General features: G+C 39.5%; 3 protein-coding genes across 6 annotated transcripts in view; 1 reads left to right on the top strand and 2 right to left on the bottom strand.

Moving 5' to 3' along the window:
* Nucleotides 1-13,293: 13,293 nt before the first annotated feature.
* LOC111266740 (uncharacterized) lies at nucleotides 13,294-25,460 on the top strand. Its single transcript, XM_086971048.1, has 9 exons — nucleotides 13,294-14,102; nucleotides 15,827-15,980; nucleotides 18,118-18,372; nucleotides 18,642-18,846; nucleotides 19,888-20,208; nucleotides 21,979-22,143; nucleotides 22,460-22,595; nucleotides 22,866-22,969; nucleotides 23,426-25,460. The coding sequence occupies exons 1-9, from the start codon at nucleotides 13,865-13,867 to the stop codon at nucleotides 23,609-23,611; spliced, it is 1,764 nt and encodes a 587-aa protein (XP_086827174.1). The 5' UTR covers nucleotides 13,294-13,864; the 3' UTR covers nucleotides 23,612-25,460.
* A 156-nt stretch (nucleotides 25,461-25,616) lies between these two features.
* On the bottom strand, nucleotides 25,617-29,610 carry LOC111266741 (methylthioribose-1-phosphate isomerase 1). 2 transcript variants are annotated; one of them, XM_022844462.2, is made up of 8 exons: nucleotides 29,342-29,610; nucleotides 28,308-28,463; nucleotides 27,776-27,952; nucleotides 27,293-27,460; nucleotides 26,943-27,107; nucleotides 26,539-26,682; nucleotides 26,040-26,229; nucleotides 25,617-25,846 (listed from the first exon to the last, which is right to left on the bottom strand). In XM_022844462.2, the coding sequence occupies exons 2-8, from the start codon at nucleotides 28,452-28,454 to the stop codon at nucleotides 25,737-25,739; spliced, it is 1,101 nt and encodes a 366-aa protein (XP_022700197.1). In that variant the 5' UTR covers nucleotides 28,455-28,463; nucleotides 29,342-29,610; the 3' UTR covers nucleotides 25,617-25,736. The 2 variants fall into 2 exon arrangements, with proteins under 2 accessions (XP_022700197.1, XP_022700196.1); XM_022844461.2 differs by having other exon boundaries at nucleotides 29,382-29,609.
* Nucleotides 29,611-44,546: 14,936 nt separating this feature from the next.
* Nucleotides 44,547-60,736, bottom strand: part of LOC111266747 (85/88 kDa calcium-independent phospholipase A2) — a 19,056-nt gene continuing 2,866 nt past the window's right edge. For all 3 annotated transcript variants that reach the window (XM_022844474.2, XM_022844475.2, XM_086971052.1), the window contains exons 2-18: nucleotides 55,358-55,661; nucleotides 54,550-54,765; nucleotides 53,341-53,434; nucleotides 52,742-52,825; nucleotides 52,536-52,607; nucleotides 51,594-51,700; nucleotides 51,216-51,303; nucleotides 49,804-49,948; nucleotides 49,307-49,443; nucleotides 48,842-49,011; nucleotides 48,467-48,564; nucleotides 47,668-47,919; nucleotides 47,097-47,247; nucleotides 46,731-46,895; nucleotides 46,463-46,556; nucleotides 46,091-46,261; nucleotides 44,547-45,936 (exon numbers count right to left, since the gene is read on the bottom strand). In XM_022844474.2, coding sequence (XP_022700209.1) covers nucleotides 45,712-45,936; nucleotides 46,091-46,261; nucleotides 46,463-46,556; nucleotides 46,731-46,895; nucleotides 47,097-47,247; nucleotides 47,668-47,919; nucleotides 48,467-48,564; nucleotides 48,842-49,011; nucleotides 49,307-49,443; nucleotides 49,804-49,948; nucleotides 51,216-51,303; nucleotides 51,594-51,700; nucleotides 52,536-52,607; nucleotides 52,742-52,825; nucleotides 53,341-53,434; nucleotides 54,550-54,765; nucleotides 55,358-55,661 — 2,573 coding nt within the window. In that variant the 3' untranslated portion in view covers nucleotides 44,547-45,711. The remainder of the gene's footprint in view (nucleotides 45,937-46,090; nucleotides 46,262-46,462; nucleotides 46,557-46,730; nucleotides 46,896-47,096; nucleotides 47,248-47,667; nucleotides 47,920-48,466; nucleotides 48,565-48,841; nucleotides 49,012-49,306; nucleotides 49,444-49,803; nucleotides 49,949-51,215; nucleotides 51,304-51,593; nucleotides 51,701-52,535; nucleotides 52,608-52,741; nucleotides 52,826-53,340; nucleotides 53,435-54,549; nucleotides 54,766-55,357; nucleotides 55,662-60,736) is intronic.

The raw sequence follows: 60,736 nt of genomic DNA, 5'->3' as shown, positions 1-60,736 counted from the left end.
CTTTAGAATCCCTCTACTCGCGTAACGTGTTCGTGTCGTTTCGTTACTAAAACGTAATCAACGACAGCAACAAGTTCAGCGACAAGAGCAACAAAGCTTGTTTTACATTCTACTGTAATTATTATCTAGTACTAGCATAATTGCTGCTACTCCTGCTATACTATTACTACTCATGCTAGTAGAATCATTACTCATAATAAAATTCCTTCTGTGGGATTATATAGGGAAGACAAGGATGCGGCAAAAATGTGGACAACTTTAAATTCTGTTAGAGAAAAAAGCAAACACAAGGTTAGAGAATTAATAGAGAAATTGATAAGCAGATAAAGTAAAAATGAATGGCGTTAAAAAACATTAAGGCAGACGAAGCAGGAGATACACATTCACACAGTGGAGCAAATTGCGTGGTAACGAATATATAAGATAACGAAAAAAACAACGAGGAACAGTTCAGTGTGTCCTTGCATGACCTCAGTTCAATATGGTATTAAGACGATAGAGTTTGACGATGATTAAAACAAAAAAGTTGGACATGGTTAGGGAATGACAAAGGGGGATGATGATTGTGTTAATTAAATAAATATTAGCGACGCAGAAGACTCAAAAAATTCATGTCTACTCAAATTAGTGTTATTATTTAGCAGGACGATAAAGGAGTTTGTCTTATGGGTGAACAAAATTAACCTTTAATTTCGAATACTTTTAGTGTAGAAAGCGTGTCAAAAAGACTGAGCAATAATGTAAGATTCGAGAGTAGAATGGTATCGAATAATCCAAGACCGGCATGTGACGAGTAAAACCAGTTAAGATCGAAGTGATAGTAGTGATGTAGCTCAGATGTCCAGCTACGCTGAATAAATATGGTTAACGCATAAATATCTAGTAGGTAATTTGCATACTATTCAAAGCAGCATTTCCTGATCCATCACCCAAATTTGAGTAAGTGTGTTAAATCGCTAACATCGCTGAATAACTAATTTAAGTCTTCGACTTACCCCTAATTTTAGTGTGTATTTATTTGAAGCGGCACAGACAGCGCTGGACTGGAAATGTTACTTTGATGTGGTGAAACCTTTCGAAAGGATATAGCAACCTATAATTACCAAGCACCAACCCTGCTGGTACGAAAAGCTAACCTGAACGGTAACACTGAGCTAAAATCTGTCTTATCTTTGATTTTCAAATCAATAAAAAATCAATATTTCTGCTGCTTTTATTTCCGTTATAAAAATCCAATAGCTCTAATTAGGTACACGCATATAGTCGTACAAAAATGGTCTCGCTGCAAAAAGGTGACCCATCTTAGCTCATTAAGATAGTGACCAGTACATCGGGTGCATCTTCTGACAGGTCAACTCATGGAGTGTTGCGGCCCACTTTAATACCCACTAGTGCTCAATTTTTCTGTAAACTTTCACTTTGAACAAGTGGTCTTCCTTAAAGAGTGCTACATTCTAACAGGACGGAATGGCTGGCGGCTTTGAATCATCAGGCTCACTCAGATTACTCACCTACCTTAGTGAACGAATTAATTCGTTAAATAGGGACACATATGCAGCTCATCTCAAAGTATCGTCTCACGTCTCAAATATTCCTCACGCTCCTTAAGCTCATCTTGGGTAGGTGATCTTTTTCCGTAGGTTTTGGCCCGAACAGTGTAATCGGTTGCCATAAGAAGCCTTCTCTCTTTAGGTTTGTTTAGCAAAATTATGGCTACCTCCATAGATACTCTGTCTGCTCCTCGAATTCAGTGGATTCAGCTGAATTCCCAAGTTCAAGTAGTATCCGCAGCTATTTAGTCAAGATAATGCTAACAGAAACACTGATCAGGGGACCACTTACGGTTTGATCAGCGAATTGATTTCTTAAGCTACTCGCCAGGCATCAAAGGGTGACCAAGCTAATTCCAGTGACTCAAGCCCTTTTGTTTCGTCTAATAAATGATTAGATTTTTTTTATGAACCTGAAGTCCTTCGTGATCCACAGCCTGTATACATAAGAACACTAAAGCGTCTATGGAAAGAGCAATGAAAATGGTTCGGGTAAAATTGAGATAGCCGTTGTTTACGTTTATGTTTGCTGTTCAATATTCAAACTGAAAAGTTCGAGAATATTTAGTAAGTTGTTACTCTGCTACATTCAGACCTCCATCCGCGAAATCTTAAGTTTGGAGTTTGTATAACAGCACAATAGCTGGAGTTCACGGTGTTCAGGAGAAAAACATGGCCTATATTTTTCAGCCTTCAATCACTATATTTTTTTCCCCATCAAAAACGAACCACCTTGAGCCAATATACGCGTTTACACATCGGTGCAGAACTAGAACAGATCGAGTTAAAATTAATAAACACGTCGGAAATTAACTACGCTTGTTCAACTTTAAATACAGTTGAACTTCAAGTAAGATTTACCCTAATTTTAATTAACCCGTTCTACTCGACCTTTAAAAGCATTACTCTCTTATTAATATATTTTTTGTGAATTCTCCTGTTAAGGTTTTGCAACCCTAGTAGTTATTGGGAACTATTTAATGAGGTAACTTAGGTGCGGGTGCTGTAGCGATGTGTGTGTTGTACTAACATCACGAATAAAGCACGCTGTGAATTGAATTGATCGAATTTTCCCTTTGAATTATGCTCCTAGGAAAGTACTACAATTAAATTCCAATTCCAAAAAAAACAAAAATTAGCGTTTTAAGTAGTTACAGTCTCGACCCCGGTGGATTTCATATTTTATTTTACCTGTGACACGTTTAGATTATCTATGTTTTGTCGATAGTCCATGAAGCACAACATAACGAAAACCAAGACAATGTTTGGAGGCAGAACTTATATTGCGAAACAACGCCTTTTATTGGCAAACATTTTTCATTTTCTAAATACTTCAGTTGTGTCAGCGATTCATTAATTCAAGTGCAGAATACGTGACTTCTCAATGCATATTTGTAAGCATTTTAGGACATGCAAAATTTGAACATCGTTCTGAATGGCTTCCCAAAAGCTTTTGCAAATATTTCCTGAAAAGATGCTGACAGTTGTAACATCTGTACTTCCTTCGTTTTTTTCGAAAAACTATGCAGATTTCTTAACTCACCGCCATATCGACTGAACTGGTGTACTAAATCTAAATTCAAATATTACCAATATATCTTCAGCGAAAAATTGCTTAGATCAACGTAATTAAGCAAAACCTAAATATAACCAGGGTAGACAAAATATAGCATTCGCCATGTAGCCATGTAACAAATGCGAAATTATTTCTTCGAAAAGGATGCATATATTTATGTGATGTTATTTAACCGTGCACTTCTGCACTGAAGGCAGAGGTTAAATTCTATCAAATATACTGTTTTTCAAAACTGTAGTATACGACGTGCCATAATGAAAACTTCCAACTATGGAATTGATAAGTTTGTTTTAAATATATTATATATAGTTCCATGCCGTTATCGGTGGCATTTCAAAGAAACTATTCCCGAATAGTAATTGAATGTTTAAAGGACAAAATTAATGAAACAATGGCTGTCTTTGGAGCAAGTGATTCCTACCGATTAAACCCTACTTGAGCCACCTGCCCTCATGCTGTTCTAACCGTTGTATACCAACGGGGGGAGAGGGAATGGAAGCTAACGAACCAGGGGGTCATGGTCTGATTAGCCACCCACGAGGGGCTCGCGGGCTGAGATGATCCCAGGGGAGTGTTCTATTTTACACACCGATGGGCAACGTTCAGGACCCGGAAGTACAATCGAAGGGTGTAGCTGTAGACATGGAAACTAAATACATGGGATAGGAGATGAACGTTCGAGTCCACGATATAGTACTGTAAGTGAGAATCAAGAGGAAGCTCGTGTTGCCTTGCTAAGGCACAAACGTGCCAAGCTTCCGACAATTTTGTACCAGGCAGCCTAGTCAGACAGTCGTTTCCGTTCGAATCTATCGCCACTGTACACTCTTAGGGCAACCGGGAGGCGCGCTCGGGGAAGTCCGCAGCCAACCAGTTGCCGAATCTTGAGCAAAAATAGTATTGAAAGTAAGCGCACAAGTACTTCGTAGAATATCATGCCCATCATTTGAATTCATCCCGTTGCAATGTCAAGAATAACGCCATAAAGCTCCGTCTCGTCGAAGTTATCAGTTTTCTAAATAATTCAAGCGAAATCGCGAAAAAAGTCGCCTGTTAGTATGTTTGGTTTTAACAAAAAAGTTGTCCTGGTAACATGAAGCCCGTATTGGTTAAAATGACTCTGATGATGACATCTCTGATGAACGTCCTGACTACTTGAGGATACATTTATAGTGTGAAACGTAGAATACTAGGGATCTAACTTTGTCTGAAGGCACGTGCTGTGGATTGGTGGCGCGGCTGGATAAACAATGCACATGAGGATTATTCCAGTGCCGAATATAAATGAATGTGATACCATCGAGTAATCTGATCTAAAGTCAAGGGATTATTTGAACTGCGTGACGAGCAAAAAAACGGGGTGAGGTAAACATAAATCGCAAACAATACAAATTTGTATAGATATCTATCGGCTATTAATGGCTCATAAATGCATTAGGTAAACGCCCGAGTTATTTTAAAGTTTAAGGGCAGACATTTTATTCGACATGATCTTAAACACTTTAAACGTGCGAAAACATTTCAGATAAACGTGCAATGTTGGTCTTTTAAAATATGTATATTAATTGTGTCACGTTATAGTATCACACCAAAACGTAAAAATCGTCAATCACTCGGCACGGATGTGGAAGTTGATTCACTTTCCGTATAAGCAAACGAAATAATAGAAGTTTAATTGGAAATTTTATTATCTTGAGTATCCCTAGGTGCAATTACGAGAGAGATGAGCTGTTGCTATTCAGATGTGACAATCATGACCAAAGTCTGTTTGAATCATGAATATTGGATCATTTGTAGTCACTTACTTGGGAAGCGACACAAGCTAATAATGATCGAGCGGGAACACAGTGAGTTCAATGTCCTAAAAACATAGCTGTAAAGTTTTAAAATGCGAGATGGGACTTACACCAGCAGACGGAATATCTAAAAATAATTCAACCTCAAATGTTACAAGCAAATTATTTGATAAATGTACTTCCCCATATTAATTAATTCTCAATAGTAAGCAGAAATGAGTTCGTGTACTAAACTTTAATATCTATTCGTAGCGTGCTCTTGTTCAATTAGTTAGTTAACTTCACCTTTATTAACGAGTAAGTATACATACGAACACGGTATAGTTATGTCTTCGTATGGCTATCCCACCATGATAATGAAGATACGCAGACGGACTGCTCGACAGTTAGATGAATATCGAACATGCAGTCGATATATATAACATGGGCGTTGATATCACTCTATAGTTTCGGTTGAACAAAATCAACCAGTTATTTTAAATATTGACCTAATCATCCCCTCAACAGACAACCTTTATATGGAAGGATTGTTTTATTTTTTAAAAAAGTGTTACGGTTTTTTCTGTTGAAGACGGTGATAATCACAAACGTGAACCTGCCTTCATTATCACTTTTTTCAGTTAATAATTAATTGACATTTGCTGGCCGATTTTTAGGAGTCATTTAATTAAATTTAATTTAAATTTATAGTGACAAATGTATAAAGTATTACCGATTTACCATTAGTGAAGAGAAGGTACATATAATTACGTGTATCTTTTACGTGGAGGTTGACGGCTAGTTCGCATATAGACAGTAAGACTGTAATATAAATCTTAATAATAAATAAAACGCAACAGGTATGCTATGACTGCGATTTTGCTGAATGGACTAAGTGAAATACATAAAAATGTACGCCATGCACAAAAAAAATATCTAAATGTTTATACTAATTAAGACACAGGTTACTGAGGCCTTATCTTGCTATATGTTTTTCATTGCGCTTTATATATTTTTCGTGTAGTCATTGGAGCACTCCAGTTAATGTGTGGATCATTTAAAATGAAATATACAAACCTTTCTATAGAAACATTTTTCTTTTGTTTTTTTTTACAGTTTCATTTGACTCTCATTTCGGAGCACTGCATCATGCTGATTCTTTTCAGGTGTGTCCTAACCATATACTGTCATGCCCTCAGAACTGATCTATTTCCCTTGCTTTAAACCCACTTAATACTGCTTGCTAAAATGGGAATAAAGATCTTGTTGTTTAGATAGCGGCAGTTGAACCTCTCCTCTCAGCCTCTTCACGCTTGTTGATTTCAAATATGTGGTATCTCATCCTAGTAATCTATTAGAAAAAAGCGCCAATCTACATTTAGCTAAAGCAGCTCGCATCTTACCGTATCCATAGTTACACAGATTCCGACAGCCTTCAAATGCCTTTTTCTAAGGAGATTTATCTATTTGGTCCCAACTACATCGAAATTTCTGCTAGCAGCTCTAAATTGATTACTTTTCCACTGTGTTCTATATAAGCTATACAGCGTGTGTGGCTTACCTCCAAGATGCCAGCGATTGCTTATAAGGTTATTTTTTTTTACTTCGTCCGATGTTCAGGCATTTGGTAAATCGAAATCACACTTTTTCATCAGTCTCGTTAGGTCTGCCCAATGATTCATATTGCCCCACTGCATAAACTACGCCGCAGGCTTTTAGCTTACCTGAGCTCTCAAAGCTTACTTGAGGATCATTCATCTCTGATTTGCTGAATTTATTGGGTTATTGAGAACTACTGCGAATTTCCAATAGCGTGAAACTGTTTTGCTATCTTCTTGAAAGAAAGAAATATTATTCAGAATGCCCAAATCGTTTGCTATTAAATATTCATTTTACGGTTTCTGTCTTCCATGTGTCTTTCTTGCAAAATGAACGTTCGCTACTCAGTTGTTTTTTCATACTTCACCGTACAAATAATTAGTTATTGTCCAACCACAATTTACACACGTGTATATTGGTACGGTTGCATGAGTTTTGTCTACTTATTCTACAAACATGTGTTCGTAAAGTCCGTTTGAAATTGCATCACGATAAAGTGTCGATGCATATACGGTGTCCATACCTAATAGAAATAACAATAAAAATAATTTTAATTTCAGTATCATTTTTAGTCATTTTTCATCAGTCATTTTTCCCATTAGCATATTCAACACTCAAATTAATAAAGTATTAGCACTAGTCAAAAATTGTAATGACCCAATTTCTGGTGCAATTATTATTGCATTTGATAAATAGAAAAGATCAATTACGATCAACGATGGCCAAACTGACGATCGATTGATTGTTTGTTATGATAGACTCGGGTTAGCGAAATGTGTAATTTTGTTTCTTCAAGGCCCAAATATCAAGTCTACGCTACTGCTGAACTTATGGGATTAATGTACAATGCGGCCTGGCGATTCGGCCGCAAGCGTGAGTCTATAAGGAAAGTTCTAGTTCTGCTGCTGAGATCATGGAGACTGACATGGAAAAGCCGTGCAGACCTGAAGCCGTCCAGAGGAATGCCCTTGTCGGGGACTACCTGAATACTGTTTATTCTCCGAGGAAATGACTATTGTAGGACACCAAAAGTGAAATGATCTCTTGTGCTTTGTGCCAGGAAGAGGTACCTATTTATGAAAAACCTCGCCAAGGCTTCCCAAATAATAGAATAGGGGTACCCATGACTGCGCGTACTCTGTGGAAATTAGGCATCACGAATAATGGAATTGCCATCATTCGTGACTCCTGATTTCCAATGATGTGATCCAAGGAACGTAAAAGATATTTGATACAAAGTAGCCTTTCCGACATCTTTATCATAGCATCTTTTAAGATCTTTGAAACATATTTTATTGTAAATCGCAAATACGTTGACACACAGGAAGCCATAACTGAAGTTATAACCTTGCTGTTGGCGTCTTTACATTGGTAACTGAAAACGGTAAACGTTAGAGAACATAGGTAATTGAATATCCTTCACTGATAAAAATGCTCATAAAATCTGTGTCTTTGTAGATACGAAGCATATTCGGCTACAAAACGAGTGTCACATATGGAGCACTTTAAATGTTTAATATATGACGTATTTTTATGATTATGTCGCACGCAAAAATTATGTGGGAGTTCATTCAAAGAATGGCCTTAGCATCAAGAGGAAATTTCAATATTATACACCTGCTATTTTAGGTTTTATCATTTCATGTGTTTAATGGTAGCTGACGCAAAACAGATGTTTCTGAAATTCGCAAGATCCCGCTAGCGGACTGCGATGTCAAAATGTCGGACGGCTATTTGAAGCTTTGGAACGGAATAACTAACTTCATAGTCGAATACAAGTTACTTATACAGTTTAGAAAATATTGTCGAAGACATTTTTCACCAAGATCTTTATTCTCAGCCACTTGCATCTGTTAGCTCAATTGCAATAGTATACATTTAGCTTAACTCAACTACCACAACATTCAGCTCTAATTCTAAAACTGACAATTCTAGTTTAGATTTAAACTTAATGTTAATTTGTGATATCAAAATAAATTTAAGCGTCATTTGCTCGAGTGTCAACCCGGCAGTTGAAAGAGCCAATAATATTAACGAAATGTTGCTCAACTACTAAGTATGTTAATAGTATGGCGTTGTCTGTGACAATATCAGTGGAGAGTAACTCCCTAGGCCAGATACTTCGAGATAATTTGGCGCTTTTGTCTTTGTAATCGCTAGCGAATTAGATGACTGTCCCTTTTTATGCCCTTTGTAGGGGCCTGGGCCGAGGTTCTCTGAGGTAACACGATCTCACGAACAGTCCAGAAACGTGTTTCGAGTCGACGACCCACCCTTTCCCGTGGCGAGGGTTGGGTTATCTGAGTCCTCATGAGCTACGACTTTTGATCTAGCGGCAACTATTGTAGTTATAATCCACTTATACGATTTCATGTCGAACATACACAAACGAGTCAAGTCTTCTATTTGTCATTGGTGTGTTCCTTGCAGTTCGTGTAATTATTTGTTCAGGTCACGCAAACAATTTTAACTGGAATCACCCGTTCTGGTGTTTTCGGAGCAGGCCAAACACTTTGGCGTTTTTCTTGGGTTCATCATTTCTTGGCACATTCGATAGTATTAGGGATAGATATATGTATTACTTGAGATTTTAGGTGAGTGGCAAAATTTTCGATTCTCGTGGAGCAAGAAGCAGAAGATGAACAGGACTCACTTGAAAAAAAAGGTTTCTAAACAACTGTTAATTGCCGTATTTTTACAAAAGGGCCGTGACGGCGCATCATCGAAATCGAAACGTGGAGAGTCGGATTGACTTTCTCGAAAAACATAAAAGCCACTTTTCGAGTAGAGCCAGTGCACTGTGTTAGCCTTTGTATAAGGGGTAAGTTAACCGTAGACAATCCAGTGATCTCTACATCTGCTTTGTGAAATCAAGACTCGTAGTGCGAAAAAAACTCATATTCTGAGGCTCAGTAGTAAAATGAATTTGCCTTGCCCTTCAGCTCAGCCCGTATTAGTGAGTAAGTGAAGTATGTGACCTGACGGCACATGGGAGTACCCCCCGAGGTCGTTCAAATAGACCCAACACAACGGTACGGACAACAAATAGGAGCTGCTGCCTTTTTGACCCCCCCCCCCCCTTCCTTCATGCTCGCCGTGACTTCCTAATCACAAACTTTTCGGCCTGGTACGTGACACTCATATCGCGTGTTCTCAATATAGTTACATCAACGCACTTTCGCTATTTGAAGCACTCTCACGTATCACAAAACATCATCATACCATATGGACTCTTTGGAGGAAGCTTAGTCAGCTATTCGTTGGTGCGCCCATCTCAAACGAGAGCTCAGCTTTTACGACACTAAACCACTCTCTGATACAACACCAGAACGGCTCCAGATTTGATGAATATTGGAGACAACCTCCGTCGACTGCCGTGACGTGTCAGCTGTGAGAATATGGGTGTGATCAACAATAGACAGTTTCTAGCCACGTTCTTGCGGTACAAAGCTAGTTGATATGTATGACGAGAGTGCGTGTGATGGGGACCCCATACATTTTTTATGTATAGCTGACTTCTAGCCGTGCTTAATTAATAATGCTGGTTATATTTTGCTTTAACTCGACGTTTTCATGTTTTGAACTGTGAATCCAATATTGATTCAAACATTACAATTAGAAAGTGCCTTTTTTCCATGTACTTTCACGTCGAAGTTGTTTATAGACCAGGTAACAGCTGTGTTTAAGTTCTGACAGTATTTAGTTCTTCCGCTTACCAAGCTCTATGTAACGTTCTATGTGCTCCGCACTTCTAATAGATTTCTGATTATAGCTTTTAGTACACGGGCACTATCAACCACATTTAACAGCAAAAAAATCTCGACAAATCCTTGAGAAAAGTTGGTTTAAATACTCGATAAATCTGACTGTTTAATTACCATTATATTATAGTACCCAGCCCAGAGACACACAGCGTAGGATAAATGAATTACACCTTTCGATTTTCGTGGTCGCTGTCAACGAGAAAGATAAACAAACGACACATTTTTTTGCTTGGCCTATATTCTCACATGTCACAGCCTTGCAGAGCAAGTATAAAGCCATCGGTGACGCAATATAACACAACATAGGAATTCTGTTGTGCTGCTCGATTGTCGTATTTTAGGACATTTTCATGTGCAATCTATCTAGCTAATGTAGGACCGCAATCGATTCAGTTATCTTGCCGCGATCAGGCTTGTCCCATTAAATTAAAAATTGTGTTAGCTGTCGAGCATGGATATATTATATATACTACGAGACTTCAGCTTGCAGCGTGATCGATGGACCACTGGACATTGGATGCATACGATGACGCATAGGGCTTTTAGATACTCAACAGAATATGAGATCTAGTGGAAGAAGCCATATATAAAACTAAAGCCATTTACATATATGCACAGCCTTAATTTGAAGTAATTAATTTTTGTGGCACATTCGTTTTCCTTTAGAATTTAGAAATTAAACAAGGGCTTCAAACAAATACAAGAACTGTTACCTATTGATAGGTGTCTTGAATGACCCCCCTGATCAGAAGGTGGTCACACTTTTCGGATAGAATCTCAACAGTAGGGTTATGGCGTGAAATTACCCAATATGTTGGGGAAAAAATTTACGTTTTTTTTTCGAAAAAAAACTTGCTATACTGATTAAGGTTTCTGAATTCTTTAGACGTTGTATTTTCTCAATCACATTTATTAATTAAATGTCCTTTGCTGCGAATTCACATTTTTCGTGCAATAAAACCATGCAAAAAGCCCACCTCTTCAAAGCACCGAATTCGAATCAGAATCGGCTTATGTCCCAAAGTGGACGTAAGCTTTAATAATAGAAGGGTCAGCTAAGCCTACTTTTTCTCTGGAATGAAATACGTCTAATGCAAATCAAGACGTGCAAAGCTCTGCCGTTTACAGGAGTAAGAGACATAGTCATAACACATAGATGGGGTTAGGTTATAAAGGGGGCGGTCTGTTAAATCAGAGACATAAATCGAGATATATTCAGGTCTGAGGTGTTTAATGTACAAAAAAAATTGTAAAAACTATTAAACGACACTCCAATTGTAATATAATCAATGTAAAGGTCTGGTCTAAAGCATACTCTAAAAGAATGACTATTTAAGAATTATATAAAGTAGAATCGTGGTTATGATATGAAATAGTATGACAGCGACCCATTATATGTGTATAACCCTACTTTGGTTGGTCAGTACAGTCCATCGAGGCGATCCTAAGAATAGGCCTTTAGTGGTGAACGTAGGTGCTGAAAGGCAACAAACGTATGACGTTCATTTTCACTCCACATTATAGAGCCCACTGCTGCCTATTATTTAATGATCAGCTCTTTATAGAAGTACGTTAGGTTTAAGCAACGTCAAGTCGGTCCATATAAGTGGAACGACATTAATGTTTGACGTTAATTTGGATTGCCTCAATAGGTTATTGACTCGGGGCTGAAACATATAAGAGAAATATTTCAGCTGTTTCCGTTAAATCTTCTCTGAAGGCTCGCTTCCTTCCTGCTTGAATATAAAAACTAAAACGAGAGAACGAATTCGATAAAATGCGAAGTGACCGGGACACCGGATGGAGAGTTTACCACTTAAATTAATTTCCACCCGGAGATTAGAAGTTTCGTGACAAAAGATATTAATGTACTTCATTAAGAATATTTGTAAAAAGTAAGTTAGACATAGGTACACATACATACACACATTTAAACGCTTAGCTTTCCTGGCAATTTGACTATGCTCAAAACTCAGAAATATCCCGGTATTTACCAAACCGAGCGTGACCTTTGTCACGTTGGTAATTAAGTAAATGTTATCGTCAGCCTTATTTATTTATTTATTAAGTATAGTGGTAAAAATTGACAGCCTCAAAGTGGATCGAGGCTTTTTGTGAAAGCGATCTCAACAAAGATTCATAGAGAGCTTACTTAAAATACCGCTCGTTAGTACGATATACAGCTGGCTGTTTGAGCTTTTTCTACTTTGGAAACTTCTTTTCAAGCTAATTTTGCATCTTATGTTTTAAATTGGCATATACATTTGTCAACTGATATGAGGACTACAATGGTTCTCTAGGACACAAAAATTCGTATATTCTATTTGATCTAGGGATTCACCACCGTACCACCAGTTCGCTTCTGCGTATACGTAAGGAATAGAAAATAACTTCCTTACATCTAACCACTGAAGAGGTGTGTCGAAATAAAATCATAATCTGAAGAGTTTCCATCACTGAACCCCCAAATAAATCTTAAAACTCTAAAAAGTTCAGATATGTACATGTATATACATATAAAGCCTTCGTAGTATTTTCAGTTCTTGAAGCAATGTTAAACGGTGGTAAAATAATACTCAGGCTTCCAACATATCTACACGTTTATAGGAGACAAACGGCGTATTAACACACCACATCTTAAAGTCATTAAAAAGCCTTAGTGTTAAAGCACCGCACTGCATTGATCACACCTAGGGACATTCTACGGCCCTATTTCTGTATGAGTAGATGCCTTCAAACAACATTTGGTTCAAATGTGTAAATGTAACAACTATGTTAGTCTACTGTCTTATGTTTCAGCTGAAAAACACCACTTCGTGAAAATGGCACTCTTTTGTGCATTGCTTTTAAAATAACAAGAACATTTTGGGCAACACTAAAGAGATAAACGACATCTAACATTAATGTGTTTTCTTCTAACTGAGCGTTCATTTGGGTCTTTGTGATTGGGCCTGTTTTTGCTTTTGCTCAACTTTCAGAAGCTGGGCCGTGGTGCGCCAAAACTTCCGTTCCGGAGGCGATTACCTCCACTGGTGCCTCCCGAACCCCCTCGGAGCTTTGAGATCATCTCGTTGCTGCCGCCGGCTGCACCTTTCACCACCGGCCAACAACTTCGGTACTCCTACCACCTGGCAAGATGTGAACCCACAGCTCGTCATGCACCGCCCAAAATTCAGGTGTCTATGAGAGCAATGCAGACGCCACTGCTTAGTCCCCAGCCCTCCGTGAGGGCCGAATAGCCGAGGGAAGCGTAAAAAAGACCAGCTAGAAGGGCTCGCGCGCTCTCGTATTTCGTCAACAACGATAACAACTACAACGTTCACAGTTACAACTGTGGCATTCCGAATTGATTTGGAAGACTTTTCATCGATGGTCTATCGGCATCGGTATTAATACCACAAGAAGCTTGTGATCTCAACGTACCAGCCGTATGTATGTGTCCCATTGACAGTGTGCGACTAGTCAACGACGCAAGTACTTCGGCAACGATGTCCGATAAGAACGCAACGATCGGCTGCTGCCGAGCCGGCGTCTGACGTCGTCACGCATCTTCGCCGTACCACAACGGTCTGTCACACGCTGTCCGCCCTGTGGGCACGGATGCGGCGTAAGGCAACCACGGCACCGGGCACCTTGGCACAGCGCGGTATGGGCTGCGGCAGCTCTCAGGCCGCCGTTTCGTCCGCCGCCAAAGGCTGGGTTATTCAGCAATTAAAAGAGCACACAGGCCCGATAAATTGTTCAGCATTGAGCGAAGACGAAAGCCTGCTCATTACGGGCAGTGAAGACCGCACCGTCAAAATGTGGTCCACACAAAGTGAGCCCGTCGAGCTACTCGGTTCGTATAGAAACCTTTTCGACATACATTAAAAACGTTTTTCTATTTTCACAGAACTAGTGGTTAGTTGACGCTTCGCTTGTGTGTGTGTGTGTGTGTGTGTATGTATGTATGTTAGGACGAAGCAATTTTATAGGTGGGTATAAATTTACAATCTTCATTCTAAATATATGGTTTGATCTCGTTAACACGTGGTGTTTGTTGCATCCGCTATAGTTCATTAATCGCCACATCGATGATATTGAGGTGCAGGCGGTTCGGTTTTTTTTTGATACCTCCTCTCATTGCCCAACAATTAGAGGGTTATATAGTTATGGCGGATTGTACTGTTTCGGGCATTGGCTGTTTATAAATGTTGGTACATAGATGTAACGAAGCTGTTAAGCTATTCTGAAAAAAAAATATAGCTTAATTCTATTTACTCTCGATTTACACTAACGTATAATTATTATTGATATTTTATATTCAAGGACTCGTCTCAAAAATAGCTTTAGATATTGATGGTACCAACTGGATATATGACGAAAAGGGTACTTCCAAGTACATACAACAAGGTAAAGCATTATTACGCACCAAAGCAAAACAAAGCTAATTCGACTAACATTGGTCATTCTGTTAATCAAATGATTTACTATTAGCAAAAAATTAGTTATTTTTTCTGTATCGTAATTTATTAGGGGTGTTGTTACAGCCATCTTAAAAATGTCTGCCATAGCAGGGAAGTTCGATAGCGTTTACTTCCGATAGAAAAGCAGGTTAACATTGAAGTCTGTCAGTCGATCATTTCCTCTTTCAGCAAATGTTTTTCGATAAATCTTATTGATATAGCAAATTTTATCTTCTGTGGAAATACTTGTACGTATAATCATATGGTTGTTTGGTAATAAGCTCTGATGCACACGTGGGTCAATTATTAATTCAATCGCTAATGTTTATTTATTTGCACTGGTGCTGTATCTTCGTCTGTTTTGAACTCTTGTGGAGATCGACCCAAATTATGGAAATCTATTAGATCTCGGTCAAAAGCCGGTCGGCTTTTGAATGAATTCCGATGATAAAGCCGATTTTAACCCACACGTGTGGACTTATTCAGTTCACAATATTTTGCCCATCTTTTACATATGCCATACTCAATGCAGTTACGTAGCTCAAGGATAATAGGGTAAAACGAAGTATCAGAGTCTAAACTGGAATTTCGATACTAAAAAGTGGGCCGCTAATATGATTCGATCTTCCAATTTAATATTCTATCGCACTTCATGAAATCGGAGACAAAAATCTTCTTAGATTAGTTAGTACAAGTAAATCTGTTTTACGCAAGACATTTTCTTATTTTCCACACTTATATATTTTACACACTTATTGCGATACCGTGTGGTCTATCTATCAGTTCGGCAAATTTCATCGCCCTAAAAACCGGGACTCAGGAAGTGCAAAACTATCTAAAATCTAATATTCCTATTACAGATGTGATGATTTTAGAACCTACATTTTACGTTGATCATGTAGCCAATTAAGAGCTTTCTAGGATACTGCAGTGATTTTGGATTTTTCAGCTGCAGATGTTGTTATAGAGTGAGAAATCCTTCGCGACTTGTTGTCTGAATTGGTTCTCACGTAGCTGTTCCGTTTCAAATTTGAAATAGTATCTTGGATATTCAAAATAGTCTTTGGATACAAAATATCCCGATGAACAAAAGCGGTTCCTACAAATATTATTACAGGCACTCTGGTAGGTCACACGTCGTATATTACGCAATGTAGCGTGCACGGCAGCTTCGTGGTGAGTGCGTCGGCGGACGGCACGCTGAAAAAATGGAACATTTCAGACGCTTCATGTGTATTTACCTTTCACGGACATACCGCACGCATTAATAGGTAAGTACGGGCTCGAACTTGCGAAGCACACCGATATATATATATATTCAATAAATATATATATATATATATATCATTTTTGAAGTATGTGACTTTGTCCACATTAGGTTTTAATTTAATTGTTGTTTTGTAGATGGTGCCTGTTTTAGGAGATAAATTAGTTCATGTGGATTAAAACAGGTAAAGCAAACGTATTTCCGTATTCACACATGAGTTAGAATAGACCTGCACGAAGCAGGGGTTCAAAACAACAGTCCTTGAAATTCCGGATCACAGCTTCAGTTACATGCAACCCTAAATATTTTCTTTGGTTGTAATACCTCTGTAGAAACATACATAATGTACAGATCGTGTGGCACGCGGCTTCACGACGCTTTATAGGTATCCAAGTAAAGTATGCGAGCAAAAGACAGATCCATAGCATCCGAATAGTACTTCAAATAGTGCAGTTCAAAGAACGTTACTTTTGGACCACTTTGAACCTCGTACACTCTACTGTATGTGAACGTAGGGCCCAGAGTACCCAATTACGATAACTCAACAGCAAATAAGAGCATAAATGCAGCATTATGGATGGTAAAATTCCTTAAAAAAACCTATTACTATCCATGATTTGTCCCACTTATACCTTTTTCCATTTCATAGTTCGCGTTGTGTAGTTATGTTGATCGGAAGGTTCGAGTTCCTTACGAATACTTATTGTTCAGCTAAGGAAAATCAGACTTCATCGTAACAACTCTTCGCTGTCAGAGGACCTGTTTATGAATCCACCCTTTAGTGATCCGTACACGAAGTTGACAATACAATTGGTAAAATTTTTCCAAAGTACACTGAACCCTCAAAAATGCAGAAACCTCTATCAAACGCGGAGCATACTGCTACATAAAGGAACGCCCTTTCTGATTCAGCCAATAACGCTAAGGTGAGCTAAATTTAAAAGGAGATTGATCCGCAATCGATATATTAATGAGGACTAGCATAGCAACAGTCGAAAGTGTTCTCCCCAGGTAATATTGCAGTCCCTTGCCTGACCAGAGACCCCCATCTAAACCATGAGCCTGATTAGACAGCGGGTATTGGCAAGCCGGTGGAATGCACGTAAAATCATAAGAGCGAGCACGATTAGACATCTAAGTGCAAACTTGTTTAGTGAGAATAATGGCTCTAGAAATTAGTGTGATTGATTAAAGGGATTGATTAAAGAGATGTCAAATGTAGGCTTAAGGTGCTCTGACGAAGTCACTAGGTTCGAACCCAAATGTGCACGGATTTCTTTTTGTGTCGGAAGCTGGTCGTCTGATGGAATACCTAATGGTGACAGCGCGTTTAAATCTCGAGACGATGGGACATGGGTGGACGATTAGAAAATTAAATGAAGCGAATAATTCCATCGTTAATTGCATTCGATGGGTAAGGACGGGGTTCGAAGAGAAAGTACAAACAAGTCTCAACAGTTCGATCTAGTCTATATATATATATATATATATAAGATCGTGTCCGCTTAGGTAAGCATGTTCTTGAGGCTACCGAGAAAAGCTTTATAGAATTTTTTTTTGAAGCTTCATACAAGGTTATCTCCATGCTATATTGTTATTGAACGCATCAGTATTTTTAGTGTTATAACTAGACGTCTTGATATTTTTAATTCTCTCAATTTAAAGTATGAAAGCTGTCACTGAAAACAATGGAGTAGAGTTTTGCAAGAGACCTACACGATGTCGAATGGAAAATGTATTAGAACATAGAAAGCGGTTATCTTTGCTCACTTATTAATAACGTATATATTAACAACCTGATATATTACATTTCCTCTCAACTGCAAAAAAAATTATTTTTTATTGTACAATCAGAATAATATAGTTTACCTGCTGGTTGTTCACAAGCTTATTGAGCCGCACACTATGCACGCTGCACAAATGTATGAGGCTTACGCTTAACATTTTATTCATTATAATATAGCCTTAAAACATCACTACGGCGCTTAATATATATGTACACCACGTGTTTCTGTTCGTCTCACTTCTCTTGTATCGTATAAAATTCGATTTATTATCTAATTTGAATTTTCCGCCAGTATCGTGCGATTTCTCTCACTGATTGTCGGTTCATTTTTGCTGTGACGTCTGCTTCATGACAGAATCGTCTGTAATGGAAATTTTATCGTTTCGACATCGATGGATAAAACCGTCCGCATATGGCACTTCCACGCGGAAAAATTATCACCACCGAATCCACTTGAAGATATACCAGACGAAATTGCTGGCCCTCAATTAGTAGACGAAGAATTTGAGTATAACGAGCAAAGTAATCTCGATCTTATCGAAGCGGCCATCCTTGCCCGAAGACTTTCCATGCTATCGACTTCGCTCAGAGACGATACGATCACTGCCAAGTGAGTCTCTTCGAAGCCAAACGGAAGAAAACGTTATAAAACTATAATAATAATGTCTGCCGGACCTTGAGCAGTTTTGGAGAAGTGGAGAGATACTTGACTTCAACTATTATATTAAGGTCAGCTTCAGTAAGACACGGGTTTCTACCGTCGATTTTAGAAATATCGGGTTTCAGTTCTTTTGGATTTTTTTTTTTGTAAACCACTCGTGTGTGTACAAAATCAAGGATTGATATTGATGTGTAACTTTTCACGGGTTCTTGCGTCAGACATCGCGGATCAATGATGTCAGGACACGCAACGTTTACGTCTTACAGCGACCCCTCTCAACAGTCATTTGAGGAAATTCAGAGTCAAAGAAAGAAGAGCAAACGTAAGGAGTGCATACAAGTCCTTAAGGTAAGCGCAGCTATTTTCCTTTGCTTCAAATTAAACATGCGTACATACATACAGAAATGTAAATGCCTTCACAATGTCGCATAAATTGCCTCACCTAATAATAACGCGTCTATAACGATCGAAATACTGTAATAAACTCTTTACTTTAAATAAATTCAGTTAGCTAAATAAACCATACACTTATTAAAGTAAAGATGAACCTTAGTCAATAAATTATAAATCAATAGAAGTAGAAAGAGATAGTGTGTTGAACTATCTACATAATATAATACATGTACTGTAATATTCTAAATCAAAATAATAAAGCATTCAATTAACTTGTAGTCTGTAACCAACGAAGGCTTGATCAACCACCCTATCCCCACAAAACATCGCCTCGGTAGACTGACTTCTACAAGTCTCGAAAGTATCCTGATGTCGTCAGACATGGCTCGCTTGGGATAGAATTTGATCTGACAGCCATATACGATGATTGGCAATGATAAATAATTCCGTATTCGAAAGCTTTCACGCCTCCTTAAGCCTCGTTTTGGGGGGTTTTTCTCATCTGCATCGTTAATGTGGGTGTATTGGAAGGATAACTGACACAGGTAGCGCCAATAAATGGCTTGCCTGGGTCATTTTTTAGACTCAATTGTCCATCTAATCACACCGTCCTGCAGGTATTAGCACGGTGATTTCAACTATATAGACAAATAGTTAAATGCATATATATATCATATTAATGTCGCCTTGCTAACAAAACCGTTGAGATAGTAATTGACTATGCGGGTTCCTTGCACGGTTTGTATTAGCACAAGTTATATAATGCAGCTATCGAACTTTCGTAAAGTATACTCAGACTATACTAAAAATGTAGATTTATTCAGGTATTTCTGAGTTAACTGGCCTAATATTTTTGTTAAACACGATACGCAGAAGTGATGCAGGCGTCTTCAAACCTGGCAAGTCGAATTCGAACAAAAAAAGGTAACTCTAAGCCTTTAAAATATAGAAAATGACCAGCGAAGCAGACGGGTCCCCATTTCTCAATGGGGATTATTAAAAGATCCATACAATATGTCGGCAGTTGACTGCTGGGAAAATAGTTACACGTCCGAAACTCTACGATAATAATGTGAAAAGGTCTTTTTTTTTTCATACTTAACACAAACAGGTTTTGCAGAATTTGAAATCTTACCAGCAGAGTTATATCAGAAGGTTTCTACGTTTCAACAGGGCCACTTAAAAGGAGTCTTTCCTGTGCTTTACATTCCTTTCGAACGAGAAAGTCCAATCGATGAAAGCAACGGCAACGGGCCATCTAACCAAGAGAATCCCCAAAATGATCATGATGTTGACGGTGATGCGTTCGGGCCACAGGGAGATCTTATCGTGACTGGGAGCTTCGATTGTTCAGCGCGTAGCTGGGATTTGCTCTCTGGACGATGTCTTAAGGTAAAACATTTATACATGACCCTAATAAAGACTTATCCTATCTTCAAGATATCTCGATGAAGTGCATACAAAAATGGAAACTACACACAGCCTCTTCTTCAAAAGGTTTCAACGATTTTGGAAAGAATCACTGTTGCTTATTTCTATCTTTTGTTAAACTTCAATATTCATAAATAAGTATCGAAGGCTCAACATCACTTGTTGGAATCGGACCCTGTCAAAGCTTTCAATTTGTAGCGCGATTATTTGGAGTACGATCTTGGAATCAAAAGAACCGCCAGTTTACATTTGGCTTATATTTGGCCTGTACAAGCGATTTTAGCGCCTAAATACATTTCGAATTCGTCTTTGACTTATCAGATATCCTAAAAGGATTCCGGAAATGTAAGATTAGAAACTCATGTTTACCAACATTGTAAGCTAAAATTTCCTTACGATTCCAGCTTGGTTTTAGAGGCTTGAATAAGTTTAAAATCAAAATTAGTAGGAGTTCATGTTACGTAACCGAATGAACTTCGATCGTCTAGTTCTGAACGAGCCGTCATCTGTGTGATGTGAGCGTTTCATCGGTATGAACTCTATTCGCCTATGAAACAAGCAGGTAGTAATTTGGTGGCCAGTTGTCAATTTTACTGTAGCTGAAATCATGTAACCTCGTCACACTTATGACCTACATAAATTACGTTAGTCGTTCAACAGTGACATGCATGTTGGGTCAGACGGACCTTACATACCGGTTTTATTCTTAGGCCCAAATGCTTGCCCCTTACCGGCTGCCCCACGCGTATCTCAGCACACGAATTGCTTTGTATGATCACCTGTGAGTGCATCTAGTCAGCTTGAAAAAAATATAGAATTGTCACTTTTTCCATAGCGCGAAATACTTTGACCCTTGCCTCGAATAATCGAAAATTTTCTCACAGTCTTAATCTCAATTAATTTATCCTAATTGACCAACACTAAATACGGACGCAACGTCCATTTTCGCTCATTCTCCCGCTGGTTGCACCCCAGGTGAAGACCCCACCTTTCGCCCTCCCCAGAACAAGGTCCGATGCGGCGGCATGCTAGACACGTGCAGCTTAATTGTTCATTTGCCCACTACCGAACAAGGAAATTACAGCCATCAGCTCTTAACCTCTCCTGAAATGAATCCTGCGTTTCGACGGTCGGGATGTTTGGGCCGAACCCACTTTTCCCCTAAAATTTGAGGTCAAACGATACGCCTCAGAAGCTCTGTCTACGTGATGCTTCGTACGAACGAACTGTTTGTTCCATATAAACTACTAGTGGTAAGCCATCTACCACTGTGGGTGTACAGAGGGTTGTATCACCCGGAAGTTATTGTCGAAGAGCACCACTGTTTGTATGTGCGAGATATTTCGCTTGTGTATCCACGTTTAGAATACTGTTACCTATAGAGATGATACTGTTCGATCCATGGAAAAGCAATGATATAGCAATCTAGTTGGGTCTGGCTCACTGACTACTGTGAGCGTTAATGATTATTTGACGTAATTATATGTCATATCACGTCTCTATGCGTTTTAGTTGCCGTGCTATGTGACAGGCACGCCTTATCGAACATATCGTGTTAATAAATAACAAGCAAGCTGCTATGCACGCCCTCAATAAGACAGCCGCGCTTTGTAAGACTGCTATATATTCTGGCAGTAAAACAATTCAAAACCAAATTGTAGACCCTCTAAATTTAAGGGAAATAGAACATACATGTATGTAATCCGTGTATATATATATTGCCTATTACAGGTATTTAAAGGTCATACGCAGGCAGTTAATGATTTGGCAGTAGATCCTGGCGCAGAATATCTCTTTACAGCTGGGGGCGATGGCACTGTGCGACAATGGATATTGGGAACTGGTGAATGTAAGCGTATCCTAACTGGGCACCAGGGACCTGTCGTAAGCCTTATCGTAAGTACTCTTTTGCCATTGTACCTTCTTTTTAATTTTTTACTGTCCGAATCATTTGTTTTCTCGATTAATTATATTAGCACCTATGTACAGTGATGTTAAGGCTTTAAAATGTTCGATGCAGTACTCGATTTTTTTCGAAATTTTCCAACATTATTGACAAACGTAATGGCAGAAGATCATAAACAGAATCAATATTATGGAACGCTCGAACGCATAGAAGCGATACATTTTGAAAAAACGTACAAACTAATATAAGCAAAAGGAGGCATGTGTTTGTTGTAAGGTTACATCATTATGATTATTATGATTACAGACCCATTCAAAAATGTTGTATTCCGCTAGCGCAGACGGGACGGCACGCTCCTGGGTGATGGAGTTTGGCGAGTCGACCAGAGTCTATCGAGGCGCTTTGAAGACCATCGAATCTCTACGTTATTATGACCGCATGTGTGCGTGAGCTCTAATACTTTTTCTTAACAAATACTTCTCTATTTTATTGATTTCACAGTATATTTATAGGAAGTCTTGTTTCGGTAATGGTTCAGCTAATCCTGGATCAGCTAGAACCATTACCGAAACATCTAGACACCGTGTCCAAGAAGCTGCTGTTTCTAGTGGATCATCCGTGTACGTACATGCTTATTCAATGAGCTATAATATAATTTAAGGATGTCTTGGTAACGAAACTAACGAAGAGATACATTACCTTGCATTTACAGTGTTCACCGGTTCAGGAGATGCTATGGCGCGGATGTATGAGGCAAAATCAGGCAGCCATAAAAGATCCTTTCGAGGACATGAAAAAAACATAACCTGCATGGAGGCGAGTCAAGATAAAAATATTTTACAATAATAACCAAAGTTTGTTGTTGATCTTTTTTATCTTGTTGTTGATCTTGTTTGCACGAATTATGGAAAATGCTTACTGGTTTAATAATTCTTTTAATGCCTTATTGTTAAGATATTACAATGCAGCGGTCCGTAGATACAATATAACGAAACAACTGTATGTGATCTGATTAATTGTAAATAATATATCAATCTTCGGGACATTTTAGCTTAACACTTTGTTGGCTGACTTTCGGCCTGGAGTATTTAAAAATTTCCGGTTCTCGAGTGCTTTTGGCCTACTCACAGAGGCGGTGAGCGCATTGGGCCACGTGATCTCCAAATAAGCAAGAGAGTTTCATAACTAAAATAAAAAATTCCAACTGCTCCCAATCAACTGCACGACCTATCATCTCAGTACTGTTAATTCAAATTTGTAATTATATTCTAGGCGACTCGAGGTCGTCTCTTCACGGGTTCGTATGACGGAATGCTGATCGTGTGGGATACAACGGGCGTTATCGATGAGACGGTTTTCGGGGTTGATGAAGAGTCCGAGAACAGTGACGAAGACGAAGACGATGTCAACGTGCAGAAAGCTATGAAAATACTTGACGGTTTCGTACATGGCACGTAGCACTAACGTACATACGACCGTCCAGCGCACAACCACCAAACGGCGATTATGAATCGTGTTGAGAAACGAGGAGTCTTGCGAGAAGGCATGAATAATGCTATACTGAACGAGAATAACAATACGGTGCTGACTGCAGACAGGAAATCCTTCATGTTGTACCCAAATAACGTTAACGTTAATCTCATTGATGAGGAAGGCGGTCTGCACTTAGCACGCGTCTCGGCAACTAAAAGAAATTCTAAAGAATGATATAGATATATTAATTGCTTCATTATAGCAAGTTGAAAGTCGTCTATACTAGTAGGGAATTTTTTGGGTCGGCTTGCGTCGCGCAGGTGACTGTAACCTCATTATCGAGAAATGCTCGTTGATTCAGTTTGCAAGGTGTTCATAAAAAAGAATGCAATGTAATTACGTATGTACCATAAAGAGCTGCGCAGCACTGCTATACAGAAGGACATGTTAATTCAAAATAGAGCTGTCGTATCGTCCGGCGACAGGCCATTTTTAAGGCAAGGAGAGGATTACCTACTGATATATCTAAAAAGACATTGAAACGCGTAAGCTACATCTCGACATTTTGCGTCCTTCTCACTGCGGGGGTAACATTTCTCCACCGAGATCACGTCATCAAATCCCAATATTGAAAAAAGCGATTGGTAGATGTAATGCGTTATTCTAACCCTCTATTATTAAAAGCATCGTTTCACGGCAATCTGTGAAAATTTATATTTGGCACCTGAACAATCTAGCGCTTGGCTAATTATGCCACCATAGACGTACCCTTGAGTCGTTGATTCCGGAGCAAAGATGTGATGAGTATAGAAGAGGATTACGCGATGATCAATAGTAAACATACAGTAGGGGTCTAACAGAACGTTATTATAGGTCCTTTCTCCGCCAGCTGTCCCCAGGCCTTAAAGATAAATGGTATTGGCTCGCTCTGATAAATTTTAGCATTAGCGGTGTCAGTTGAGGATAAATTTAGGAACGTCTCTATAATAACAAGCTGCACGTTATTTTTGATGATGAAAAACGAGCAATTATCGCAGCTAACCTTTTCACGATTTTAAGCAATATGGAAAGTGAGTCGGTGTGCAGGCAATACGTGAAATGCACGACAACTTCTAGCAGGTGAGCTTCAGAAGCGAGGAAAGCAAGCGGCGTTGGGTTTGTGTTAAATGTCACAAACATATCGGTTATAATTCCTATTTGTAGGCGGCTTCAGCCTCATTCAGATATTGTCAGTTCAGCTCTGATGACTTATAGTCGATCCGAAACGTATACCCAGGCCGAATCGTTAGGCCACCATGCGTTCTGGAGCCTACGATTACAACACGATTGCGTACACGCAAGGTTTCCTCTAACGTCGTGTTTGCCTTGAGGCTTGACTCGCTGAAACATTTAAAATATGGCCACACTCTATCCAGTTTAGAGTTCGTCTGGACGTTGTGACAGTGCAAGCATGATAGCAGATATCGTTAGAAGAAAATAGAACCGCTCTGTTTGATCACTGTGAAGCTACCTAAACATTAACAAGAATATAAAAGTATTAGTCTTATTGCCATTCGATGCTATTGTACATCATTCATTAGTACATTCATAGAATTACTGAGAAAGCAGTTATTCCATAATCATGTGCGGTCCTATAAGTGAATAAGGTATTCGGTATTTTTTTACATAACGAATTTTCGGATATTTTTGTAAAATCTACAATAGGAAATACGTTATACGGAGCACAAAATAAAAAAAAAATAGAAGACCGATCAAAATTATGAAACTACTGTACATTCTATTGTAACATAACAATGATATATTAAAAGCTGCATGAGTACGTGAGTAAACGTGAGCAATTTGTGCTAAAATGAATAAAAACGGTCAGTGATATATGCTAATAAAAACAAGGAACAGCTGATATACATAGGAGACGTTAGATATACAGGATCAGCTGCATCTATATGTATGTCTCGTCACGGCAGAATGTTGTGCCTGCTAAATGCTCAGGTTAACCGGATAGTGGATTTTTATTTATACAATTTAAAGTTGAATTCACTTAATCATGACAGCTCAACTATACAGAAAATAGATCCTCGTTGACTCGATGGCTTTCCTTTTACTAAATTTGCTAGCATTCGCCATTTTCGTTTTCAGTCCTCTGACAGCGACACCCGTCAATAAATCTTTTCCATTCAGAAGAGCCGGGAGCGAAAACACCACATTCGGTTATTATTCCGCCTACAAAAAACAATTTGCATAAATTAAGACTATTAAGGGCTCACCTTGTCGAGTTTAGTATAAACAAAAATGTGAACGCATATTAAATCTGTGAAGGTCCGTGCGCTTGACGACGTTTACTACACAGTTCACATTAATGGCCCAGACTATAGCAGCAACGACAAAATCAGAAATACATTTTAGTTTCAACTACCTGTGATTAGCGTGTGAGAAGTAATGTCGAAGGCAGGGTTCCAACAAGGAATATCAGTTCTTGTTGTAATTTCTCGTCCTGGCCGTTCCTCAATTGGAATTTCATCTCCTGACCTCATGGTAGGATCAACCGTCGTTGATGGACAGGCCACATAAAAAGGAACTTCATGGTACTTCGCCACAATCGCCGCCTAAGTATATTACAGATATTTAAGTTCTATTTTGGTCCTTAAACAGATGATCCCAATAGTACGTATCAATGTCAAACATACAGTATTCAGTTAGCTTATTTCTGTTCAGTCTTGGAACTTGCCATCCGTCTGGCAATTGCGATTCCTAATTTTCTTCCTCCTTCCTTCCTTTCTTTTCCTGAATTTTTTTTCTGTTATACGTTTCTGTTACATACGAGCCACACTGGAAAGAACGGTCGGAAGAAGAAGATCACAGATTGCGCAACTTGCTTAAGTAGGTTGAAAAATACGCCGAGGAAGAAGTCTTACCTGATAGGTACCAATCTTATTGGCCGTATCCCCATTGGCAGCAACTCGGTCTGCCCCCACTATCACCGCATTAATATTTTTCCTTTTCATGAGAAATGACACCATATTATCACAGATCATCGTTGCTGGCATCTTCTCTGTCATCTGTTTCAGGGCAATGCAAGATAACATAGGCTATTATGCCGGCCAAGGTGACAATCGAAATTACTGTTGTTTAACTTAATAAAATGAACACTCGACAACAAGACGCTACATGTAAAATAATCATCTCATCATAAAATAGTCTTACCCAACATCAACGAAGAACAGGTACTATAGATATGTGATAATGTCTTATTTACACTATAGCGTTCAGGTTAATTACATATGGAAAATTAATATTGCGGAACAACTCGTGGTCACACCAGTTCGTACGCCGTGAGCCTTTCTCCCTGGTTGTAGGGCCTCGTTTCAGTGCAGATAACCTCTTCCAGTCGACCGGCTTCGTGTAGGCTGCGAATGACTCCCAACGCTGTGCCATATCCTGCCGTAGCTAAACTACCCGTATTGCAGACTGTCAGAACAGTCACCTATGGGGCATAGCATAAAGACGCGAAAACACGTTAGGTCCTTATTTTTTCTTTCTTTCTGGTTCGACTTGACCAACACAAAAACATAAGACGTGAGATAAAGAATTTACATTTAGTCCCCTTGATGCCATGTGGAACTTTACACAAATGTTAACTGTCAACTTGGGAACGAATTTGCTACTAACTTTATCACTTGGCTTGAGCCCGCGAAGGATAAATTCAGCACCGTGCTTTCCAATGTGCCTATTGGTTTGTACATCCTTTTCGAACATTTTTTCAGCTGCTTCGATAATCCGTACTTTGTGAGCTTGGCCATCCACCGCTGGGTCCTCCAATAAACGAGAGCTTAATACCTGTGACGAGCAATTTTTTTTATAAAGACACACATCGTATTGTGATTTGGAACGTAGTATTATCATAGTTAATCGTTTATCCTGCTATAATGGCTTTCAGAAATCTTTCTGAATGTTAGTGATAAAATTCATTTTCAACTTGCTGCCACGTTGTATGCCAACGTTAGCGAACCTGCCTACTTCAAAGTATGCACACGCCGCGATGCGGGAAGACGCCATCGTACTTGGAGTAGATAGTCGCTCTAGCACAACCAAACGGCTTAACACACAATTTTCTATAACAGATACCCTTGAATAAAAAATAGTGAAACTAACCTTAAATTGTTGGGCGGCGTTTCGCATGTTGACAGCCGTAGGCCTACTGGTAACCAAGTAGTCAAGCCAATTGGAGATATTCTCATGAATCTCTTTTTTGTTCATACTAGCAAAACGGTTCAGTTCGATCGCGACACTCAAAATGCCCACAATAGCTATCGCAGGGGCACCGCGCACCTAGTAAAACCAAGTTTTCAATAGCTAAATAGCTTCACCGAACAACCTTAATAGTCGAGTTGTTAATTTTTTTTTTTCTTCCAATAAATATATATCTTTCTTGATGCAGGCAATGTATTTAGTGCAGGTCATAGGTCTTTCATTAAAAATGTTATTTAGTTTACTGAAAATGCGGCTAGCTAGATAGTAGTTATGTGTGTGTCGACGTTAGATAAACATAGATAAACATTACATGGGTCTCGGTGTTATTCGTCTTGCTTTATGATGTAATAAATTCCCGTATCTTTATTTTTATTGAATAGGAACTACTTGATCATTGTGATCTAGCTTATGCTCGTCAACTATAATATGATACCTGCATAGTCTGAATAGCTTTCCAGGCATCCTGGGTCGTGGCGATGGGAAGAACGCGACTTTCTTCAGGTAGTAATAGCTGGTCTAGTATACCCAAACTGCCTCGTTTATAGAAGATTGCCGTGCACTTTTCGGACGACGTACTCATTCTGGACACCTGTACAACATGTTGTATAAACTAAATAATGTACATATAGGCAATATGTATGTATGTACGCAGCTCAAATGCACTGCAACTGGCTTTAGTAAGACGTTTAGATCTAAAAAATGTTAAGCAAGCTAGCAAACTCTACTCATTAGCCTTACGCATTTAAAAAAGCAAACGTAAAACTCCTCAATATAGACTAGTAGTATCTTTTACGGGTTCTAGTTTATCGCATGCTCGAGCACATGGGCAATTGTTAGCCCAGTTTATTGGGATTGGCGTTGTTTCTATCCAATTGGAACGAACTTAAAATAGCAATTTCTTCAAAACTGCCTAATGCTTTTTCTTGGGCATGACCCATGTAGCCAACCCAAGCAGAAAAACGTCGTTCTCGTTTTCGACTTAATCCAGATAAATACATGTGGTTTTTCCATATGGCGTTTCGTACAGCATAAAGAGCTGTTCGTATTGTGAGGGGGATAATTATGCAGCGGCACTATCTTTACTGGCACGAAGATGACACTGAATCGGGCTGGTACGTTTTAAGCAAGCGCTACGTTTCTATCCCCTCATAAAAGAGCGGAATCATCTCAAATAGGACCGTTACGAACTTGCTTGGCTATAACGTTTTCAATACTATGTACAATCTACCCTATCTAATGATCGCACTGAAACCGCTGACGGCAATAAATAGTAGTAACTAACAGAGAACCAGCTAACGAAATAAACTTGATGAAATAAATGTTCATTTATTATTCATATATTTAAATTATAGTTTATTCTCAATCAGGCAAATATTCACGAAGTCGATATCAAAGTCAATATTATATTAAGATATCAAGGCTAAATATATTTAGGTCAGAGTTGCAATCGATTGTTTAATTGCTTACCAATCAACATACGATCACAACACTTATTGGGTGAACTTACAATGGGTGAACGTGATGTCTTTTGCAACGTTGTAGACTATCACTGACGTTCGTCAACATTTATGCAAATTGTAACATCTGTTATCACAACTTTATAGGAGAGCGTTTTCACGCACCAAATCGACGCTCAAATTTTTTGTATTGAAAGTGTCGAGCGACTCCTCTGTTTCGTACGATTTCGTAGGTAAAGCAGTTACTGCAAAAAGCGTGTTTATAATTGGTTACAACTGTGGGATCACACTTGGGTCCGTTGGAGAGTGCGATGCCTCAGCAAGAGAGCGCTGCTGTTACCCTCTCGCCTGTCATTTGGGCGCGTTCGCTCGAAACCAGTGAGCTGGATATCCTCAGGGAATTACTTCAGGGACACGTGAATTGGTCTTGGTTCAAAAACAGACGTAAGGGCTATTTCGTGATCTGCTAATGCTGAGCCATCAGTCGAAAGCAGCGCACACGATCGACCATTTCGATATACCTAGGTAGAGGCTAGCTGTAACAAGGTGCTACTGCCGTAAGCCATATAGATATAGATATTCAATCATTTAAAATGGTAACTTACAACTTCTTGCTGATGATAATTTATGACGCAATCCGCAAGTGATGCCGTCGGAGTTACGTAACTTTTACCAAGGTTTAAGCTGTTCACGAGCGCAATTGCATAAAGGAAATAAGGAATGAAATAAGCATATTTAGAATAGTAAATACCTCTCTATAGTATAATATAATTTAACTGTTAATTTTCTGAGCTTTAACAGTTTCTAGATATGCTGTACTACAATCAAACATGGAACTGTGTTGAAAAACTGACTCGTTGTAGATTGTCACTTATTTCACATATAACTAAACCAGCGGATCTGGAATGAGCGGTTTTCACAGACTGATTGTTTCGATCGCTGCTGTCATAATTTCTCAGAAACCCAAAAGTATGCGTGTTGAACAACGAACTCTAACTTTGTTTGATTTAGTTTATCATTTTTCATATGAAACAATAATTCATGGGTTCGTATTGGATGAATGAGTAACGGCCGGGTTGTTTTTGTTTACTTAGATCAAGTATTTAACGCTACTCTTCGAATTCTATAATAACAGCTGATATAGTAGCGACCGTTCTTAGCTTATACTTCTCTCCGCATTATCCCCGATTGACTAAACTTAGGATTCTGGGCCTGCTCAGAGCGTCCTAAAGCGTCGATCGGTCGCCTCAGGGATGCCTTATAAAGAATCCTTTCATTTTTAGGGAAAGGGCCACAGCGCTGCCTAGCAAGTAGTAGAGCCACCGCCAAACACTTTATTTTGATTTGAAAAACTAACACGACGTATACATATACCTTAAGCTAAAGATATCTTTCAAGCAATCACTGAATACCATATCTGTTCATCTGTTAGGCTCAAAGTCTACGCATAGCCTTTGCATACATAATATTCGACAATAAACATGTGGTAATTGGAAGTATACTGTCGAAAGCCGATTTTTCCACGTTTATGGAATATGTTTGACTGTGTGGCTCTGCACGTAGAGAGGTTATGGGTTCAGCAGCAGTCACAGCAGCGAAGAAAGAAAAATGAACGTTGTCGATAGTTACTGAATTTTAAAGATAGTTCATTCCAAGGAACGGATAGTTGATAAGGCTGAAATGCAGATAATAACCTGCCCCCTTTAGAGCTACCTATTCGGAAGAATGTAACGATAGAAAACACAAATTCTTCTACTACACCTCAATTTTAAATAAGATAACAGAAAATAGTTTTACTTACTTAAGTTCTAAAAGACACGATTGTAGGGGGCGGCGTCGAAGTAGAAATGGTGTAAATTTCATGTAAATATATATTCACACGGATACTTTTTGGAAGGAGGCTTTATTTACTATTAGTTCTAACTAGATTGATACTTGAAAAAACTTTCAAAATGTGTGAAAAGTGAAGTATTCACATTTCATACATTTCGAAAAAAACGTTGTATAACAAAATATTATGCATGAAAAGCCTGCATTTATTTCTGACAAAAGCTTATGATTCATCTATATGCTATTATAATTTCATGGAACGAAGCCCAATGAAGGCTTATTATGTCCAATAAAGGCAGATTATTCGACCGGAAAGTACAATGGGCATCGCCGATAACATGCTTCATAGTAAATGGCTAGTTCCAATGGACCCAGCGTCTGTTAATAAAACATACGCTTTCGGGCCTGAGATGTCGAGAGCAGATTTGGACTTACCACGCTTCAGTGTATTTACTACAGCAAACCGCTGTCGACTTCGTTTTCCCACGAGAAGGATAGTTTTATATAAAAACAGGCTTCTTTGTTATTGGCGTTTTCACACTCAAACGAGTAACAATGAAATTCTAAAGAGTTTTTTCTCGAGTTGTCGGGGAAAATCAGCAGATCTAGAGGAGGGATGCAGTCATCAACTTCGAATTGTACGGTGCTATTATTGGCAATGATTTTCACCCAGTTGGTGAATGGGGTGACACAAAAATGTGAGGTAAATCGGCAGGTTGTTATTTTGTTTTGGCTAAAAATTAAAACGAGTGGAGCCATTGACTTATCTTCTACCTGTACCGGTACATATTTACTGTATACACACTCGCCCTCCAGCCTACGTACGTTTTAGTTTATTGAATTTCGACACACAGCTGTTCCAGGGCAGGACGCAGGCATCTTACGAAGATACCAGTGGTCGTGTAAAAGTTTCCTAGGTAAAAACAAGGTTAATTATTGCATCGTCTTATCGGCATTACCCTTTGACGAGTCGAACAGCATCAACAGTTATTAACTGCTTTATTCACTAAAACTGTGCGGTATTTAGGTATCATTGGCTTGAAGTAGCGATCAATGGAGAGCGGGCCGTTAAGAACCCTCCGTCGATAAACTAAGCTAGTTATCCACATTGAGGTAACTCGTTGGCATTATTTCGCATGTCTCCTTAGTCAAACTTGCCACTGTAACTAACGCCCAATACGCGAACATTAGAAAAAAAAAAAAAAAAAAAAGAACGCACGATCGTGATTCTTAAAACTAAATGCTTTTTATCCTCTAAAACAATTAGAGAAAGGAGTACCAACAATGGGAGTTAAAAAACGATGCATGCATAAGACGATATCTAAGCTCCGCTCTTCGAACATATACATACAATTATGCCTACGTATAACAATACAGCCTCGATCTGTTGGTAACGAGTGATTTTTTACTCCTGATTTCAAAAACACTATAGCACAATTGTGACCTTTGAGCCACGGACAGACTACAAGACAGATGACTAATGGCGATGATTTGCTTATCACCATTTGCTAAATCTAAGCGGTGAGCAGCGTAAGAGCTTTTGTTCGGTCTGCCTTAACAATGCCTTCTTTTCGACCTTAACGTGCTTCCTCGCGTAGCCAAAACCGCTGTCCCTTTTGAATCAGTGACCGTAAAGAGGGCTTGCCGTCACCTTTCGTGAGAGCCATCAAAATAATTCTATCGGCCAGATATGCCATCGGCGCAATGAATGCTAAACAAAGCACAGTAATACTGTTTTGTTTATCTTATGTATTTATATAGGTAGATATCTCTCGTAGCTGTCAAGTGCTGCGTTATAGATAGGAACGCAAATATTGCCCTTCATAAATAAATCATTTATTGATAGAGCATAATCAGCGTAATAATAATCATCGTCAGGTACAGCAGTTCCAGCATGATAAGAACGTTTTATCAGACACTGATTTGAAGTTCTGCCTGTTGCTATAGGTGTTATGCTATACTGATTAGAACTTCAATAGAAATAGGCTGTTTCAAACAAGACATATGGAACGTTATTCGGAAGAACAAGAGCAAAATTATGTTACGACAAACGAACTCTTTTGCCTTTATGCATTGCTTCGGACCCTTGCACGAAACGAAGCGTATCTATCTATCTATGCGACACGCCTTCGTAATTTCCTAGAATATCTCATCTGTTCTTAAGTTTCGCAGGTAAACGTGTTACTACTTCACTGTTACAGACACCGTTTGAATTTAACGTTTCAGGCACCGTCTCGAACGTTTAGTCAATTTCTATTATAAACAATGGCAGGCCAGACAAAGCCCGAAAAAAGGTATTGCGACAAATGCTTGATATTGTTTCTTATTATTAAAATGTCTATTAATTTTTTTCGAACGGAATCAGAACGTCGAATAAGGACAAACTGATATACTCTTGAATCGTTCATAGAATGGTGCGGATAATTTTTTTTCTCTAGACAAAACATGCAGCCATGTCGTTAGCGTACCGCCGTTTCGATTTTGCATGTAGAACATTTCAGTGCCTCCTTTTCACAATTGACGTTCACATTAGCTTTAAGCGTCAAGGGAAACGAGTAAGTTCTTTTCGGCATCAACTTAACAACTGCCAACATTTGTATAGAATATTTCGCACAGAGTAAACATCAGATGTTTGGCTATTACTTTGGAAATCTACCCATCTCTCTTCTTCGCTGCGTTAATTTGCGGAAGATCACTCGAGTTACAATCCCACACCGAACGCAGCTGACGCAATCGGAACAAGTGAACTTATCTACTTTGTGCAGAAGTTTAGCGTAACCTTAGCCTTAAACAGCAGCTTTGAATAATAATTTATAATGACTGATGTTTCTATTCGCCAATGTAATTCGGAGGATTGATTTAACCGATGCCAATTTGATCCACCACGAACGAATGACTATCGTCACGATAAAAAAAAAAAGGTACAATATATATAAGAATTGTGTCTTCACGCTGTGTTGTTACCTGGTTATAGGGGATGATATAAAGTTGTGCATTATTTGCGTACCTTAAGCTTCTCTTTTTTGTCGAAGTCGATTGTAGTTGAAACTAAAAATTATTATAACTTCTTGAGTTATATAATTTATAATAATAATAATAATAATAAATGAATATTACTGATCAAACATTCGAGTTGTGGCTGTTTGTTATGCAACGTCTACAGTCCTCAATGCATAGAAGTTTGTAAAAACTTCCGTAATGGCGAGCGAAAATGTTTCCCTAATCTAACGTGATACGAGCAAGGCTACGTTTAACACCTCCTCAAGGCCTCAGGTGAAAACTTTCGTGTTTTTATTTTATAGTATAGATTTTTGGCGAAGTCTTGGTGGCTTGTCAGCGGCTTAAATTTCCATGACTATAAACCACCTTCGAAGCCGAAATTACCATTCATCGTAATCGACAGCCTGGCCCTATTAATGATTTAATAGCCTAATAGATACCTAATCAAATGAACGTGTTAGACGATCGCTGACAGGACATGTAGATCAACCCATGCGAGCTTTTCACGTACATGATTCTCCAACAATATATAACCTTTTTCTAAAAAGTCAGCGTAACAACAGCTTAGACCATAAGAACTGTCAGACAGGAAGGGAATGTGTCCTTCCTTTTTCAAATATGATGGCGGCTATCACTAGAATGTAAGCAAAAGATTAGGACATTTAGCCGCCAGCTGCAAAGTAAAGATACGTAAAAACGTATTGAAGCAATTTAAATAGCTCTTTGAGCACGTGATTTTGCTAAAAAAAAAAAAAAAAGGTACTCATGACAATAAGGTTTCCCTGGGAAACGTCAATGCTTCTAATTCGTTTGTCATGCGCATGCACGAAACTTTGGACAGACAAAACAAGTTTAAGCTTCCGATGCGAAAAAATGTAAATTTTATGAAAATTTAGTATTTAGCAGACGTTGTTTGTTAGCGGCCCAATATTATGCCCATTAAGTGCGTCGACTCGAAATAGTAGTCAGTAAGAATAGTGGGAGTGCTCGAAGTGGGCTGATGCTGATACGGATTAAGTTGGTGTACGATGTGTCTAAAACTGAAAATTCACAAAAACAGTTTTGTCCGTCGTCGGTACACACAATTTCTCATAATTACAACATTGTCAACATGTCAGAATGGAGTGAACTGAGGAGATCTAAAACGATGTTACATAATTTGCTCTTGGACGAGCAGAACAACAAATCTTATTTGTCAGGAAAATAATATCGAACGAAGAAGTTAAAAACTAGCAGTAATAGTTCTGTAGCTGAGCTACGTCGACTACAAGTTCGCCTATGATCGATTCATGCTATACAATAATCTTCTTATCTTCTTAATCTTCGCTTAACACATGCATCCTTCGAAATGTTTTAGATGCGAAATCAACTTTTCTCGCTGAACGTATCGCTGGACGGTATTGCTTGATTTCCTTCTATATTGTAAGGTAGTGCATTAGACGACTAGTAATACCTCTTTTATCGCAAGGCATCGTATGAGTACTTGTTCATTTCAATTATACCAGGAAAAGCTGAAGCTGCTGGAGCCTTTGCTAGCACTCGAATGTTTTTAATATAGCATAGTTGACTGGCCTGAATACTACTCTATTCCCTAACTTTCCAAAGTCCACCTTTACATCATCATTAACAATAGCCTTATTTTGAGGATAATCCGGCAAAAGTTTAGCCTCTTCAAACGAATATAGTTTAGTGGGGTCATGAAAAGTAGAAGCCCTTACGATACAAGGAAAATAGAGGGAGAGCTGTATCCAAGACGCCGAGAACGGACAGAGTCAAATTGGCTCTTGTCGAAAGACGACCTTCGTCGTAGTCCCTCCTGTGCAGACGTGCACGCTATCAATATTCTTCTAATACATCTCCTACCGATTGCCCTGCAATTGTTTTCTTGCTACAAACGTTTCGCAGCCTATTATCATGATTCTTATTGTTCACGGGGTTGTTCCCTCTTGTAATGTCTACTCGAAGCATATGGACATTGTTTCCCCGGGAGGACACGCATACTTCTGCTACGACTCACCGAGTGCGTGTTGATTTTGAGGACATTTTAGCAGAGTTTGTACAAACTGATTTCTCGAGGATATTACATCTTGCAGAACGAATCGAAATAGAAAATGAGATGAAAGGATAGAAACGAAAACCCTGGATTATTTTTACACCATTACGCACGCGTCGGCCTTGTTTGCCGCTTAGCGAAAAGGCTCTTGAGTGTGATAGAACGCGTTCTGTATACCGTGTAAACGCACCGTGTAGCAGATGAACAACCAGAGTATTTGCTACCAGTAAATGATAATCAACTAACCTATTTCCAGGCAACTTGGCTGAGTTTGCACTCTCGAATTGGACGACAGTCCCCCGTGAATGGTTGTGGTCCTATCTTTTTTAGGTTTGCTTTCTGCAAAGAACTGGAAATTCACTGTTCAGGAAAGAAATTATGTAGTAGATCACTTTAATTTTCATTTTGGCTAATGGAACGTAGCGAAATTTAGGCTCCATTATTTTATTTGAAATTAATTTCGATATTTAGGCAAATTTTTTCATGTCACCCTAGCTGTCGAAACTGATAGATACATACCTTGTATTACTTTAAGGTATATATAATGGCTTCACGTTGTATGTAGACTGTATATATACATAATAGGCAATAGGTAGAAAAAGTTATTTCCAAAAAAACTTCGACCATGTTTCTGTGTGCGAACTGCAGTTGATTGATTATTATTTATGACACTAGGTAGTTTTCAAAGTCAGAACTAGTTGCATAGCAGGGTTAGCTTGATTTTTGTATTAATGAAGTGAGGCGTTCTTAGCCGCTGGCTTCCTTAGTTTCAGATCCTCATTCGTCCGCCATGGTCGTGAACCGAGTGCTAAGCCTCATGATATTCACCTCTTGTATCTTATAACGCATAAAGTGTGCTTAGAATGACGAGGTTCCGTGTTCTACTGTCGGCTGTGTTTAAGGGACAAATTATTATTATAAGTATCTTCAGCTTTTGTGAATGGCGCCATTTTTGAAATAATGCTTCATTCCCTAGCCGTAATTTGAAGCCTAGCATTTTGAAGTTTGTTGTATAGATATTGGCTGCTGCGAGTATTTCTACTGTAGTTGGGCGATTTTTAGTCTCCGATAAGAAGTAGCAACACGTGCAATCCAGAGAAGTTAGGGGTGATACTAAAATGAAACATTCGAAGTCAATAGTCGTTGTCACAGAATAAACGTTCGTGAACAAAGAGGAATCTTATTCATATTTGTCTAGATGCGCAGTAATGGTCTGGATACGTTATAAATCGTACGTACTATTGATTTTAGTTCCGCGGTCGCATCCTTTTTACAGGCATCTCGAGGCCTTCCACCTTTTTGGTATTACTATTTTTTGGTAATAATCACATACGTCGTCATGGCGTTTATTTACTTTTCTCTTATCGATCTTGATTTACTATTTATTTTAATGTTACTTCCCTCGATGCTCAAGCATTTCTGAAGGAGCGTTCGCCGGACGTGTGTATACATGGGAGGCATTTTAATAAAGCTGAGGCATCAGTTAGGTAGGCCCCTTTAAGGTGAAAGGCTCCTAGAACGAGTTAATACATGATCGGTGTGTGATCGCATGTGTGAAAAAGATATTTTCGCTGCTCTACACATGCATTGGATTTATTTTGAGTCTGATAAAGAGGTGCCTGAGTGTCCTACGACGCGATACCCTGTACTTGCAAGGTGCAATAGATTGGTAAAAATATTAGAGCTGAACGTCACGCTATTAAAGGCCCCAATCGAATTAGATTAGTCGGACCTAATTTTCTTTGTAATTCGTGCATCGCTCCTCCCCCTTCATATCAATTTTTTTACTTGGTTAACCTTATTACCACTCCTAACTCACAAATATCCACATGATGCAGCAGTGGCACAAATTTTGCATGTAGTGAAGTTGAGGTCGACCTATATACTTTTACCAATCTATTATACTACAAAATATACTGTTAAGATTGAGTTTCTTTGCTTGACGTACTAGTAGCAACGTTTTCCATTGATCTGCGATATATGTTTGCACCTTATATACGTAGCGAAATAAAGCTTCTGAAAACTACAAGGAGCGGGTTGTAATAGAGGAAACGGAAAGCCTCATGTGGCTTAAGTATTTCTACTCATGCAGACACGACCCAGTCTGTGTACGATTTGTGCGATTAGACGGCTTTTTCTCAGCAGAACTCTGTGACGGCATACGTTTTCTATCATACCATTTCCCAGGATTCATTTACGTTTTCATTTATGTTTGGCGAACGCTGTAAAGTACTGCATCGGCTGGCTTATATTAATCGATTAACAGTCAATTCTGTATTTAAAATTCTGAGGTATCTAATAGAGTCGATGTGCACCCTTTAACTTTCAGATGACTATGCTCCAAAGAAGTTAGGCGAACATAAAACAAAGGAAGCAAGCTAAGTTTAAAACGTATTTCGTTTCAAGCTCAACGAAAGAGAACAATGGACCTTTCTCATACGATATAAACGGATAAACTAAAACAAGAACAAATAGGATAACACAGATTCAAATTAGATGCAAACAAAGAGACGATGCAAGCCTACTCAGAAAAAAGCACTTATCCTTCAAAAAACAACAGTAGCCGAAAGAGAACTTCAATTGCTGTCGTGATCAGATCTGCTGAGAGGAGTTGCCTGCATATCAACGTCTTGAGTGAATACCTCATTGGTTTCACCGACGAACGAACCAGATAGGAACAGGTTATTCTGTTATAACGAGAGATTGTCGATGCACCGCTCTAGCTAATACAATTTCAAGGAGAGTAGAGAAATATCGGATAGATATGTCCGATGGATAATGAATATACTAACATTTGTGAAGTAGACTAGCGCGAAGCTGAGAAGTCGTCCACTTTGAAAAGGTTCAGTGCCTGAACTAAACCAAGCTATGAGAACTGATCTGCCTTTTCTCCTATTCATGGCATGTTATGCTTTCGCCGATCAACAAACTTGTCGTAGTTAACGACAAGAGGCCAATAGGGCGAGTGAAACAGTAGATGAAAGCATGGAATCTCAAAATCCATTTGCTACAGGTCAAATAATTAGCCAGCCCGGTCTTCGATGCCCAGGCAGTCTTCGGTACGCCATTGGAAAGCACAGCTTCATGAGAAAGGTGGCTCCGTACAAAATTGCTGTCCTCCTTCTTGGCCGTTGCCTTACACAATCTGACTTCGGAACTGCGTTAGCGAGCGAGTTGAGCTACATAAGATTAACGATAATCTCTTTTAGTGCCCTTCGTGTTTTCAGCCGGATCGTAGTTAACAAAGAAACTCTCGCTGAAAGTCCAGTTACATCGTTCTGTTTTTTTGTAATCAAGAAAAGCCTAAAGACATAAAGAACAGGGTTCAGTCCATTTCGGTCGCGCATTTTCTTCGCGATAACCAATACTTATAATTTCCTCGATAATTCCTACGCTTTCGTTTACCGCTGTAAAGTTAGATATGACCACATTATTGTTAAGAATATAAATTTCGGTCAAACAAATTAATGCCGGTGGATCCACCTTCTAAAATCGAGAAGATCACCAAGCTTTCATTCTCATACAATCAGCCTGTCAAGGTAAAGGTGACCTTGCTGGCAAACAACATATCGCAAGAAATATCACGGATGAGCTTAGGAATCATTGTCTTGCACGCCAAAAATCTCCATCTGAAAGATGCTAGTATGTCATGTCAAGAGTTGGCGTATTCTGTGCTAGTTTTTTGCCTCAAACCGCTTGCAGTTGTTGAACCCTCGGAAAAAGCTCTTTTGAAGCCACTTAACAGATTATCAAGTATCTTTCTTTTCTCTATAATGTGTCTTGTTACTGCAATTTCTGGCTGGAATTCCGTGCGAAGTTACCTTTCATTTGCTGACCAAATACGCGGTTCAGCCATTACCTAATTTGCAGAGAGTGTTTAAGACGCGACGGATGCTAATACTGGGCTTATTGATCATTCTTTTCAACTGGGTTATCATTAGTGACTATGAAGATAGTCTCCGAACTGCTTGAGCCCGAAAGAGTTTTAGTGAAAAAGTTATTTCAAAAGCTTTCGTTCTTCCGTACGTCACCCATCGTCTCCGACGCATCGTAGTCTACGAGGAAACTACTAGGAAGTCCGAGATGCGTCACCCACAGCCCAAAATGATAACTGCGCGCTTAGGAGTACCCTTAAAGGCCTCGAAAAAAATTTTCGAAATGTTTAGCTAAAGAAAGAATTAAACGTTGGTGGCTTGTCACCGAGTCCAGTTCTAGCAGACCGTGAGCACCAGCTTATACCCTTATACCTCGGATAGAAACGTTCCATCTTTCCTCTAAGCAAGTACCTAGTTGAGTAAAATGAGTGAATCATGCTCATGGGCATCAGATACAAGGTTGACTGCCGAAGTTAAACTGCGCCATCTTCGATAGACGCTTTTTCTTTGCACCTATGCCATGCTAATTTCGGTAACAGAGCTTATGGGCGAAGTAATCGTACACTTAATTTTAGGTCGCTTGTTAACGCGGGTCAAATACAGAGCGGGATAGATGTACACTATGTTGTAAAAATGACTCAGGCCTCTATGGGTATATCAATGTTCGACGGTATTTAAAGGACTGCCGTGCTTATTTGAACGCAAACCCTGCTCCCAATGCATGGTTGATCTGACAGACTTGGTGAATTGTGTGGGGATCGACCCCAGTTCGCCATATACCGCACACTGAACCAGCCGACGAGAACGAGAACCGGAACGAAGTTCGAAGGTCTAGAAGTTCTTGAAGACTGATAAAGATATCAGCAAATTCGTATTTTCCGCACATAAAAAACGCTAACTGATGCATACATTAAGTTACATTGAGATACCTAATAAATACCAATGTTCTATATTCTAGATTTGCGCTACTTTTTTCTGTACTATTTCGGTTATTCAGACGAGTTAAGACGCTGAAATGTATCTTGTCAGTCTTTAGTTATGTCTCAATAATAATATAATGAACCATTAGATAAACGCATGCTCGTTACGAGTACAATTTGTCACCATAGAGCACTGACAAATGCTGGGTCATTTATGGTCACGTTTATTTCATGTTATGGGGTAAACTTATAATATTATTTTTCTAGATGCGTTCGCTATACAAGATTCTAGAATAATCTGAATGAGCTAATTAAATGGGTTCAATGGAGAACACAAATAGCCGAGGGTGGGGCTAGATAATGGATTGGGTAGAGCACCTCGAACGCAGTCCAACGGTTTTTTTGAGCAAATACATAATGCATACAAACAGAACTTTACCTCGATGGAAAGCTACTTCTGTTTTTTCATTAGTTCCTATCACCCTTTAAGTGAGTTCATACTTCCGGTGGTTTGTTTCAAGTGATTGGTTGTGCGGACATCTTGTTTTAAAAAAGTCATTCCTATTAGTTACACGGTCTCGATCGGACTTCGGCATAGCATAATCCATTATCCTCGATTACATGTTCGATTACGGTGGTAAGCCAAAAAACATCAGTTTGTTTACTAAACGACTGATCGAAAATTACAATACCCAAACCTTCGAAAGGTTAACGCACGTTCTGGCACATGGCTGGATCCGTATGCTACGTAGAAAAATGCTAGCTTTCATCGGTAGGGGACTATTTCACGTGAGGTACGGACATGTCGTTCAAGTTTAGTGGTAACTTCTTCTTTGTTTCGTCCCGGGAGCCGGCTGTCTGATGAGATGGCTGCTAACAGTGGTGCTCGGCATGAAATGTGAAACATTTTGCCGATGAATTGGTGGCCAACGTGTTTGCGTGCTAGCGTAGGGTCACGTGATGGTCCAGGTTCGGATCCAAGTGTAGATTCATTTTGTCCCAACATGAAAACTACCCGCCTGATGAGATACCTAACAGCGATGCCGAACATAACATTCGAAACATTTCGCTTTAAATAGGGGGAGCGTTTTTTTTTTCAAAAACAGCATACAGCTTTTTTCACCAGATACACGGAACTGCGTATTATATCAGCAGACTGCGGGAAACACAAAAGAATGTCCATTTTTGTTTTTCGTCTTGACTTAATGGCTCCATTTAGTGTTCGAGATTTCCTTCAACGCTTTAGTAACGCTTTCATTGAGGCCGTCGATAGACCACTCGTATCTTGGCCATGTAGGGCCTTTTCCGTGCTGGGAAAGGCAATAGCAACTTAAAGAAGGGCCTTATATACTTCGCTCTTAGCTTAGCAAATATAACTTAGATCTGTTATATAAGCTATCTTGTTTGATGATACTTACATAGCGACTAGCTCAAATGGGGACATGGAAACGGCGGTACAGAGGAACAGCTGCTTCTTCTGCTGGGCGTTCTAATATAACTTGCCTTGACGTAAACAACTCTTTGGGGGATAGAAGATGCCTATAGTCCAGCTAGTTCAATCACTCGATGAGACGCAAGTAACGCCCCGTGCAAACATATGTAAGTTAACGTAATAGAAAAAGGCTGCTCATGCCGCTTCAGTATGACGTTCTGCATGAGTAAACGGAGCAATAACTAAGCCTCCTTTTGAAGCTGGTGTGAAGCTGAATACAAACATAAAAGGCGTTTTATGTTTGTATGTCCTAGATCAGCCTTCTCACACTGTAGAAGGCACGTTTACATAAAAAGTTAATGCGCTATTATTGATAAATTCGTAAATAACTGGCCGCATTGTCAAAACATCTATGGGCGAGGTTTCTGGCAATGAAGCAGTTCAAAATAGCAAATACGGTGGCGTAAATTCGATTATCGCATTGGGAAGACAGCTTGTTAGGTAGAAGCCTCTTATAGAGCTTGCCCGGCACGGTTTTCGATGTTGTAACGTTTTTGGTAATTTTTCAGTTACTTATTGTTAGAGGTAGAAGCATGCAGTTCGGCTATAAGCGACTACGAAGTCCACCTCTTCGACGTTTAATTATAAAGCACATCGTAATAATAACAAATTAGACATTTTTCCAATTGCTAACATTCAAGTCTGCAGTTGTTGATTACCGCAAAAACGAAGTCACTGCTTGAGCTATATAGAGTTGCTCAACGTTAATCACTGAAGTGTTTACCTTTGTTTTTGCTAAATATACACATATAACATATATAATTTTCTCGCTACGGGCCTACACAGTGTCAATCTACTATGAATCGGGATATGGCCGAGAGACTGTTCCAAATACGAATGCCAGATCCGTCATGGTCGTCAACCCTTGCATCTTAATTAATCCCAGATATCTAGACTAAACGATTTCGGTGCACTACGCGTTTTTTGCGCTTCTGGTTAGGTTATTTTTCACGGAGCTTCATTTAGCTATAATAAGCAGTGTTATACCACTTAACCGCTTAAGTCGACAAATGGCGCTAGCATTGGAGCGGCTTACGGTAACTAGCTAATGCTTCGTATGATTGTTTCCATTGAGGTACTACTATCATTGAAAGTGGTGATTCGAGCACGAAAAGATGCACGTATGTGTCCTACTTGCTTTTCATTGCCGGAAAAATGTCGATGGTCAAGAGATGGACGAAAATGGCTACGGAGCCGAAAACGAATGCACTGTATGCGTACTGTACCACCTACCAGTTCTGCTTTAATAGCTGGAAATTTCAACGTAAACAACAATCGACGTTTCGAACGGTCCCAAAAAGCGAAGCCCGACGAGATGCAGGCACTCTTTCGAGTATAATGGTTGGGGCTGCCTAGATGATATCAATGGTTTGTTTGCATGCACTAAGAAAGAAAAAAATCCAAAAGGAAAACCGTCGCTAACCATATCCGTCCGTTGCCCGCACGACAGAACAAAACGGTCGTACAAAAATACAATATTGTTACCGGTAGTGCTTAATGGATGGTTTACGACATCTCTAAACGCAAGTCAGGATAGGTATGACCTCCGGTTCGACACCACGAAGAAACATTCATGATCAAAAGCTGTACCTCTGCATACGGTGGAATGAGAAGGGGGTGTTTTACTATGAGCTACTGAAATTCCAGAAAGAAGGTTACAGCAGAAGCTCACGAAGTCTCAAAATCTCACCCGTCCAAGCCACCAGGTTGGCAGAAAAAGACTTTGAGCCGGCAAAGGACAACGCAAGGACATTGAGGCACGACAAGGTTAAACGATATACTACTCTACGATCTATCGAGACCCTCTATTCTATCCTGCATCTTATTATCACCTATAACAGTGTTTAGATAACCTACCTTAACTTACAGAGTCATTCGTGTGAGCACTAGACGCGGGCTAATCTAAAGATAGATCAGCGTCTAGAATACGAGATTTTTTCCGGATTTCTAACAGCTGTGTTAATGGTGACAATCATGTTTATAGTAACTGTTAATTTAGATACTATGAACATTATCACTTTACCAAAGTATGACGGAACCTAGGATAAGATAGGTTTTTTTTTAGGCCAAGAGGCGCTTTTTTTTATTTGTAAATGTTGTGTTTTTTTTCATTGGGTCGCATCTTTTCCACAAAAAAAAAATACTCGAGCATTATTTTTAACAAATACACCGAAAATAGATCTCAGTCATTTTGTTGCTGTTCTGTATTCTCAATGTGTAGCACACATGCGCACATATTGTTCGTAAACACGAAAAAACTAATTTTACATTGGATCATTATTATTTATTAAAGCGACTCTAACGATTTTTAACTTCCCAATTCCTCCCTAATCCGTATTTTTCGAGAATAAGCGCCAAATTATTTTTATTAGAGTAGAAAGGCTGCTCAGCACCAACGTAATTCATAATCATAATTGTCACCCGTTCTCGAGGGCTGTTGCTGTAGTAGGTAAGGCCTAGATAGCTGATGTTTATATAAATGTCCTAGAGTTTTTTGAAACTTAAGACCTAATTTGTCGTTAATTAATCGCAGCCGATATGCCATGGGTCGGTGTATGGCCAAGCTATCGTTTCTTTCTGACAACTCTAATAATTTGACTCGTTTTGTCAGGTTATCGGTTTTCTGTTACAACCGCATACTTCGTCAATACGTCTGATTTTACATCTTTTTAAACGGGAATAAAATGATTTGTACCTGAAACAAGATATGTGCCCATATCTGAATCAGTACTTTTATTTGATTCGACGTAGGAAAAACACTATTCATAAAGTATCGTTGACGTCATCGCCACGCTAGCGCAAATTAATATATACGATGTGTTCGAGCCAAAATACAAAAACGCAGGCCAGCTGCGCTCCTGTTCCCTATTATTGCTATATTTCAGGGCATTTGCCCAGCGACAAGCCGCACTGCGTCGCCAACGTTCCTATTCACACGTCAATTTAAAATTCAGTTACGAAGGTGTGAAACGTGAAAAACTCAGTTGTTCTTCAGCCTGTCAATGCAAAACTACTTAACGCATATGGGGTACACATCCTTTTAATTACTATCCCCCGCCCCCCTCCCCTCTCCCTTTATAACTCGCTAGGCCTTCCACACGACGTACACTGTGCAGGTTTATCGAATTTCGGAGGCGCGACATGCTGAACCAACATTTGAAACAAAGCGTGCTTCAAGCCATTCTAGAATCAATGGTCACTTGTTGCGGGTTATGTCTTATCGTTTCGAAGCAAATCCGCTATGAGTGCAAGCTCATCCGAGTGCTGCCTGAAGTACGCCATCGTCTCCCAGAGCATTTTGGCGATGACCTTGTTATCGCTTTCGTTGACAGCGACGTACTGACTAAGCGCAGGTTGTAGTCGTGCATAAGGTACTCCAAGACCGTAGCACCAGGCGCGAGCGCGGTCAACGTGTCGCCCGTCGGGCTCAGCGATCTTTGGCGGATAACAAAATCCACCACATGCGATAACATGCGTGAAGAGCCGACAATAAAATGGGCTTCGTTAGAATTGGTACTTTCTCATTATGCTGTCTAACAGTGAATTATGGGTTATGGGGGATACGGTGACGGGTAACCAACATGCATACCTGCTCAACGCAGAATTTTAGGAGATGGCCCACAGAATAGGCTACCCTGGCAGCGCCAAATAGTCCTGGATCAAGTTGAAGAGCGTCGATAGTTGACACTGGGGCTGTCGGGCGCATACCTCCCCCGACAGACACTATGATATCGATGTCGAATTGTTCCGAGGGTTGATTCTGAATGAAATTATAAGGATAACCTGTTTACCTATATCGTGAGAATATATTGTTTCTACAACATTTTAGACGTATCTTCGGCTAAACTGTTAGACATAAAAAGTTTATATTTTGCGTTTCAACTAATGTGCACATAATAGTACATTTGTAATGGATCATTTTTCACATATAAAACGGCATACATTAAAAATTCAGGCTCACCTCCATCGAAGCGTTGTACTCAGTTATCTCTGTCAATAGATCCAACGTAGGATTATTTGACATCACGGCCCCATCCAAGTACTTTTTGTATGGACTGAAATCGTTGCATGAAAAATAGGTAGGAAACTTTACTCGTCGGCACAAAGGCGTACAGTTGTCTATTTGCTAGAACTAACATTAAACAGAATTCCCTATCTAAATAATAGAGTCAAGCTTTCGCATTAAAGAGTAGTATTGGGTACGAAATGCATTAAATTGTAACCCATACCGGAAAAATGTGGGCGCAGCTCCGGTTGCGCGAGCGGCACTCCAAAGCCATTCATTGTCAGGAGGTTCTGGTGTTCCATCGAGCAGGGCTCGGGGCGAGTCATAGTTGCGGAATAACTTCAATCGGGTCGGCCAACTCTCTGCATTTACGGCTGTCACAGCGATTCTATAAGGATAAGGGGATGCTGCTTTATTTGGGGCTCAGCAAACACCCGATCATCCGGAAGCTACCTTAGTTTCCTGATTGCTGTATTACCTCAATATCTGTCTATCGCCTATCACATGAATGTTCAATTAAACAGTTGTTAAACAACGGAATGAAGGAACTTTTGTGAATTCCAAGTCGGGAAACACGGTATGGACATACCTTGGTTTTTTAATGTCGGAGAACTTCGTATCATCACCAAGTTCTTTTTTCAGAAACTCCTCTACACCATCAGTATCATACGGGCGAGGCCCAACAATAAACTTTTCTTTCAATCGAAAAGCTGACCGAAATACCTCGTCTAAAGTTCGTCCTGCCGAAATTGAGCATACAGATCGTTAGAGAGAGGGCATTTAAGTGTGAGAGATTTACGACAGCCAGCAACCTTTACAGCTCACTGATAAAGGCTACTGGAGGAACTGGTGCACTTCAGCATCGCGCCACGATTACGGAGTTACAGTCTGATAGCATGATTTATGACATTTACTTATATAGGTAATACAAATTATCAGTAGCATCAAAAATAAATTTCTCCGAATTTAAAATGGGGACATATCTGAAAATGCTTACCGCAGCCATGTCTTAAAGGACCTATAGATTAGCCCGACTATTTAGAAATTTGTTTACACTGTTTACTTAGTTACGCGGTTTAGGCCATCAGGACGGTGGCCTGTGACAGTCATGTATGGTAACTTCTAGTAATTAATATAAAATGTATTCGACTAAAACGTACCGGATGCTAAACAAAGAGCGGAAATTCCACCAGCACTCGTCCCCATAATCCAATCAAAAAGCTCTATTATTGGCGCCTCTACAGCTTCTTCGAGACACTTGAGGGCGCGCAGAGTCATGAGACCCTTCACACCACCGCCATCGATCGCCAAGGCCCTACACCTGCGTTTTCGTTGGTCTTTTCGAAGTTTGGCATTTTGTCTACGTTCCACAGCCTTCTTCAGTATGGTGTTACTCAGAGGGCCGTCAAAAACTACGAATGTTAGTGATACAAATAGATTAGATATGATTAGTAATAAACGTTACGATAAATACTTTTTCATTAGGCTCATAAACAAGGAAAGGAACTGTCCCTAATTTGTTGGCAAGTAGTAGAGCTACTCAAGACGTCGACGTCACTCTACAGTCAACGCGGAGCGCAAACAAATTGAAGGATCATATCATTAGGGACACCAAAGTTAGTTCAATTTATTTATTTTAACAAAAAGTCAATAATTTATAGTCAAAAAACACATTAAAGCACCTCCCCTCCCCCCGGGTGACTCTACTAAACCATCGCAAGTGTTACTTTTTAAAAGTAACACTTAGGTTAGGTTAGGTTAGGTTAGCTGTTAGGTTAGGTTAGGTTAGCTGTTAGGTTAGGTTAGGTTAGGTTAGCTGTTACTTTTTAAAAGTAACACTTACGATGGTTTAGTAGTAATAGGAAATACTGGTTTCAGACAATCCTTTCATAAATTACCTAGGTTATGTCGTTCTGTTGCTTAGCATCGTAAAAAAACGACTAATTGAGTAGTACGCACTTTCGTTTGTATCTTTTCCGAAGTCTGCAGGGGGTACCCCATCGAACGTTCCGTTTGGACTGCAACCTTCTGTACACTCAAACGTTTTCAATGTACACCTGCAACGAATAAGTACGAAAAACATATACAAAAAGCCTCAGCAAAATGGGTTGTCCAAGTGCGCTTTTTTTCGGAACCTAATTTGCATCTTATGAATCAGCACAGCGCTCATTCTATACCAAGGAAATTACTCGACATTTAATGGCCTGATTCAAGTCTGTCTTAGTATGAACATCCTTAGCTCATGAGCATTTCCATCAAAATCACCACTTTACCCCATTAATCTAATGTTTTTCGCTTTTCTGGTCTAGTAAAAATATATTATATCCACAATACCTTTGAGCGCCAATCGCATGTAACGTAAATAGTAGTTGATCGAAACGGGGATTGTGTAGGTCTGAAGCCATCACCGACGCGATGTGACGAGGCGTCTCCCCTTTCTTGTTCAGGGCGTTTGGATCGGCTCCAAATGCCAAAAGTATTTGGATAATTGGTAATGTCTCGTACTTACGAAGTTCAATAAATGCGAAAATGTTTGTTAGATGATTATAAATCAGATTCGATCGATTTCAGAAATAAATCGCACACGAATCGGAACTGAAGTTACCTACTGGCTGAGAAAAAAAAGCCTATCTGAGGATCGCAGGTAGCGGTTAATATTCATTTAGACACTGCTATTCTATGACAGGCTCTATTCGGATACTAAAAATATGCTTGGATTAACTAGATTATGTGACTTATCTCAGTAGCGTTTGACATTTAAAAAGGTAAAAACACTAAAATAACATGTTTGAACCGTACCTTCTGCTCATGGGTATTTGGCCATACATAGGACTTTTTCTGTTCAGCTTTTTGTTTAAACAGCATCCATGCGTCTTGTGGCTTTTGTGGATTCGAACCCCGAACTGCCACATGAAGAGGGGTATCGTCATTATTACCTGCAGTCACATACAGCAGTCTTAATCTATAGGTCTATTGCAGCCTTTGGACAACCGCCTTATTAGCACCTTCCGACCCAGCTACTCGACGTTATTTTACGTATTTTGTCGTAGAATACAAAAGTTCAAAATGCTTTGACCTATGTTGGACCATGTTACATCCCTCCACTGTGCACTGTTAGGATACATCCTGTACCAAATCGCCTGGCAGCTATCTTAACGAACCTGTACCAACAGTGAAACCAAAAAGAAGAAAACAATTCAGGATAGGTATTTTTTTTTACAGGTAATGTTCTTATCTTAACTGCAGTCGCTCTTAACATTTTTGAAGATGCTTGATTTTCCCTCGCCAAATCGTACCTTTTGCGTTGACATCAGCACCCTCTATGAGAAGCCAGATAAGTGAATCCAGTCTCCGTTTGTCAGCGACAACATGTAATGCGGTATCCCCCGTCGAATTTCTGGCGTTCAGGTCACAGCCGATATCAATCATCAGCTCTAACGACTTCAATAAACAAAGACTAATCCCATTAGCTGTGGAATGAAGCGCAACTGCATTTCAAAAATACCTCTCGCTTCCTCGTAGATAGAATCCGTAAATGTTGGAAGTTTCTATAAAGGATTATTCGAATATTTCCGCTCGTACAAACTGCCGATCAAGCAAACAAATTCTTTGCGTCCCTGTGTTCAACGAACCGCTATAACGCGATCTATTTTAATGCATTAATTTTTGGAACTATCGTAGAACAGGTGCGTTGTCATTGTTCATGACGACAATACTCTGGTTCTAAACAAAGAGAATGCCAGCCAGTGGTACCGTAGAGGCGTATAAACAAATATTAATAAACACTGGTAAAGCTTGCCATCACACACGAGCTGGCCTTTGTTTAATAACGAGCTCGGACTTTAATGTTTTCTAACCATCAGCCTATTATTTTGCTCTAGGAACCTCATATCATTGCTTGGCAAATTTTTCTTTGATGGGAATAGTGTCGATTGCACGAAATGGATTTGAGCTTTGCGATCTACCATTACCTATAGGCTAGGCAAGTCGGTGTTTTAACGAGCAAAGAGAACAGCCTCTTCCAGCCATTTCCTGTGGCGGGGCAGCGGAAATCAAGTATCAGCCTAGGCTGATCATCTACAGGAGATAGATTAAGCTAATGCAGTCCATTTCTCAGCGCAACGAATCTGCTACTACTTACATCGTTAATAAGTATGTCATCTAAATTGGGGGCTGTGTGTGGGACGTTCGTCGTGTTTTTCTCTCTTTCAGCAGCGAAACGGACAGCTGTCATCAGACGACTGCTACACGCCCGTTGACGCATGGGTATGTAGCAATAGCAAGTACATGAATTGCGTTGATGGGAAGAAAGTGGGGCGGTAACAATACATTTAGGGAGTAGGCTATCCTGGGTTGCCGGGTCATACCGTGACAGGTTGATTAATATGACAAATATATGCAGAGTAATCCATGGCCGATGTCTATCTATTTTGACAAATAGCTAAACGTACAGGTGCATGCATTTTCGTAGGAGTTGTCAAATCCAGACATTGATTGGGTTACACCTTGAAATTTCGATAACGCTAATTGCATCTCAGATTCACTCACTATACGCTTTTTCGATGACGCTTCGCTATTGTGAAACCACAAGCAATAGAAGTGTTTATTTTTACATCTACTGGATCGTAGACGACTACACAGACATGAGGCAAATTTTCATTGTTACCTATGAGAATCTGACCTGTTACAGCTGACAGTAGATACTCACTAATCTCGTTTTGACCCAGTGAAGAGGAGTGCCTCCTTTACGCATCTGCCTTTCGCTGTATAATCCCAGCTCTCGGTCACCCATGTGTCTAAAATCATAAATCAAACATTTGCAAACGTTTTTTTACCTTCGTACAACTATAGGCCTATGATCTATTAGTTATGAGAAAGTCAACTTGTGGCAGATCGGTGGGTGTATCCGTCATCACTTCCCTATCACTGTGCCATTCATGGTAGTGTCATTACCGTTTTCCGAAATTTCTATCTCTAAATTAGAAAACGTGTCCATGGAAAAATTAAGACTATGCACAATTAGTTGTGTGCATTATATGATAGGTGGATAGAAACGCTGCTGATAGCAGCTACCCATGGTACTTGCCTGCCTGCTAGCTTTTGACTGTTTTTGCTGAAGGATGCTGAATTGACGTCCGCTCCTTGTCGTAACAAATGCTCCACACAACCTGTGAGACCAATCATACACGCTGCCTAGAGGAGTCCAGTCAAAGGGCACAACGTATTCTGATGAGTCGAATGCTGAATCTGATTCGATAACATTGGCCTTAGATCCTGACGGGCTGTATCGTTAACCATCGTACCAGAAATCTATTATATGATGTGTAGATCTAATAATTAGTCCATCTCCACCAGATCGCGTGACGATGAATAGGTACTCTTGCTCTGAACAGATGAATCGGGCCAAGGGCATACTTCAATGGACTGCCAAGTTCGATCCACAACTAAAACTGCATTCTGCCCTTTAAATAGTGCTCGTTTGCCCTCATTCGTGCTAGCTAACAGCATGGGGGTAAAAGAGGTCACAGGTACGAGACTACCGATTTCAACCCGAACAATACGTCGATTAATGTACTCAAAGGAAATACACGATATTGTACTTTTAATTATGTTACGCGATACCCTGAGTAAATGCTCGTATAACGCAATTGGAGTATCGTGCATCGCGGATGCGTGCATCGCACGATAAAAGTAATTAGCTATTACAGTGAGATGAGAAGAGCGTCGTGCTCTAGATTCGAACCCGCGCATAGATCCTTCGCCCGTACTGAACGCCTACAGTCCGATATAACGTCTTGGGGACGATATTGGACGTAAAGCTCAAAACAGAGTTGTAATGACGACAAAGATGAAAAGGTTTTGAGCATCACTTTGATGAGAGCTACGAACTAAATCATCTCGTTTATGTGTTAGATATTGGGGCCTGACTAAGTTCGTTACTGCTAGCAATAACAACATTAAAAATGCTGATTTCTATTATAGATGAGAAACCAGACGACAGATGATTTTCAGCAAGGGTGATTGATACCTGCAGCGGAGTTTGGCCCTTGTAATTTTTTTGGTTCATTCCCACACAGGCGCCCTGAGCACGACAAATAATCTGCAATCGAACACACAGTGTGTTGTCAGTATAAATTGTACTTTCTACGGGAAATATATACTTGTAGACTCATGCCAACATCTTAAAAACTTATTCCGTCATTGTTGCATGGACATTCTGTAACCGCTGCTCACCTCGAGAAGGGATTTACTTTCAAGTTTAATTGCGTAGTGAAATGGAGAGTTATTGTAATGGTCTGTTGTATCGACGCGAGCTCCCTGAAAAATAATAACATTACAGCCTATTGTAGGTAATAGGTACAATGAGAAATTTCGATATTTTTTTAGTCTACGTATTAGACGACCTACCGACTTGTATTGAACAGGTATAGAATGAATAGGGTCCGCACATGACGTTCCGATACGAAATGTTGATACACATAGTCCAGATAGTCGGCATCCCGTCTGTACTGGCCACCTAGATTGCTATCACATTTATTTACCAAGGGCATGTAGTTGACGAGTAGACGCATTTTCGACCGAGAATGGTTATTTATTAGAAGGAGCCTTTATCACAACTGTACCCTTTTCATTCGCAAGGAACTCGAAGTGATCTAAAGATAGAGGTAAGCTTGACTAAAGACGTTCTATTGACGTAAATTATTAAAGACGTAAATTATTGACTGGCCGACTTCAACATATAGCGTCGTTATCTGCCCTGCTCTATATTACGTGTCTGATAAGATTCAGCACTGTTCTTCTACAGCATACGCAATACAACTCTCAGTACTTACCTGGTCGACAAGGAGCTGCACCACTGGAGTGTTCAGGCTTTCGATAGCCATTATTAGCGGGGTGCGACCCTCCTCGCACACTTCGTTTAGGTACCTAACACACAAAATAGGTTCCAAATGATCAAAATGGCTCCAAGCCCTCTTAAACACAACAGACACGAGTTCAGACCAGAGCGAGTACACAGTTCGCGAAAAATACATTTGCTCTGGGTTAAGCTAGACAGACCTTCACCCGATTCGCTTTGTGTTGATGCATGTCCTATGCGTTTGTTTTGTAACCGTGCACGACAGGCATCCGATGTGATGTGTTTAGCAACTTCTTCAAAGATCTTGCCCCGTCAAAGGAAACACGATAGAAGACGAAACTCAGTGTTGGCACAACGCAAACCTTCCCGTTTTCTTCGAACGCAACGATTTAAACTACTGTTCGTCTGCTTGCTCGAATCGGTGCATTCGGAGGGTCCTTTTTGAAATCTTAATAAATAACCATCGTTTCCAAAATAGAAATCTCGTTCTTTTTCTATTATACCTCGTTGCTAAGAACGGCAACACGTAACTTGCCTGCTGTTCTATGTTAAAAGAAAAAGCTGAACCGACTTCAAAGGATGAAGTACTTTTTATCAAACTAATCATATCATCTTATAAGAAAACGATCATACTTTCACAAAGCTAGACATCGATTAGCTAAGATCTCCCTTCGCTATCCGAAGGCTATCCGAAGCTAAGCGTCTAGAAATAGAAAAGGCCAATTACTGACGAGCCCTTATAGCGTACCCTTCTAAAATCCAGTTGAAAAACTCAAATGGACCTTTTCTTTTATTTTGAACTATTACAGGAATTAAAGAGCTCAGCCTGCCTGCCTGCCTGCCGTCAACGATGTTCAGTAACGCGTCCGTAGGTTCAGCAGCGTCGATTCAGTACTTCAAAGGTTGGAGTAAAACATGTAAAACCTACCAAAGAAAAGTTCAAAGCTTTTGCTTCAAGCACTATCCATGTGGACCGATTAGAATTAATGTCATTAGTTTTCAAATTGAAGCATTATATTATAGTTACTAATAATTGTACGGCTTCAATATCAGCGATAGTAATAGTGGACGGAATTTTACCTAGATATCTACAACGTCCACTTTCCAGTTAGTTTATTTAATTTATCCCTTCGTAACTAGGAGTAGCTGACAATTGGGAGTATACTTTTGCAAGATCATGTACCTCGCGACGAGTTGATGTTTCAGCACGTCCAGCTGATTGTGCACGGCTGCCAGATGCGCAATTGTCCATGACGGATGCTTTACCGCCGAGTGCATCCATTTGCCCATGAGGTCTCTACCGGGGAACGAGTCAGTTGCCCGAACCAGCACAAAGATTTTCTCTCGAAACTGTTCAAAAAGTCTGAGTCCATCTTCTTCTTTCTCAAAACGCCGTAAACTATAAAGACAATAACGAAACACCAGATCCAGAGCGATTTTAGGTTAATCGATCACTACTGCTGAAGTCGAACGAGCGGTATAAGTACGAACATCTTTTTTCCGTTTTTTTTTTTTTTTTTTTTCTATCGTAGGTAAAATAGTAGAACAAAATTGTATTACGGTCATAACGATAACATTTGTACAGCAAGCATAACCGAGAACGCACCTCGCTACGTTTACCTCACCTGCCTTAACCCCACCCAATTTACACTGCTTTTCTACGTGCCATAAATATACAGTAAAAGAAAGCCAATTACCAAGGATACTTGTAAAATATTCGAACTATATTACGCGTCTGTGTCACTAAATCCACAGTCGAATCTATAATAAGAGAGAAGCGGCGCTAGGGGTATACAAGATACAGCATTTTGAAAAAACTACTTAATCGCATATCAACGAAGCTAAGGGCAACACTGCATTTCATCTAACTGAACGCAGAATAAAAATGCTATCAATAGTAGGTATTTCAGTACTGCGTGTAAAAATGGAACATGATGCATCGTTCTTCGACAGAATCTCTTGGTAGGAATGGGGGCACTGTGCCATCTAACCTGAGGCCACAATCTTTCGCTTTGGGGTTTCTGAAGATGAGATCGAATTTTGGGGGTTTGACCTCCTCCTTCGGTCGATCCTTTTTTTCTTCCCGTTCCTTGCTACTATCACGAATGTTAGTGAGGAGTCCAGCTCTGCAGCTTGCCAATGTCATTTCTTTGTTATCTTTTTCTTTCTTGTGCTCTCTTTCAGGGACGTCGGGAAGCTCGTACAAAACCAACTCCTCCGTTTCCGTCACGATCCTACATTCTCTATAGAACGACAGGCGCACATCACGAACTTCCGTCGGGTCGTCGGTATTGCCTGGAAGTGGACAATACTATTGATATTGCAGAGCCATATAAGCGATTGGTGTCGCATGGACGTATACACTTGTATTCCAAGAAAGTATGGTATTTGATATTTCGTTAATTGCATATGCTATAGTATATAAGATCTCCGTGTAAAAGTATCTACGTGTCGAACTGAAGTTCCAGGTCCTGTGTTACTACTAGCGTACCCGCAAACCCCTATACTATAAAATAAGAAAGAGGTCAGATTATAATTTCCAATGTCTCCCATGTTGTTACATGAACAAATTCTGAGCATAGTATATGGAACTACACGACCGTGCAAGTCTTATATGAAGACGAGGATCGAATCTGCTGATTACCCGACCTCTCAATTTTGTCAGCCACCCTTCTAAAGTAATGTAATACAGGACAGGGGAGACCGAGTACCTGAAACTTGTTGAAGATTCACGTCAAAAATGTCCGCTATAATATCATAAAGAAAAACCCTAGTTACTTTTCATTCAAGCAACAATGGTCCGGCAAAGCTCTGTAATCAGAATCGTAGCGGTAAGCGGAATCGTAGTAAACAATGGGATGTTATTTGTCGACCAGATTTATTTTGGCGGCGATCGCCGAGCACTGTGCTCCTACGGGGCAGATCCACTGAGAACCGCACCATACCGGCATGGGAATATCACAACACGTGACAACTACGATTTTCCGTTTATCCGTCGAGTGCGACCAGTCGGATTAGTTTTACTGTTTATAAGGTAGCGAATACAACGATTTCACATTTGAGAAGTTGTTATATTCTTTTATCTTCAATATTAAGGACTAAGTAATTGGCTCAAGCAAGCATACTTCAGCACTAAGTATGCTTCCGTCTAAGCAAACCTAATATTACTAGGATTTGGTAGTATAGATAAAAAGCGAGTAGTAAACTTCCAAATAGGGGCGAAATAGCTAACTATTGAGTTATTATTAATGGGTTTCGGTCAACTGTTGACTATCTCATGGATAGGCCCTGCTTCGAATGACCGACCAATAGTTTCCAATTTTCAGTGCATGACCATGTCCTATTCGAACTCTAGTACACGATAACACGGAATTTACTTCACGATTCGTTCTGATATGTATGAATGCATTGGCAATAGATACCTTCTCTGCGGTCTGCTGTATTGGCAAAAAAACTACTTTTGGCAAGTTACTCTTATCGCTAAACTTAGCAATCTCGACAAACTAGCAATTTCGACAGAAAAGAACATCGTTTAATATGACGATAGTGATGAATAGCCAGCGATTGGATTACGAGCCCAGAGGGCACGCTGTACCCATTGTGGCTGGCCGCAGTTTCATTCGTTCGTTCGTTTTCCTTTGCCAAAAAAGAAATTTTGCTGACGCTAATAAGGTCTATAGGTCCTAAGAAGTGTGCGTAGACAACCTTTAGCTCTGAGGAACATATCCGTAAACTAAAAGTGCCCCCATGCTAGATCCGGACCACATCACAGGGTCCAGCTGGCTTCTAGAGTGAGGAATCAAATCATATGTTTGACTATACGAATAAGTTAGAAGGTGATCCAGGATGCAGACGTAGCGATTTGCGCGGCTAGTCTTAGATCAGCTGATCTAAGACTAGCTTACCAAGACGATAGTGGTGTGCAAAGTGACCATGCTCGTAATGATTGCCCTATGAAAATTGGCTAGGAAAGCGGTAGAAGACACGAATATGTATGAAGAGGGACCGATGGCCTATGAATGGTTTTATTGCAAGAACTGAATGAGTTATTAATACGAGTTATTAATGTGATTCCTTTTCATCTAGGCATCTCTAATATCTAGGCACGCAATTTTCCTAAAATAATGCACGATATCAGCTAGTTGTTGCGTATGCCATAATTTTAGAGAGCACGTAAATTGCGGCGAACTCTTTAGTGGACTTCTCCATTCAAATCTCTTATCGTCTTAATTTTAGGCTCATAGGATAAGTAGCAGTTAATTTTTTTCCCCAAACATGTCATAATCACTGAAATCAAGACCAACTGGTAAAACAAGCATCCTGAGGTTAAGCATTGATTGAAACCTGCCTGAATATATGACATTTCACATTACTATAATTAGTGGACTCTTAAGATGTTTCCAATTTAGGAAATTTAAACTTCTTGTTGTTTTCTTTCTTTCTTCTTCTTCTTATTGTATATATTCTTATCATATTAGTCTCTTAACCTAAACTGGATGTTTACAGGTCAAAGAGCCTCCAACACGGGCCTTTTGACATTTCTCCATGTTGTTCCACAAGGTAACCTTTGGGAAAGGCTTGATTTTTCTTGTGAATCGCTAAAGACAATTGTTTACGTTGATGCTAGCAATTTTCATCAAAATGTAAAACATTCAGATGCTATACGAAACAATCCGAAAGAATGAGCGGTTTAGAACGTCTTCGTAATGCTTAAAATTTTGACTTTAACATGGTAAGATCGCTTACCCACTAGCAAGTCATTAGATTTCGACAAGACTTTTGGTCGACACACCTTCCGGTATTCAATGATACACTATAGATACTGTACATTTACATGTACATCGATCGCCACTTACCGGTTACATTATAAAGATATGGGTTGCATGAACAGTCTTCGAGCAATCTATGGTCCCAGAAACAATCGGCTATTTAATACAAATAAAAATAATGCGTATCTTTTCAAAAATTTATCAGCAACAATAAATCGTCTTCCAGAAAAAAAAAAAATAGGCAATAATATACCGTTCATCGTAGAGAAAATGTTTTCAAATGACTATCTACTGTCTGTCAAGTGCTATACGAATCTAAATGGTGCTATTCGCCAAGTGCGCCTATCTTAGCCTTTAAGACCGTTTAGTCGATGCTAAGTTTATGGCCGAGTTTACCGTGATACAGCATTGCCATAGAACGTTGCATTATGAAATCAATCAAGCAACGAAGCTGCAACATATCTTCTTCATAGCTCGCTTGGTAAGGTTTTCAAACTTCCATTAGTCTGGCAGGAACTCAATACCTGAATTGTACTAAATTGTAGCGTTTCACCGAAGAACTCAAGCAAATCGGCTGAGGTTCACGCGTTGTCAATAGTGCTTGCCCACTGTCTCATAAAAGTGGACCATGTATATATACTGTGCACCGTAATTAGTTGTGCAATGAAGACAAATAAATTAATAAGTCTTAGTACATGAGTATTAGACAGTAACGATAATTAAATTTGATTTGCGACATTTAAAAATAAATGCCATGAATAATTATATAGTATATTTAATATATAAGTAGAATAAATTTGTTGATTTTTGCCATTGACACAAAGGATGATTTTTGAAAAGGTAGCCTAAGATGTTTGCAAATACGCTTTCTCAGTATTTACTTGGGTTAGTTTGCCCATCGGTTTAATAATTAAGAATAAGTTAAGCCCAGTTCTATCCGGCAATAAGACAACAACTACCGTGAAATAATCAGATTCACTGAAGAAACGAGATTATAGTAGCAAAATTACAGGTCAATCGAAGCCGGAAAACCCAGTTGAACAACTAAAAGAAGATCATCAACGAAGTGCGGAAACAAAGTAATTTCACAGAGGTCACGACCTACGCGGGAGCAAAACGCAACAAAAATATTGCAATGGAACAATTACCGCTATTCCATGCAAGCAAAAGAGTACCGCAATCGTACCGCATCAAGACACAGCTCGAGGTCGAGCAACTTTGAAGTCGGTCTAGATTTGATCATAAAAATGCAAGGAAAATGCTAGGAAGCGCTCCGTGCATGAGTCCTTCGAACCGCTGAAAGTAAGCCTATGTATTCGCCACTTCATAAATCGATATGGGGTTCAGAGAACACTTTTAATAAAAGTGTTCTCTGAACGCAACTAATATGAGCATGCGTAGTTGCTTCAAATGATATATAGGGTTAGGTGATCTAGTAACGACCATGAACGGCTACATCACGATAATGTTTTGGTCCATGTCACCATCTTACGGGAGCCTTCTGAGAAGTAGCAGCTTCATTGAACGGCATGTTGTAAATGTTTTCGTATTTTTAATTCTTAGAAAACGCTAAGCAATGCTTAGCATTTTGATAAAATTGCACCTCGATCTACGCGTAATTAGAAGCTTGTCACTGTCTTGGTAAAAGCATGAGTTTCGCAGGGTTTGCGTTGTCATATCACCGCACCGCGTTCGTTGCGGAGAAAAAGCGTTGTTCTTAAGAGGTGGACCGCAATGCTAAGTTTCGTGAACTTAAAGGATTAAGAAACACCCGATCCAGCTCTTGGTTGAACATGTAACGTCGTTTCGTTAAGTACTTATATTAATGATATTTAAATCTTCCTTCCATCCATTTTATATATTGTCCGTGTTTCCAATAACCTAAACACGATTAAATTTTTTGCCAAGTTTCTACTTTGTTATTAGGATGCAGTAATCGGACATCAGTGACTGACCTGACCACTGTAACCAGTAATATAGATACATTATAGCCTTTTATAGGGATACATCCGGTGATAATTAGCTTTAATTAGACAAGGAGTTGCCACGGCTGGCGCAAGAGTTTGACGGCCGTGTCCGTTGAAACATCTGCTTGCCATGGCTTTCTATCAGTTTAAATAGGTTTAAATTTCAATGGAAAATCAACCGATATCAATCCTAAAAACACTATCAACTAATACCAAGAGAGTTAAAAATATTTTACGGGCAACTTCGTCCATACGACTGAATGTGTTATACAATGTCTGTCCCAAAAAATGTTTACCAGTTTGTAAACTCAACAGTATTAAGCGAAATTCATAAAAAATATTACTACCAAAACCAGTTGCGTGGGCAGAACTCTGATTAAGAGCTGCCCGAAAGCGTAAATCACACATCAAAAGCCTCATAGAAGAACTATGTAGTAACAAATGGCAAGATTACATAGCTTCATGCGGAGAAACCGAGTAGAGTTTCATTTCTGCTCTGTCAAAGACGAGATCGTATATTGAATAGTATCACCGCTGGCAATGTAATCTGGCCGTCCCCTGTGTAACGTTAACAACAAAACTTTGTTAAGGTCTTTTATTATTCTGTCAGGGTCCACCAATAATATATGAATGT

This window comes from Varroa jacobsoni, unplaced genomic scaffold, assembly GCF_002532875.2.
Source record: "Varroa jacobsoni isolate VJ856 unplaced genomic scaffold, vjacob_1.0 scaffold_1112, whole genome shotgun sequence".
NCBI classification, from domain to species: domain Eukaryota; kingdom Metazoa; phylum Arthropoda; class Arachnida; order Mesostigmata; family Varroidae; genus Varroa; species Varroa jacobsoni.
This window is presented reverse-complemented; position numbering and strand designations above follow the sequence as displayed.

Excerpts from the sequence above, each read along its gene's own strand:
- LOC111266740 (XM_086971048.1), top strand. The coding sequence starts at position 13,865 with ATGCGGCGTAAGGCAACCACGGCACCGGGCACCTTGGCACAGCGCGGT. Across the intron at positions 15,981-18,117 it reads CATACCGCACGCATTAATAG|AATCGTCTGTAATGGAAATT; the intron begins GTAAGTACGGGC and ends GCTTCATGACAG. Across the intron at positions 22,970-23,425 it reads AAAACATAACCTGCATGGAG|GCGACTCGAGGTCGTCTCTT; the intron begins GCGAGTCAAGAT and ends ATTATATTCTAG.
- LOC111266741 (XM_022844462.2), bottom strand. The coding sequence starts at position 28,454 with ATGAGTACGTCGTCCGAAAAGTGCACGGCAATCTTCTATAAACGAGGC. Across the intron at positions 26,683-26,942 it reads GGCTCACGGCGTACGAACTG|ATGACAGAGAAGATGCCAGC; the intron begins GTGTGACCACGA and ends GCCCTGAAACAG. Across the intron at positions 26,230-26,538 it reads ATAAGATTGGTACCTATCAG|GCGGCGATTGTGGCGAAGTA; the intron begins GTAAGACTTCTT and ends TAATATACTTAG.